The following is a 72089-nucleotide window of genomic DNA, read 5'->3' as shown; positions in this document are numbered from 1 at the left end:
TATAAGCATAGATTAATGTGTCTGTCAATCCTCATTAGGAACTTTCCTTTGTCAGTAGATCATGATCCTCATAGAGACATACTACTGACCAGAGTAGAGATAAGAGATTACAAATTGCCCACCCTAAAAGAGTTATATATACAAAAGATCACTGCTTCCAAAGCTCGTGGGTAATTGTGTAAGAGGGTGAAGAAAGATCGTAAGAGCCAGTGGCAGTGGATAATTGCAGCAAAACAGTATTTCTTAGATACAATACATTTGTCAAAGTGTGGACGTACTAGAAAAAATATAAATATATGTATGTGTATATATGTATATGTGTATACACACACATATGTGTGTATATATAATATATACATAAAAATATGTATATATTATAGTTTTTTCTTTCTATGACTGTTATAAAACACTGATCAAACTAACTTGGAAAAGGAAACAAGTTTTAGGGTTTCATTTCTATATTGCCCTCCATCAGTGAGGGAAGCAAGAAACCAAGGCAAGAGCTAAAGTGGGATCATGAGGCAAGAACTGAAACAGAAACCACAAAGGAATGATGCTTACTGGATTGTTCTCCTGGCTTGCTCATCTACACAACCTAGACTAATCTGTTCTGGGATGGAAATCACCCACAGTAGACTGAGCATAAATAAATCATGTAAGTCAACAACCAAAAAAAATGCAACACAGACCAGTGTGATGGAGGCAATACTTCAACTGAGATTCTCTCTTCAAGAGTATATCTAGGTTTGTACCATAGTTGTCAAAAATCTAACTATAACAATATGCATATGTGTATATGCTTTTTGTCATTAACTGCTAAGAAAGCATTTATACAAACGTTGTGTAATACTATATCAATGATGCTCCTCAATGCTCTAGACTATAAGAAGGTAGTACCTATCCTGATGACTTTTATTTCCTATTAGTAAATGAAATACATAAAGCCATAGTTTTTCCTTTGATTAGGCATGTACGTTTTCAACTGTTAAGCTTTATTTATCACAAATTTCTTGGTATACACTTCTTGCTTAAGAACAAATTTACATGAGTTATAAAAAAAAAAAAAAGTATATAGGAATGACCTAATTCTCCGGGGAAACTTTGATTGATTCCTGACATGGACACACTGTGAGTTTAACAAGTCTTCTTTGGTATAATTTTTCTCAAAGCCCCTAGGTACTGACCACCTTACTGTAACTCTTACTTCAGTGTAAGAACTAAGTAGAGAAGCATAAAGAGTTGACCAGAAAACAGTAACCAAAAACTGATAAAGCTGCCTCTGTCTCCAAAATCTAAGAACAAACCATTGCATTGCATTGGATACAAAGCACCGCACTATAAATTCAGCCTTTGAAGAGTTTCACAGGAAACTAAATATTTTTTGATTTTTTGTTTGTTTGTTTGTTTGTGTTTTTGTATTAGCGGCTCCCATATGTTGATGGAAATGTGTTCTTGGGAGTGGGCTTCAAGTTTTCTAAAGCTCATACCAGGCCCAGTCTGCCCTATCTCATCCTTTTATGTACAAATCAGAAGACAGTTCTCAGCTTCTGTTCCAGCACTATGGCTGCAGCCATACTCCTTGCTATGACAATAATGTACTAAGCCTCTGAAACGGTAAGCAAGCCCCCAATCAAATGCTTTCTTTTATGAGTTGCTTTGGTCATAGTGTATCTTTACAGCAATAGAACATCTACTAAGACACTAGTATAAATTTTAATTTATAATAGTATAAATATCTTACATTTTCACTAAACTCTCTTTTCTGATGTGTTCCTATACATTTATGTCTAAGATATTCTTTAAGAATTACCTATGATACAATAATTTGTTGCTTTTCTATTTTTAATGCAGCATCACAATTTTCAATAAAGAATAAATAATGCATCCCCTCCATCTCTATGGGCAGTAACTCTCTTTTATATCTAACTCAGGAAAAGGACTCTGAGTTTACAAATATGTACAAATTTATTTGTTGGTGGTGAAGGCAGATATAGAAAATGGATGTTTCTAAGAATGTCAGCTGGCATACTTAAGAAATCAGGAAACTTGCACAAAAGTCAACAAACCCAACATATATATGTTACTGAATGACAACAGGAATTAATTTTACCAGAATCCTAATATATCTTTTAAGGCATTGTTTCTAGAAATAAGTAAAGATATATAATTCAGGGGATGTTTAATATTTTAATAAGCATTGGATCACAATGAGACATGGATTGGCTGTTGGATAGTTTTATGATCTGATGTTTTTCTTTGAATTATTCAGATAGCATAGATGTAGTATGAATCAGACCATTCTGCTGCATTTTATATATAAATGGATTATATTAGAAGCATCTTTCACCTTTGTCATCTACCAAAATTATTTCAGATGTGATTTTATAACTCCAGATCCTTTTAATATTGTTACATACTCTATTTTTTTAATTTTCTCATTTTTATAATATACAGTGGTCATATTTTTTCTGCTTTCACAATTACTCCCAGCTCCACTTCACTTTCCTACCCATCCTACTTCATGAACTTTCACCCTCTGTTCTTAACTCATAGACAATTCTACCTTGGCTACATTGAAATTTAAATTCCTTTTATGCACTTCCTTAAATCTCTTCCTTTTTATTCTCCTGTTGACCATTATTGACAAACTGGAAAATAAAAATTTACAGTGTAACCACAGGGCATCAGAAAGGCTGACTCCAGAATACTCTGTGACATACATTTATTTGTGTTATTTGAAGTTTTTTCCTGTATTTTTTTTTTTGCTATTGTAATAATTGTTGTTGAAACACCTATTAGAATACTTGTAAGTGAAAATTATTAAGTCAGTTGTTAGGAAAATCCATATATCACATCCATCAGTTTTAAAATTGGCTATAATTACATCTACACACTGTGTAACAGGGGATTTTCAAACCAATAATTATTCCTGATTTTTTACTACTAAATATTAGCAATTCAGCACATCTGATAGTATTAGTTATGTTTATTTTCTGTTAATGATCTGTAGTAAATCAATAATAACATAAGCAAAGATGATTCTTGAACTGTTAAAATACATGCAGGACATTTACAAACAATGCCAATAAGTTGTCAGAGAATACTATTTTATAAATTATAAGAGAGTTTAAAAATCTGTTAAGTGGAGAGAGAATATTTCCAAAAGCCATTCTGGTACTTAGCAAATGGTAAGATTGAGATGTATTTACATATTCTATTTTTATTAATATGTCATTTGATGAATTATGTATTGTTTACAATATTAGAATATATAATTTTATGTAATTGTATATAATTGCATGCAATTGTATAATATATGAAAACCAATACCATAGTTCTTACTCAAATTCAAATATCACTTTGCTGATAATAATCCTATTAATATCAACTATGTTTGCCTAAACAGAACCCACATAATGATCATACCAGTCCATATGACAAAATGGATGAAAGAAATTTTATAAAGCCTTACCCCTAGATGAAGCATGCCAATCAAAGGCTGCTGAGAAATACGTGTGTGTGTGTGTGTGTGTGTGGGTGCGCGCGCGCGCACGCGCGCGTGTGTGTTTTTATACATATACACAAAGAGAAGGAGTGTGGAAACATAGAAGTGGGAAAAGAGAAGGATAGGAAATTTTTTTGAGATTAGAATATAATTATAGCATCTTTGTCCCTTCCTCACTCCAAACCATCCCATATACTCCTCCTTTCTCCCAAATCCATAGCCTCATTGTAATACACTGTTATTATATGTATATTAGTATATGTATATACATATATATTTGTAATATAACCTGTTCTGTGAGTTACTTATATGTTTTGTGCCATTTAGTATTGGACAACCAGTTGATCTGTTTTTCCTTTGAGGAGACTATTTTCCTGTTTTTAGCATTTCTTTGTTGATAGTAGTTTTTTGTGTATGGTTGAAGTCTTATGAGCTCTACTTCAACCACTTTAGAATGTCTATTGGCGTTATCCTTGTTGAGCTCATGTTTAGGCAGTCTTGTTAATGGGACACTTTGGGGTATAGCTTCTATCATTCTTAGGACTGCCTGAACAAACATGATAGCCCCACAGTGATTAAATAATCATCAATTAATGAATTTCACACTGTCTTGCCTATATGCCAATTTGATGATGGCCTTTTTTCCATTGAAGTTCCCTCTTCATTGGTGATAATAGTTTGTATAAAGTTGATGAAAAACTAACCAGTATACAAATCAATTCAGCTTATCGTTAATAGTGCATTATCAAGTATATTACTTGTTCCCGTCTCAACCACTGCTATTCTTAACCAAGCCATCATGATGCCTCAGATCAATTACTTTAATAATCTCTATCCTTTTTGTTTCCAAATGAAACTACAGACCCACTTGTTGAAGACAGTGACTGTAGAGAATATTATTTTAAAATGTATTATTCTCTCATATATTAATCCTGACCAGTTTCCCCCTCCCTCCATTCCTCCTAGTCTCCCAATATATGCACATATCCCCTCTCATCCAGATCCACTCCTTCATTTCCCTTAAGAAAAGAGTAGCCTTTTATGGATATCAACCAAACACAGCTAATAGCAAAAGGTCCATGCCACAAGAGATAGAGAACATTTTAATAAGTAAATCAGATTATCCTAGTCTCCTGTTCAAATTCTTTTGGTAGCTTCCAACTCACTCCTAGTGTAAGTGAAAGTACTTCAGTTCTCTTGGTTTCTACCCAAGCCTGTATTCTCCCCTAGCATAAGCTATTGAAACAATACAATAGAAAAAACTGACACAAATTAATGACAGAACTTACTCCTTTAATAGCTGAACTACTTTTATATTTTTGGTCGTGAGCCTAGCCTTTAACAGTTGAGCCATCTCTCCAGCCCAAACTACTTTTATAATATTCTTTACAATCAACCTTAACATTATACTTACCTCTTGAAATTTAGGTTAACATTGATGGAGTTGTAACAAAATTTATTTAACAGATGAAAAGTTGCTGACAATAAAGTGTAGATGTAAAGGATGATTCATTAGCAGAATTATGGAAGACATCCACAAATGATATGCTGCAATTTTTAAAGAAAAAGCAACAGGAATGAGAAGAATCTGCTAAATCAATCAATGGATCTTCATTAGAAAACATCTTCTAAGCTGTGTCCTTTTGTTTGATATTTAGTTCATTCATTCTCTCATAAAACCTTTTTATTTGAGGTTGCACCGTAATACAGTTCTAGTATTACTCTGTGAAAAATTGTCTTTTCATATTGTATTTTGAGAACTCACTTCAGAAATAGCTGATATAATTTGATAGGCAATATAAAAAAAAAACCTAAAGATATTGTCTAAATACTGAAAGTTATGTATAACCTGTAAACATAAATATTTACATGTTTAACTGTAATATAAAAAAGAAAATTTCATTTATAAAGTGGTATAGCACACAGTATACACAGTATACTTACAAAACTTGATGTTTTCATTTTGCCTGTTTCATCTACCAGGATAATCTGAAACCATTCAGTGATTAATGCAGATAACTTATTGAAAAATGTGTGGAATAATTGTGTCACTGTTATTAACAATGCACTTAATTTGGTCTCCCCTGAATATCAAATTCACCATTTCTCCAAGAAGAAGTCAATAAATTATTTTACAAGTTTTTTCTTGGATAAAGAGATATGAATAGTAAAAATCTTCATATGCCTATAAAAAAAACTATAAATTTGCACACATATATGTAAAACTCTTCTACACTCAAAAATTTAAGTAATTTTCTTGGGTTCAAAGATAATCATTCTTCTTACATTCAGTTTTATAACGTTGGAGTGCTTGATATACTAGGAATGAGCCTCTCCTGCATCCTCATTTAGGTTATATAGTAGGAAGTAAATGTAGGAGATTCACCTATTTTCTGTTTTGGAACCTCTGATAAGTTCTCTATTTCCTCTATCAATCTTATGAAGGAATTCACTCAGACCATTACTGACTTCTTCATGTCTCAGACTTTGTAATACATCACAGTACCTCAATGTTAAGGTGAGGTACAGATTGTTTTGACAATGTTCAGAGTTCAAAGACTGTCTCAGGCATCTGGGAAGAAAGGAATTTTTTCTTATCCTTTCACGGTTTTTTTTTTTTTAAGATTTATTATTTTATGCATCAAGTATTCTATCTGCATGTATACCTTTATGCCAGAAGAGGGCATCAGATTCAGATGATTGTGAACTACTATGGGTTGCTGGGAATTGAAAATTGAACTCAGGTCCTCCATGCTCTTAACCACTGAGCCATCTTTCCAGGCTCCGCATAACTTGTTTTTTGTTTTTTTGGGTGTTTGTTTGTTTGTTTGTTTGTTTTTGTATTTTCCCTCTTCTGTCCGCTCTAGTTGAGAACAATCCTCCAAGTTTTATTTCTTTATTGAATACCCAATATCAGATCACTTATACCCATAGCTTCCATTATGATCTTTATACATGTAGACCATCTGAGATGCAACAAAGGACAACTACAATAACTTACATTGCCTTTCTGATCACCCCTTCAAAATATTTCTGGTGCCTGGTACTTGAATATCTATTTCTGAAAACACTCTATACTTTGGACACAAAATCCAGAGGAACTGAGTTGATCTGACCCAAAGACTCATCTGTGAGGACTAGCTGTCTTACTACCAGAAGGTGCAATGCAAATTGACAAGGGAGGAAAGAAATAAATAGTCCTGTGCAGCTATGACACCTATAAACCACAACAATGACCGTCATGGCAAGATATCCCTAAATGTGCAACACTGGCACTTATTTTATTTTGGTGGTAAACAATATTTGTCGAATTGGACTGAATTTGTTCAACAGGAGAGAAATAATGTCTAGTACTAGAAACCTAGCTAACTATCTGGGGCTAGTGAGGTCATGAATTTAAGAGACGAACCTAACATTGCCACTTTACTAACTAGGATAATTCCTAATTGCACTATAAATGCATATCATTATACCCATATGAGTTGGCTAATTTTGAGTCAACCTGACACAAGCAAAAGTCATGTGAGAGGAGGGAATCTCAATCAAGAAAATGTCTCCTTAAGATCAGACTGTAAGGTAGGTAAGTATGTAGGATATTTTCTTGGTTATTGATGATGGAGGGTGCCCCCCCCCCCTGCACAAGTGGCTCTGGGTTCTATAAGAAAACAGGCTGACCAATCCTTGAAGAGCAAGCCCATAAGCAGCTCTCCTCCATGGCCTCTGCATCAGTTTCTGCCTCCTGGTTCCTGCTCTGCTTGAGTTCCTGCCTTGACTTCTGCCAATGATGAAGAGTGATGTGGAAGTATAAGCCAAATAAACCCACCTTTCTTCCCCTAAGATGTTTTTGGTAATGGTGTTTCATCCTAGTAATGATAACCCTAAGACAACACAAGAAAAAGTTAACTCATTTGACACATCTACAACACAATTCCAATAATGAAGGTTCAGCAGACAACATGGAAAAGAAGCTGGGAGGTGGGCATGATTGTAATAGTCAGAGAACCCAGGAACCTGAGCAAAATTGTATATTCTATATATGACAGGAAAAATGCAACCATAAAATCTTAATAATATGGCTGCTTAAATGAGACTTGAATAATGACCATTTGGCATGCCAACAAGAATGGGGAAATCTCTAGGGACTCCATTCTTATTGTCATCTTTTTGTATTTTTAAAATTGGTTTTAATAGTTTATTTAGATTATAAATTGAGTATTTTATAATGAAGTTGATATAGCATACTGCTTTTAATCAACAGTAATGTTAGAAACCATTAAGATCTGTACTGTCTTATACTAAAAAAGCATATTTGTTGCTCCTTGAAATTACATATCAATTTCATTTTCTCCATATTATCAGATTGTAACATAGTTTCATACTTCAAACTATATATTAGGTAATGTGATATAACATAATGTAATAAATACACAAAACAAAATGATTGTGCTTTCACTGACTACACTAATGAAAGTATAAATAAAACAGAGACAATTTGTATCTCATTTTATCAATAAACAATTTCATCCTTGGATACACAAATTAATTGAAAAGAATTTATTCATCCATCTCATTAAGATATGCATTTCCTGTAAATGATGAGTTCATATTTAATAGTCACCTACCCAAATATGCACTAGGTTGTCTGTTTTACAATAACTGCACAGCATAATAATTACTAATAGCACATTCTAAAAGAAATATTGATATTTGCCATGCTATATTATTTTACAAGTTATGAAGAAATAGAAAATACTTTGTAAGAGCACAGTCATTGCTTTGTTTTTAATCTCCTAAACATATGCCAAAGTCACATTTCAATTTAATATCAAAATTTATTATTCTCACCTGTAGGATTATTTATTCAGATAGTCTTATTCCAATATTTTTGTGAAAAATTAAAAACTACACCATTATTATAAAAAACAGATGGAAAGTCATATGGTAAAGGAGAGTATGCTTGAAAACCTCTGCCCTTAAACAGATCGATTTGTGAAAGACCATATATGGAATCTGTAAATCTGGGATTGGAAGTCATGTGACAGTTCCTATAAAGAACAGAGACAGTGGTGTGATGCTGGTGATCACTGTATCCTGTTTGCAGAACTGTCCACAAACAATAGGTTTACAAAACTGTCAAAGTCCTATGAATATCTACACTATTGTGTGACAATTTATTTTTATAAATCCTAAGCTAAAAGATTAAAACAATGAAATGACACCAAGAATTTCAGGACATTAACATCTACTTAACATAATTAAAGTAATATGAACTGATCTGGTAAAATCTTAAAATTGTGAATCAACATTTCCTGGAAAATCCATATGAGAACTCTCTGGATAAATTCAGGTAAAAGTGAGGCAAGAGTCATAGGCTACACACTTTAGAGACTAGGTATAGGAAGACCGAGGGAAGCTAATCCACACATTGTTTCTTATTCTAATAAATTTTTATTTCAAGTAAAAATTTATGGAGTAGTATTATTATAAGAGAAAAAGACATACAATTATGTTCTTTTTTATCTTCTCAGTCATTTATTTGGGTCAGTTGGAAGGAGGTTTGATTTTTTTTAATTTTTTTAAAAATTTATTTTATATAACAAAGTCCAATTAAATGAAAACAAACATAGACAATATTTGGGAATTTGGGCGTTGTTCTTTCCAAACTACTTCCTGCTGGTAAGGGGCGCTGTCATGGGGGATTCGAAGAAGATGCAGAAATCCTGGCTGTAGTCTGTAAGGCTGCTTTGTCCAGCTGTTTTAAATGTAGGATCACCTCGTACTCTGTTTCAGGCGGTCTGGATTGATCAAACCACATTAGTGGAAGGAATCCACAGCTTTTCATTTTCTGTGGAAACAAAAATAGAAATCTTTTTCCCCAGTAACTTGTCCTTCAACTTAAATTTTGGAGTCAAAGCATTTTTTTTTAATTTAATTTATTATTTTACATGTCGATCCCAGTTCCCTTTCCCTCCCTTCCTCATTCCCTCCCTCCCTCCCTCCTTCCGTCCCTTTTACTCTCTCTGCCCTCTCAATTATGTTCTTATGCACAATGAAAATGATCATTCTAGAAATACTCCAGGTGAAATTAAAGAACCTAATTTTTTAATATATTCTAATCATAACTAATGAAATGATAAATTATCAAAAAAGACTAAAAATTAGTAAAAAAAAAAAGTAATATTACTCACAGAAGAACTCAAAAGGAAAACCACTTAGTCTTTATTCTAATGAAAATTGAAAAGAAATGTGGAATATTAGAACCTAAACATAAATGCATCATTGAACCAAGTTTCCATGAAAACCATGTCTCTAGGTGACTTATATTTGTCTGTATTTGTGTGTGTGTTAAAAATAATTATAATTAAAGACTAAGTATTTATGAATAAATTAGGATGTAAACTAGAACAAATAAGTAAAATGTATTCAGAGAGCATGAGAACAAATTAAATGCCAGATTCCTAAAATAAGTAAACAAGTAAATAAATAAATAAAAACAAGGTAAGACATATAGGACCTAAGAGATATCCCAGTAGTTAATAGTGCCTGCTGTCAAGCCTGAAGAACTAATTCTATTCCTAGGTTCCACGTGGTAAAAGGAAAAACTCAATCCCACATATTGTCCTCTGACATGGAGATGCATGCCATGACATGTGTATATTTGTGTGCTAGTGCAGAGGTACATGACTGTGTACACACCTATATAGTACACAAATAAATAAGTAAATGTATCTGTATAAAATATTGCAAAAAATAAAATACTTAAAATAGTCCTAGCAGCTGTGATAAAGAAAGGGGGCAAATGGCATTTAACATACTTGTAAATATCTCGAACTTTCATTGACAGGCCTTAGAAATACCCACCACCTCAGTAACAATATGTGTGTGTGTGTGTGTGTAATTATATGTGTGTGTGTGTGTGTGTGTGTGTGTGTGTGTGTGTGTATTTACGTCACATCGAGCAAGTATAAGATGTGATGGGTCCCATCAACAGAAATCTAGACTTTAATGCAATGGCTTATTACACATTTAAACCAGGATATTCCAAATATATATCATCATTCCATAGAATAAAAAAACTGGAAAACATGACTAAAATTGTGTCAGTTGTGCTCAGCAAACAATATGAAGGTGTATGTGATGTCATAACACATTAGTTATTGAAAATTAGTAAGAATAATAACGTAAAAAGTAGAAACTATTCAAGTTCATGTACACATAATACTACATGTAAGTATTTGATGGAAGGACCCCTATAGGCTAATATACTTGAATGGCTGATCTCCAGTTGGTGGAGGTGTGTTGAGGTGAGTTTTGGGGATGAGCTTTGAGATTTCAAAAGCCCATTCCATTACCAATTATCTTCTCCTCATCTCCTCACTCTCCTCAACCTTGTTCCATTCTCCCATCTCTCTCACGCTCTCCCTGTCTCTGTTTCATGACTGTGGACCAATTTTAAGATCTCAGGAACTACTTCAGGTCTGGGCCAGTCTGCCTGCTGCCATGCTTCTGTCCATGATGATCATGGACTTTAACACTGTGGAACTGTAAGTAAACCCCAGTAAACGCTTCTCTAAGTTTTCTTGGTCATAGTGTCTCTTCATAGCAAAAAAAAAAAAAAAAAAAAAAAAGTTTAAGATGGCACACATAAAGAATAAAATCAGATTTATCAGATTTATTCAACTTTAGAACATTATGTCAATTCATATTTTTGCTACTATAAATCATGAGTTATCAAAGTGAACAAAAACATAAATTAAATGAATGTGTCTTTATTTGTAATATCCCTGCTAATATCAAAATTAGAAACAGTTACTGGCGCATCACAATTCTGTAACTTTTGATCCATGGTTCTGGGCAGAATATCAGTCTGCTGATCTCACAAAGATGAACAACCACTGTATTCCCATCCATAGGAACACACGGACATCAAGATATAGATATTGTTTTTTGTTTGTTATTTTAATTGTTGCTGCCTTCTAAGCCCAGGCTGTCCAGATGTCAGAATCAGCAACTGAAACTCCTCCGGCTATCATGCTATCAGCAGTGGTTAGGCATCAAGAGCTAGAGCCAGAGGAGATTCTGTTCCTCCAGGCACAGACTCTTTCAAAGCTGCAAAGGGGATTTATGTGAATCTCTGTCCTCTAAAAAAAACTCAGGATTCAAAGGCTGAGGTGGAATTTGGCTCCTCAGAGAGGCTGAGGAGCAAATAACTCACCTCCTCTCCATCTGAGTCTCTTCAGCAGCTTCTCCTTGCCCCTCCTTAAGATCCCTTCTCAACCCGGCTCCTCCCTACCACTTCTGGTCAGCTAGTTGTTGACTCTGTCTCCTGACTGCAGGTGAATTTTATTTAATCAAACACATCTTTGAATCATTAAAGAAATGTTCCAGAGGATAAGCAAAAATAATATACCTTAAAATAATATACAACAAATAAACTTGAAACACAACCAAATCCTTAGTGTCCAGCCAGTGTTCATGAAAAATAAAGGGACTAGAGTAAGATACAAAACCATACTACCAAATTCCATACTACAGGATAAATGAACTGATTCTTTGATACATAAATTATCTGAAGACGAAAAAGAGGTACAGAAAACATTTACAGTAGATAAATCTCAATAAATGTAAGCTGTGTTTGATTTCTTATTCAATAAGTAAACTATAAAAATATCATGGTATATATTAGAAAATTGGAAATGTGAATACTGCACATTTATGTTGGCAAATTGATTCAACATTTTGCCTTTAAATGTTATTACTATATTTATCAAAATAAAGTGATTACACTTGGACTATGACAAGGTAAGAATATGAATGAAATAATATGGCTAGAAAAGATTGCCTTTACTTTGCAAACATATCCCCCATGGAGGGATAACTGCCTTAATCTAGGGACAGGAGAGAAGCCCTACTCCCTACTTCACAGGACCTGTCAGATCTACATGACCCCAACTGGATGGCATTCCCCTACATATGGAATTGGGGTGGGGGGATGGGAGGGGAGGGTGTTTAGAGTGCATGTGAGAGGGCAGAGAGGGTAAAAGGGAGGGAAGAAGGGAGGGGAGGGGCTGGGGGAGGGAAGGAGGGAGGGAGGGAGAGGGAACTGGGATCGACCTGTAAAATAATAAATTAAATTTAAAAAATGCTTTGACTCCAAAATTTAAGTTGAAGGACAAGTTACTGAGGAAAAGGATTTCTATTTTTGTTTCCATAGAAAATGAAAAGATGTGGATTCTTTCCAGACTAATGTGGTTTGATCAAGCCAGACCGCCTGAAACAGAGTACAAGCTAATCCTACATTCAAAACAGCTGGACAAAACAGCCTTACAGACTACAGTCAGGATATCTGAATCTTCTTCGAATCCCCCCAAGACAGCGCCCCTTAACAGCAGGAAGTAGTTTGGAAAGAACGACGCCCAAATTCCCAAATATTGTGTATAAATGTTTGTTTTCATTTAATTGGACTTTGTTATATAAAATTAAATAATAAAAAAAAAAGATTGCCTCTGGTTAATAATCACTGTTAACGGCTGATGAAAATACATAACATCAGACTATTCTGTTAATTTTATACATGTTTGGAGTCTTCCATAATAAAAATTTTAAAATAATAATACTCACTTTTAATGTTGGTGCTCTATCTCAATATATATTCAGGAGTAATGAATCATCCTTTATTTCTATCAATAAATCCACATATCTTTAATTCACTAAAAGGCCCTGGAAATTATTAAAGATAGTCTTATTTTTTAACATAGATCCATGTAAAATGCATGTAATAGGTGTAGGATTTTCCTATCTTATACTGTTTTTCATCATTAATGTAAGTACTGAACTAGTACGTCTTAACTAAGAAAAATCCAGAAATTGAATGTAAATTGTCCAAATGGCCATTTTAATAAACAGTTTTTAACTTTCTTTTTATTTATTCTTTGTGTCTTCCACATCATGTCTTTACATCATTGCCTATTGCATTCATCCCCCCCAAAAAAATTAATAAAAATGAAACATAATAAACTTTGAGAAAGTAAAAAACAAAAGTAAGAAAGGGAGAATCTCATTCTGGAATCTGCAGTGTGATACAATGAGTCATGCAGTAAACCTCTTTATTCCTGGATTTTTACATGCAGGCATTCATACCACAGGTCTTATTGAAGGTCCCTGGTCTCTGCTACACCATGAACACTGTGTCCTCACGGGACTCTTCCTGGACAACCTGTTCCTGTTGTTGTTGTTGCTGCTGCTGCTGTGTCATGGAGATCTTGTAGGCCTGGGTCTACAGGACCGAAATTCCACCTGCCTCCCCCGTGCTCCATAAGATCACAGATGTGGTGGATGTTGGGGTGGGACAACACTGGTTGGTTAGCCTGCCACTTCTCCCTGCCTTCGTCAGGGTGAGCTCTACAGCATTATTCTGGCTAGGTCACCCCTCACCTGGGCAGTACAAAAGAGCCAGCTCTGTTTGAGGACATGTGGGTGAGCATGAGAGAGCTCTCCCCATTACTTGTGACAGCGTGGGCAGAGGAGAGGTGTACAACCTTCTTCCTGTCCATCAGTGACAGAGGCAGGTGGAAGAGCTGTTACTGAGGTCAGAAGAGCAGAAGAGCTGTTCCTGCTCTTCATTAGCTGCAGCACTCGCCTCTACACCTTGCCTAGGCAACACTGTAGAGAACGCCCTGAAAGTGTAGGTGTGTGAGAACAGACCATGAGGATTTGAAAGCAGGAGAACCCTGTATGAAAAATTACTTGGTAAAATTATTGACAAAATATAATTCTTTTCTAAAGGTTGAGTACTTTTCTTTATCCAATTTTTAATCAAGAAACATTTCATTAAGACTTGCAGTGTTTATTTCTAATAACTTCTGATACTAAGCCATAAAAAATAAATATCTTTTTATAGGATTCTAATAAAATTTTATCATTTGGAGCTGAAATATAACTGCAGAGAAGCCCAGTAGGACCCTAGAAACAAATGAAGAATTATTCTTTAGCTGTGACCCTAATAAAACTCTTGAACACATTTGGATTTGGATATGCCAGATGTTTTAGATCTCCACAAAATAAGAGAGACATTTGCCATTTTATCCTAAGAAACTTATCAATGAGAGAAAATGATTAAAATTACACCTGGCAATAAATTATAAAATCACAAGACTGAGAGCGATGTCTTAGAAACAAAGTAAAACATAAAATTTTGAATGAAAGAAGAAAATAAACTTTGCTAACTAGAGAAAAATTAAAATGTCCTCTGCAGCCTGGTATAGTTGTCTTTTCCTGTAATCCCAACACTTAATGGAGGAGAGCAATGGTGATATCATGGAAATCGGGAACTTAAGATCATTCTCAAGATATATTGAGTTCAAGGCCAGTCTGGGCAACCTGAAACCTTATCTTCATCAATCAATATTTTTAAAAATCCAAAGGTATTTTCATAGCTCTTCAAAACAGTCACAATACATGTTACTTATAAAATATATAATATATAAAACCTACTGGGTTTTAGGCTTTTTTTTCAGTCATATTTTAAACGAAACACTAAAGAAAACTGTCCTTTTAACATATGATCAAATGACACTGACTGCTAACCAAAATAAAGTCATAAGAGACCAATTTTCCTTAATACAGGACAAAATACTGGAAACCAATGAGAACACACTGACTATAGGGCCACACTTGGGCACTTAGAAACAAATCAAAATAGATGCAAAATAACTCAGTTTCCACTTGCAGGGTCCTTTCTATCTGTGGCATACACAGGGCAAAGCAAGCAAGCAACCAGTAGTGGAGCTCAGATTCTATGAGGGTGGGGTATATCCAAGCATAGCTTTTAAAAGTCAGAAGAGCTTCAAAAAGAGAACCCTGTGGCTTCAGGATATACAACAGTAGGTAGCCATTTATATTAGCTACTTTAAAATTAGACATAACAGCAAAGAATTTGAGCTAGAAAGATGCCTTGGCAGTTAGGAGAACTTTCTGCTCTTACAGATGACCCAAGTTTGTTTCCGAGTACCCTCATGGTTACTCACAATTGTTTTTAACTCCAGCTCTAGGGCATTCAATGGCCTCTTCTAGACACACACACACACACACACACACACACACACACACACACACACACACACACGGAAACATAAAATGAAAAAATAATCTTTAATAGAATTATGAAAACATTCACCATGAAACAAAATATAGTTAATAAAATGAATTCCCTTAGTAAGATATGGCATGCAAGTAAATAAGAAAACATGACCCATAGTAAGGATAAAATTCGTTTCTTTAAAGTAACACAGAATAATAATGTAAAATCAGCATTAACCAAGAGGACTTTCATTTTCCCTTAAGCTAGATGAAACTTTAGAAGGCTTTGTAATTATAGAACATTGACTTCATTTTTCTTGGAACAAAAAATTTCAATAAACCAAAATTATGTTAAATTTATCTCTGATCCTGTGAAACATAGCCTTTAGCTAGCCATAAAAATCTTCTCAAAGCCTGGAAGCCATCTCCCTGAAACAAACACTTGAAGGGGGTCAATTTTTATCTGTCCTCGAGAAGGTAGATTTAACTTCGTTGAGCCCTAGTTAACAAACAGAGCTGACCTACCCAAAGAAATTGACATTAGAAAATCCAAGCATATCTCACACTGATTGAAAAATCCATTGACCAAACTACCTTCCTAAATTATCTCACCATATGCCAATAACTTACCTGGTTACCTTAAGTATTAGCCAATAACATGGCAACATAAAGGTATGTGATCTATCTGCAAATAAATGTCTAAGCAGAGATAGGATCTATTTGAAAAACAAGTAATTATCAGTTTTCCAAATGTAATATAAAATATACACTGCAGACTCTAGAATTTAAGCAAGCCCCAAGGACACAAGAGAACACTATCCTGACATACATCAAAAAAAAAGTTTTAAAACCACTTATTAAAACAAAACAAATAAAATCTATTTTAAAACAGAGAAAAAACACATTGAGAAGCACACTAAGGAAACTGAGCAAATGATGATAGACAACTCTGTGCACACTAAACCAAGGTGACAGGTGCTACTAAGTAGTGGTCCAAAGGACCACACCAGTGCAGATATTGCAGGGAATGTGTGAACTAGATACAGGCAAGACTATAGGAATATAGTTCTCAAATTTAAGAGATTATTCAGAAGTGGAAAAAGGGAAGGACAAAGATCACAACTGGATTACATTGAAGCCTGAAAAAGATTACATTTCCTGAACCAGGTTAGCATGAATGTATTAATCATATTAATACAGGCTAAACATCAAAGCATCAGTAGATAATAGAATAGGAAAAAGGTTTTTCATTGCAGCACTGTTCTGTAAGGAGTACGGTTTTTCCACCTGCCGCCGCCCTGTGTTGTCCCGCTGCTGCGCCAGCCCCAAATAACAGACAGAGACTCTGTATTTGATACAATACTGTTGGCCAGGTTACTTGTTTCTTATCGGCTAGCTCTGCCTTAATTATTAACCCATTTCTGCTGATCTATGTATTTCTCTTACCGGGGAGCCGGCGGCATACAGCTTTCTCCAGACTCTCCATCTTGGCTCCTCCCTCCTACTTCCTATTTCCTCCTTGTCTCCTAGTCCCTCCTATCTTCCTTTCCTATTGGCCAACAGTGCTTTATTATTAATCAGTATGAGAAACATATATACATAATGGCATCTCCCATCACTGTTCATAAGAGCAAAGCCTGAAAAGAGATAATGTGTATCATTAGGTAACTAATTAAACTTGGGACCATCACACTGTGAAACATTTTGCATCCTTTAGGAACTTGAATTTTCTCTGCACCAGTTGATTTAATGTTTTGTCCATAAGGTGTTGAGTAAGCACTTAAAGTTAAGAATAAGCATTTATCATGTGACCCAGGGTTTAAATTACAAATACTTTATAAAAATATAGTTAGCATACATATTTATGTATCCTATATATTGTTTGGAGGTTGTTTTATTACTGCTGTTTATTTTCTACTTACAAAGAAGAGATTGATGCTCATTAATCTCTTAAGTAAACAGGAATAAGTGTGTTGCTTTTTAAGCCTTCTAAATATTTTCATCAAATAGTTAAATAGCAATAGCTGATGAAGATGAGTCCAAAGGCACATGCATATATATGCCATACAAGGTTTCTTGATATTATCTGTATTTTTAATTAATTATACTATAAAATAAACCATATATTGTGATTTTGGGAAAAGGCCATGTAGAAGCATCTTCTACATATTTAAGTAATTCAATTTATTACTTATAAACCTATTAAGCTTTGAAGATTAATCCTTATGACACCCTCCTTATCCACAGCAATAGAGTTTATATATCAAATTTTATTTGATGAAAAGTTTTATGTCTGCTTGTAGATAAACCTACATTTTCTAAAAGATAGTTCTATTTATTTCTTAATTATTTCCTTGAAGTTACACATGGTAACTATAGTTCAAAAACTGTGATAATCAAATGCTTATGTTTGAATGTATTTTTTAATGCTTAAGTTTATGATTTCACTTCCACCAATTAAAATAATCTAAACTTCATTCATAATAAAAGAGCATCCAACAACTTTTTAGTGTAGCTTTAGACACAGAACAGTATCTCCTTGCTTTTTATTCCTTCCCCCTCTGACAAATGTGTTACATTGATCTATACTTTTGTCAAAACCACAATTGTCACATATGAATAAACATATTTTTAAAATATCTCTTGCACAAGACATAAATAAAATATTTTAATATTAGCTATTATTATCATAAAGACTTCCTGATATTCATTTCTAAATAAAGTTTCTAAAATATTTAAATTTTTCATTAAAAAATTATCACATGTTCCATTTTACTTTTGCACAGAAAAGGCTGCTAGGTAGATTATTGCAGAAACTGTATTTGGAAGCATGGATAAAGAAATCTGTCCATGTTCCTATTATCTGATATGTTCAGAACAGGCAAATCTATAACTCAAATTTAGCTAACAGTAGCCTAAATAAATAAATAAACAAATGAATGAATAAATAAATAAATCTTGCAAATCCTTCAAACAGAAGTTCTTCATCATTTTTAACAAAGCATAACTGCTGTGATTTTCATTACTAAAACAATCTTTGCTCCTTAGGCATTCTAGCATACTGACTGAAATTTAGTCTGCAGTTATAAGGCTAAAGGAGTGAAGAATGACTGCCAGTGAACACTGGGTTTCTTTTTGCCTAATGAAAATGCTCTAACAATGATTACAAGCCAGTGGATTACATAATTCCAGTGAGTGAACTATATGCGATGTGGACTATATTTCAGTAGGTGTAATAGAATATTTATGAAGCAATGACTAATTTAGTCACAAATATCACAGCAGTTATTCCTGCTAACTTTCCTAAAAATCTCAAAGAACTCTTTGAGGAACTTGGAAGAATATCACAGCCCAACCTGGAAATGAACTTAACCAGCTTATCCTCCAGCCTCCAACTCCAAATGCTAAAATTATAGACCTAACCCACAACCAACCCCTTAGTCATCTCATTGACATCATATTTTAATAATCACACAAAATTCAATCAGTTCTTTATGCATTGTAAAATTTAACCCTAACAACGAGGTTCAGACTGGGGTATACCAGTTCTCAAACTGTTAATATGGAAATGTGTGCTTGAATGTGTAGCCATAATCCTGCTTGCATTTTATCTAAGTAAATTACTCCTGATATGCTCTATTTTGTAACACTTTCACAAATTTGGCAGCTTAAATTTTGTTAATACTACCTTAATTCTTCATTTAATATGCAGTATTCTTGGAATCTTTGGAAAGGAGTTTGACCTTTGTAGATTTTGCCATAATCAAATAGCTGACAAAACCACTTTTCTTCTTTAGGACTTTGTGCCATTTCGTGTAAGCAATGCAGATATCTAGAGTCAGAAAAAGTCACAAAGGTAGTGGGGTTGGAGAATGTGCTTGTAAATAGGCCAAAAGCCATTGTATTTTCTTTTGGAATTATTTCTTTTAGGCCCACAGTCTTCGTTTCCCACCCTGATTGAGCCCATATCTACTGATTATTTCCAAGTGCCACACTCTAAGGTAGCAGAGGAGCTCACAAGAAGAAACAATTGTTTCTACCATCTGGGTGACTATACTGTGCAAACCAACAGGAGAAATCATGTACTTACCAAAATGTATGTTCTCCCTCTCACTACCAATACTCTTCGTTAACTGTAGATTGACAAGAGCAACACCTAGTGGACTCTGGGGGAAGTGAAAAAAAACAAAACAAAACAAAACAGTTCGGGTTTTGCCATTTGGGAACAGAAACTTTAGGACAGAAAGCAAATATTTATTCAGACTGAGAAAGACAAAACTTCAAAAATTTTAGAAATCTGGGAAAAAACACAAAAATTTCATTGATTCAAAAATAAACACAATAACTGCTTGTAATAATACTTTTTTCACAGGTTTACCTGCATAACCTGGTCAGCTCTTGATATGAGAGTGACTTGAAATTATGCTTTTTAATATACAAGATGTAATCATTCTTTCAGACTTTTGTGAATGATATTAAAACAAAAAAACCAATAATGTTAACATCTAAGCCTAATTAGTGTTTGAAATATTCAGTTTTTAAAGCTTGTATCTCATATATTGGATCATAGCAGCTCACAATGGGAAGGATAATTTGCACTATTCAGTCTACAGGTCTGAACATTATTATCATCAATAATGCATTTACATTTACATTGATAATGTGTGAACAAGTAAGTGGGCAGTCTTCAAGCTAATGTCTAACATTACAAAACAGGTAGTCTATGGAGTGTCCAGAATTTCTCTTATCTTAGTAATCTGATAGTTTAAAGCATCAGGTCTCAATGTAGCTCTCTATGTAGATGCAAATAGCTTTGATCATCTGGTTTTCCTGTGTTGGGACTACAGGCATGCACTACCATGCTCAGTTTTACGTATTGCTATGATCAAAACCAGGATCTAGTCTCCCTTTCAATATGTCAATTAGTCTCTCAATAGAAAGAATAATGAAACTACATACATATAAGCAACAAATAATATAACTCAGTATGTTAATTTTACATGTTTGTACATATATATACATACATATATTGAGATAAAATATGTGTGGTATAATAATGAAAGAAAAACAGGCTATCAACTTGGGAGTGTGGGGAGGTCATGGAAGGAATTAGAGGAAGGGCACCTGAGAAGGGATGGAGGAGGAAACCAAGTGGGGAAAATGATGTAATTCTATTCAATTAAAAATATTTTTACAAAGGAATAATGTCATTTACCAAAAGGTAAATCCTTATCTATGGCATGCTCTTATATAGAAATTTCCTATTTAAAGTAAAATAAAGATAAAAAAGAAAGAAAGAAATCTTTGGATTGAAATTGAAAACTAGGAAATTTTCTTTTAAAAGAGATACAATGTAGAGATGTTTCATAAGCCACATGAAGGCATTTTCACTTTGAGATAGCGTTGATCCTTTTAGATTCATTTTTTTCCAAGATTTATTTTGTGTGTGCATCTGCATGTGCGTGCATGTGTGTGTGTGTGTGTGTGTGTGTGTGTGTGTGTGTGTGTGTGTGTGTATGAGCACACGCACGCTCCAGTGCTTGTGTACCACATTTTCAGGTGCCCTTAGAGGCCAGAAGAAGTTGTCAGATTGCCTAGAGATGAAGTTACTGGAAGTAGTGAGCTGCCCAATATAGGTCATAGGAACTGAACTGAACTCCTCTGAAAGAGCAACAAGTGCTCTTAACCAGAGTCACCTCTAAAGTCAACTATTCTATGTGTTTAATTATATGTATTTTTAAAGGGGTTATACCCACAGTGTATACATGAGTGCAAGTGGATGTGAGAAGAGTGCCTGAAATCATCTCCGGCTGGAAGTGCAGGTGTTTGTGAGCCACCTGATCAGGTTGCTAGGAAAAAAGCAGTGTATGCTCCTTACAACTAAGCCATCTCTCCAGCTGTTTTTCTTTATTTTATTTAGACTAATTCTATCGTCATTCTAAATCTATCAGCTTATACAGATTAACTATTAGCTGATTTCCTTTTGTTGCATATATTTTAAAATAGAATTACTTAGAATATAAATGTTAAAATATCTAAATTAAAGCCATCTTTTTTTTCTTTATCTAATTCTGTTTCTATAAGAAAACAGACCCTGTAGATCCTAAACGGTGTTCATGGTCCCCACAGTAGTTGCAGAGTGAAGAACATCATTTCACCAGGCAGTGGCAGTGCATGCTTTTTACCCAAGAATTTGGGAGGCACATGCAGGCAGATCTCTGTGAGTTTGAGGCCAACCTGGTCTACAAAGTGAGGTCAGGAACAGCCAGGGCTGTTCCACAGAGAAATCCTGTCTTGGAAAAAAGAAAGAAAGAAAGAAAGAAAGAAAGAAAGGAAGGAAGGAAGAAAGAAAGAAGGCAGGGAGGGAGGGAGGGAAGGGAGAAAGAGGGAAGGAGGGAGAGAGAGGGAAGGGAGGGAGGGAGGGAGGGAAGGGAGAGAGGGAAGGAGGGAGGGAGGGAAGGGAGAGAGGGAAGGAGGGATGGAGGGAGGTACGAAGGAAGGAGGGAGGGAAGAAAGGAGAGAGGGAAAGAAAGGAGGGGGAGGAAGAAAGAAAGAAAGTCGTTTCCCCATGCAAAGGTTTACCTCAGCAATGTCAATAAATCATCCTCTAGTAGTTTAATTAATTCTGACTTACATACTTTAGTGTAATTCATCTTAATTACATTTGTTTTAAAAGGTCTTGAAGGTACTTATATGACCAAAGTGTATCCCATATGTTTCATTTTTCATTTGCATTCATAGAATCTTAATATGGTATTTTATCTGCCTTACTGGTGGTCTGATATGCTAATTTGTGTCATTCAAAGATCAAGCTGAACAGATTTCCATGATGAATAGGACTTCAGGGATGAAGGGTCATTCCACTGTGCAGGAAAATTTAGAAGCCTTGCATGGTTAAAGAGGTGGAATCACCAACTAATGAGACACATCTAGAGATTCAAGTGCTCTTTTCATTCCACAGATACAGTCGCTACTGATAAATAGATGTACTTAAGGCTAGTAAGAAAAATGTTAGTACACTTTACTTCATTCATATTCATCATTAGTTATTAAGCACATTTGTTCTGAACCAGGTGTAAGGGTATAAATAAAGCTGACAGTTCAATGGGCAAGTTATATATAGAGTAAGAAAGCAAAAATTACTATAGACATTGATATAGTCTTAAATTTTCATGCTTTGTTGAAAAATTGGGAAGGAAGCATACTACTTGTACAAAGTAGAAATTACTTTGACAAAGTGTTGTGTAAGTTGAGGTTGAGTGGCATTACATAGGGGCAAGAAAAAGAGGCAAGAGCAATGTGTTACATCTGGATAGTATATAAACATGACCACTCCATTGTAAAGACTACTTCCAATAAAGGAGATGGTCTTTACTGTACACACAAGAGGGAAAGCAGCCAGTGGCTCTTTCAGATCAGAGAGTGAAAGTAGACTACTAAACAGGACCAACAGACTGGATCTGCCCATGAGAGACAGAAGTAGAGCAGATAGAAAAAAGGGGGCATACAGTCATGGAAAATGAGGGAAAGCAGATAAAACGGGAAGGTAAAAAACAAAACAGAAAAACAGAGTGGAATGGAGGCAAAAAAAAAAAAAAAAAAGAGGAGGAGGAGACAGCATATCTGAGATAGCAGGGTGATGAGAACTGAGTAGTTGGTGGTTGGGGGCCATGAGAAGAGCTAGCTAGCATGCTAGCATTGACTCTGAAATGTATAACAGGTATTTGTGATACTGAGGGAGCCTGGAGGTCCCCATGTGCTTTGGTGTGCTATTAGGCACCACAGATAGCCATTTGTCCCTTCTGCCAGTGATATGGGAAACTGCCCCTTTCATTAGAGGGGGATTGGCTTTAGATGTCCCTAAGGAATGCTGACTTTTGCCTAACCGCCAGAATGTGGGGATATGGAGGTTTTCTTGCTTTGTTTTTTGGATAGATAGGTCTGTGGTGTATAACCAACTACTGTACAGAAAATACTCTGGTTCATTTGATGAAATAAATGAATGCTGGGATTGACAAAGATCACTGTTAGTGGCACAAATGACCAGGATAATTGAAAGCTTTGTATAAAGAGAACAACATAGGCAATATAAGCTGACTTTTTTAAAAGGTGGAAATATTTTCATCTCAATGTGTCCACCCCTGTGTATGGCCATCAACCCCTCTAAGACTTCAAGTTTCTCTCTGATATTAGTTAATATCAGAAATCGCATGGCTCCCAGTTCTCGTACCACCTGATAACAAATCAGATGCAACAGAAACAAGGATATTTAACAAAAATAGGTACAGTTCCAAGAGAAGTGGGCTGGAGCAAATACAGAAATGAGTAACTCATGAAATAAAGAAAAGATGATGTTTTTGTATCACATAGAATTATACATGAAAGTTAATACATTATATATTTAATTAACATCTTACATTTCCACTGAGGGGCAAGTGTTTTAGTATTTAGAATGGGCCACGGGTCACTTTCATCTCTCTACACTGCCTCTTCACTCCCATCAGTGAGTGGGTTTAGCTGACCTGAGTTTTTGCATATGCTAATTTTGTGAGGTTTTTGGGCAAAGCCTTTCAGAAATCACTATCCAGCCTGCTCTCCATCCTCACCTCTGACTATTGGTTCTTCCACCAAGAATGAATTATCTGATAGGAGATTTAAAAGAGGATACTGTTCCTTCTTTCCTCTCATCCCAGTTCATATATATATTTTAAATTTTAAATAAGCCTGTTTTACATATCAATCCCAGTTCCTGAACCTTCCTGTCCTCCCCTGTTCCCCCACCAACCCTTATCCCATCCTCTTTCTGCTACCCAGGGAGGGTGAGTTCTTCCATGGGGAGTCTTCAAAGTCCGTCATATCATTTGGAGCACGGCCCAGGCCCTCCCCCATGTGTCTAGACTGAGAGAGTATTCCTTTATGTGGAATGGACTCCCAAAGTCCACTCTTATACTAGGAATAAATACTGATCCACTACCAGAGGCCCCGTAGACTGTCCAGTCCTCCCAACTAACACCACATTCAGGGAATCTGGATGGGTCCTATGCATGTTTCCCAGCTGTCAGACTAGAGTTCATGAGTCCCCTTGTTCAGGTCAGCAGTTTCTATGGGTTTCTCCAACCTAGTCTTGACCTCTTTGCTCATCACTTCTTCCTTTCTGCAACTGGATTCCAAGAGTTCAGCTCATTAGTTCAGCTTCCATCAGCTACTAGATGAAGACTATAGGATGGTATATAATGTAGTCATCGATCTCATTATCGGGGAAGGGTATTTAAGGTAGCCTCTCCACTATTGCTTATATTCTAAGTTGGGGTCATCCTTGTAGATCTCTGGACATTTCCCTAGTGTCAGATTTCTCCTAATTCCTACACTGGCTCCCTCTATTATGGTATTTCTCTTCTTGCTCTCCTCTGTTCTTTCCCTGACTCAACCTTCCTGCTCTGACACGCCCACCTCTGCCCTCCCCTTCTCCCTAACTCTTTTTCCCCTCCCACCCCAATTTGCTCAGGAGATTTTGTTCCTTTCCCCTTCTCCAGGGTACCATGTATGTCTCTCTTAGGGTCCTCCTTGTTTCCTAGCTTTTATTCTGGTGTGGATTGTAGGCTGGTGATCTATTTCTAAAAACCATACGAGTGAGTACATACCGTGTTTGTCTGGTTGTGACTGGAGTACCTCACTCAGGATGGTTTCTTCCAGCTCAATCCATTTGCCTGCAAATTTTAAGATTTCAGTGTTTCTTTCTGCTGACTAGTACTCCATTGTGTAAATGTACCACATTTTCTCCATCCATTCTTCATTTGAGGGGCATTTAGGTTGCTTCCAGGTTCTGGCTATTACAAATAATGCTGCTATGGACATAGTTGAACAGATGTCCTTGTTATATGAATGTACATCTTTTGTTATCCCAGTTCTTGAAGAGGGGTCTGAAATAATCATCAATTTCACAATATCTCTCTCTCTCTCCCTCTGTGTGTGTGTGTGTGTGTGTGTGTTTCTCACTGTGTTCTCACTGTGTGTTTGATGTATTTGTTTGTGTGGGCATGTGTTATTTACATGCTCAAGTAGGTGTATGCACAATTGTGTGCTGATGGCCATGTATATGATGCTAGGTGTAGGTACTGGTGTCTTCTTGGATAATTTCCACCTTTTATTTCCCATACAATGTTTCTCACTGAACATGACTTCATCACCTCATTTAAGCGAGTAAATGAGACCCAAGATCCATGTCTCTTGTCCTTCCACCTGCCCCAGTACTGAGATCACAATTATACATCATGTCAAATTTTCACATGGGTACTGGGGATCAGAGCCCAGGTCTTGATTCTTAACACTGTCACATTATTAACTATGCCATTTCTCTAACTCTTTCCATTGAGCTAAATAACAGACAACGTGGACTGGTAAGATCCTCCCTCCCCCCACCCCCCATAAATAAATAAAATAAAAACAAAGTTTCTTTCATTGTAGTTTGCCAACGGTAAGGAAGTCAAGATCCTTACTTAGTTTGAGAGTTCAGGTTCCCTTTCTCTTAAAAACCAATGAAGCCTTTACAATTGTCTATCAATAAGGATTAGTAATAACAAAACAACACTATAATTATTGCTTTCATATTATAATTATAGCTATATTAGTATATGTCAATTTATATATAAAAACAGTTCAAATTAATATCAAATACTTAGGGCATGGACAACCCACTTGAGCTTATTTCTCAACAGTGTAAAAGTCTGCATCACCAAGCCAGCATTCACCAAGCCAGCATTCACATGAGTTTGAAGGGAGGAAACACTTTGCACTATCTGACCCATATTGCTTGTCTCCACATGGTCCTTCTCTATTTATTTTCCTACTCTGACTTGAAGCCTGTTGTCCAGGTAAGGGATCTCTGAGCTTGCAGGGAACAAAAAAAGATCACTGAACTGTGAGGGGAAAGCTGCCATCCAAACACATGTGGATATTGTACATAAGTGAAAAATAATTGCCTGCTAGGCACTATTTACTGAATTTTGTTACTGATTGTTGAAGCAGTTGGGGTAGAAATAAGTGGCATCATTACTGAGCATCCATCAACTGTCAATATCTATTGGTTAGCTCAGTGGACCTGGAATTCCTGGTGCTTTAAATTACTCAGAAGGTAGCTATTACTCTAGGCACAAGGAAGTAATTGAAGTGCTTCAAGCAAGGAGAGAATATGATCTAATTTAAGGTTTTAGAAATATCACCCTGGTTGGCAGGGGGAAATGAGTTAAAATAGATTAACTGTGGTGTTTAAAGGCAACTGAAGAGTGGGGAATAGTAAAAAATTATAACTCTCCTAGGAGAAACAGCAAGGATTGTGTGAAAAGAGTGGTAGGAGATGGTGTTTGGAGGGATGTTTGAAAGAGTGGATTGTATTCATTTCCACCTGTGGAATGGAGAACAGCAATCATAAAGCTTTTCATAATTAACTTTTACTTCAGAAGTGTGCTAATATTCCACTCTGTGGCTGTGTCTAAAGTATATTTAAGAGCTGTTTCTTAATTTGTATAGGACACCTCCCAGATGACAATTTCTCCTTAAAGAAAAAGTACAGGGAAAGAATTTAGTTGTAAATAATTAATAGTTCTTGATCATCTGTTTCAAAAAAGTGAGACAGGTGCTTTCAAACATTTGAAAATAAGGCTTTAATCAAGATATAAGTACCTTAACAAGGTCTCAGATGCCAGGCTCTACAAGTATTTATAAAATTAAAATTATATCAGGTTATAAATTGTATATAAGCTGAGAGAAAAAAAAAACAACCAGAATCCAGAACAGAGACAAAAAGAAGTAAACTGAACATGGCAAACTGACTGGACATGAGGGATGGAGAAACAGAGTGAAGGAGAGAGAGATGAACATAGAAAGAGGAAGAGTATTCAACATAGAAGCTACACTTTGAAAAGTTCTAGTGCTCATTGTTGCCACTGAATGTTAAAATATTCTGATTTTATAAATTAGAGCCTTACCATTTCTGTCCTTTAAATGTCATTGGTTCACACCAATGACTTTTAAATACATGTGAAGAACTGAGGATTCTCAACGCTAACAACTGCTAACCTTTTAATAAAGTGGCTTTGACTGGGCATGTATTTGCTTTAGGAATTTCAGCCATCTAAGTTTTATATTTGTGTTCTCAGATTTCCATATATAAAGAGCTATAGTGAAAGACAAAGAATTACCTGAAGATTTTAGGAGAAAGGAATGCAAAAAGTACAATTTATATGAAGATTCCAAATTTACTTCTTGACATCTCTTCTGAGTGTTGACATAACCACTTGTACTAACTCTACAATACATTTCTACATGTATAAAATCAGTGTTTGGTTATAATACATTATAAAAGATAAGAAATATAAATAAATGTTTGGCTAATTATTAGTTTAGTTTTTTAGTGTTACAGCATGTTTTTTTTTTTTAACAAATGTTGGGTATTTGCGTATATTTTAAAAAACAAACTATACCAACTAATAAAAACATCAAGTGATAACCGGCTTCCGGTTCCGTTGGGCTCACTCCTCTTCTAAGCTATGCGTCTCTATCTTCTCAAACCGACGTCCCGCAACCAGTCATGGACCAGGTAATGCAGTTTGTTGAGCCAAGTCAAGGACTCAATTCGGCTGGTTAAAAGATGCACCAAACCCGATAGAAAAGAATTCCAGAAGATTGCCATGGCCACAGCCATAGGATTTGCTTTCATGGGATTCATTGGCTTCTTTGTGAAACTGATCCATATTCCTATTAATAACATTATTGTGGGTGGCTGATTGTTCTCTCTTCATGGGAACTAGTGAGAAAATAGGGTGTGAAAAGCTCATGAAGTAAAAAGTTGCCTGTATACTTTGTGGTTTTTTGTTACCTGGATACTTTGTGGGTTCTTTTCTTCCCTTCCTCCTCCCTAAGAGGTTTTCTATTTCTAAATTAAAATAATTTCAAAATGAAAAAAAAACATCAAGTATGTATTACTATATTGTACAAATGTATGTTGAAATATAACTATTTATGGTCATCAAATATAGACCCAATTTATAATACAAAGGTATTATTTTATCTTTAAAGTATTATTTTATCTTTCTTATATTTTTCAAGAAATTTAGAGTGTATTTTCAGATTTAATACTGAAAAATCATACTTGAAGAGAAAACATGACATATTTTTAAATACACATACATTTATTTGTAAATCAACTCAAGTCACAGTTTTTCACCAAAATGAAAACTGTTCCATACTAGTTTTACTGAATAAAAAGGCTTGAGAAAGTAGAACAACATTATCAGGTCTGCACTGCACCCTAGTGGCAAGAGATAACACATACATGTGGATTTCTTTCAAGTCAAAGTTAACAATTCTATCTTAAATTGCAGTTTTGCTGTACACCTTCCAGTTTCTTGGATACACATTTCATTATCATCACTGAAAGTGACAAAACTAACAGTGAAGTGGATGTAAGAAAAGAAGAATGTTTCAATGTGTTTGAGGAAAGAGTGTTAAACAAAACTGAATATGGACAGAAATGTCCTCTTGAGATAAAATATATATTAATATACACTATTAATCTCTATCCAACAATATATGAGAAATGAACGTATATAAAAAGTATTTTCTAAATACTCATGAAGTAAATGATAAAAATCATTTATTCCATGACATACAAGTAGTAAGGTTGATCAAATTACATAATAAAGTATTTTTGTGTTCTAAATTCCAATTGTTGAAGAAATTAAAAAGAAAGACTATGTAAATTAAGTCTGCATTTTTAGATAATATAAGCAAGTTGAGGAAGAAGGTAAAATATATATTCATACCACACACATATTGCCTTAATTTCCTCTAAGTAGTTGAAAATGCAATGGAAAATGTGTAAGGAATGATGGCTGAAATTACCAACTATTCTTTCAAGAAATGTAGTTAAATGGCTGTGATCTTTAGTCTGATAATATTCTGAAAAGCTTGACATTTATCAAGCCATGAGAGGAATGAATAAGGTACTCATCTTTTTAATGCTAAATAATGAAGCATTGCTTTAAATCTCAAATAGACTCAAAATTGTGATATTTGAATCACTCTAAATAAAACCCCATGGCATTTATGGGTTTCTATTTGTGATTTAAACATATACAGTGCACAAAATGTCTCCCTAAACAAAGCGATGACAGTTATATTTCTTTGGTATTGTCTTAATGTGGTGTTCAAGACATTCTGTATCATGCTGACTATAAACTGCAGTTTGGGTTTGAGAGAGTTAATCTCCATGCTCCAAAGATAATTAAACTCCATGCTTACTTACAGATAGAATAATTGGCTTTTCAAAGCTAGTCACCCCCTTCACCTTGTCTCTTAATAAGCCCTAAAAACAGCATCCCTTGAGGTGGGAATCTATTCTTTTCTTCCCAGAGGATAGGTTTACATTGGCTACCATAGCAACCAAAGCTGACTGCTTTTTCTGGCTTTTTAAGCATAGTGTGGGTTTTTTTTTTTTTTTTTTTTTTTTTTTTTTTTGCAAAAATATTATTCTGTAAGTCACCAGTCCTGAAAATCCTTGTTTAGAAGAACTTGGCTTTGTCCAAACTCAATTTTTATCCTAAATAAAACATACATCCTGTCATTTATCCATTTTACCTACATGCCTATAACCCTCCCCCAACCCCCCAAAAGATGCAGGCCTGTTGTGAGAACCATTGGTGCTGAATAATGTAATTCTAACACATCACCATTTTTGTCATTAACCAACCAACCAAACAAACAAACAAAAAGGTACTTTTAGGCTTCAAACTTAGTTTGTTTTTTTTTTTATAGAAAGCTTTTAGCAAAAATCATCACAATGTAAACACAGTATTTTACATGTTTTCTAGTTTAAATTCTCCCTTATACATTGCCTTATAGTAATCAATAAAAGGCCTCCTAAGTAAATTCTCATTTGAGGCCATTTTTTGTGGTTTTCATGTTTTTTATTTCCTAAATTTCAATTAACTTGTTTTCTTAGGTTTTCTGGTGCTGCAACAAAACACATGACTAAAAAGCAAAGTGGGCAAGCAAGGGTTTATTTGGCTTATACCATGACCAAGGCAACACACGTAAAGGAAAAGAATTAATCAGGACTGGCTTACAATTCAGAGGTTTAGTCCATTATCATGGCAGGAAACGTGGCAGCATGTAGGAAAACATGGTGCTGAAGAAGGAGCTGAGAGATCTACATCTTGATCCACAGGCAGCAGAAGAAGATTATGGACCACACTGGGTGCAGCTTGAGCATATAAAACCTCCAAGCTTTCCCCCACAGTGACACACATTCTTCAAAAAGCCCACACCTACTCCAACAAGGTCATAACTCCTAATAGTGTCACTCCCTATGAACCAAGCATTCAAACACATGAGTCTGTGGGTGCCAGACTTATTCAAATGACCATGCATAATACCCTACAATTTAAGAGAAAAATTACATGGGGATGATGACATATTATATTACAACAGAAATAACTTGAGTGTCACTTGGTAAAAAGCTTTTGAGAAGTGCCAAATACTGTTGCAGAAGAATAAGTTTTCAAGACATAGTTACTATTACCTGGGCTATTTGTGGGATCCTCACTAGAAATACTAAAAATACTACAAACACAGGATACTAACAATATCCTATTGGTGCTGTTTGGCACACAAATAGATAACAAGATATCTTCTAGGAATCAGTATGTTCCATTGAAATTAGTTATCCCATTTTATGAATGTTCACATTTGAATAACTAAAATGGTATCAAATAGAAAAAGTTTCATAGGTCTCATGCCTTAACCTCAAGACCTACATCTCCAGTCTGACATAAACCCTATCAGCCAGGTTCTAGGATTCTCTGGTTTGGGTAGAGAGAACAGGGTGAATCCTGCTTGAGACAGGATTCAGAAAACTATTTCCCATTCTTAACCTCCTCAGCATTACAAATGGCAGGATTTATATATTTTAATTATTCATATGTCCTGCTGGAAAGTGACATGACAATACATTCTGGTAGAGAAGAGGAGAAACCAGCTAAAACTCAGGCAAATATCACCTTGTATGGCTGTCTATAGACTCTAGGGGGAGAAGCTGGGGCATAATTAAGGCCTTAGACTGTATGCTTTGCAGACCTCAGAAAGGTTTCACTGGTCCCCCTATTTCCTATTGTCAGCAGAGAGTCCAGGCCTGGGCCCTGAAACCATCTGCAGTGCTGTCTCAACAGTAGCCTCAAATAGAGCATGGCCTGGAGTGGAGGAGCATCCCTGGGTAGACCCTACAAACCCAAGGTCTGCTCTATGTTTATCACTGGGCTCCATGTAAACCTCTTCAATGGGCTGCCTTTTCAAAGCCATGGGAGACCATGGAAATTGGAATCTATCTATTCTCAGAATGAAGAATGCCTAGTCCTCTCAGAAGAATCATTCCAGAAAAAGCCCTGGCCTCTGAATAGGTGTCAGACCTCAATGGAGAGAAATTTTAAATCTCAATCTTTACATAAAGCCATGTTGAAAATAATGCTAAAGTGTAAAGCAATAACTCAACACTAAATGTTTAGCTCCTAAAATCAATTTTCCAAGAAAAAAAATCTCAAGATTTTTGGAAAGATGGGTGAGTATATGAAGGCTGGATTTAGATGAATCCACCAGACCCAAGATAAATGAGAAATAGTTAGGGATAAGAGTATATAGCTGCAGCAGTCTTCCAGCTTCAGAAGATGTGGTCTCTGTCCACCCAAGAGAGCACAAGCCAGCCACTCCTCTACCTTATAATTAGTCACAGCTGCACCTGAAACCACTCCCAATAGGTGTGGCCATCACTACAAGTTCACTGGCAAAACAAGATGCCACTACAAGTCCAGATCACTGAAAAAAAAATACTCTAAGAAAATGTATTAATTCTTATATAAGAAGCAAACATATTCTTTAAAGTGTTAATGGAACTAAATTAAAAGAACATGGGAAACAAATTACAGGGCTTGAACTGTTATAATATGGGCATTACACATGCAATGGTGTTTGTGCATAACACAAAATATGTATATATAAACGTATGTGTATATATATATATATATACATACGTATATATATATATATATATTCCACCAATAAAAAGTGGAGTCACTCAGCATTATATGCATCACTTAGATGATACATACATCCAGATAAAATGTGAAATACAGTTACAATCAGCTATCATTTTTAAACCAGTATGAACTTTCAAGAATATGAATAATCTATTGTATGTTTATAAGTTCTTAACATTCAGAAGTAATTTTTATCACTGTTGATCAGTAGTGTACTAACCAGCTACTTCTATGGGTAGAGACAACTAAGACATGAGTGGGACAGCCTACTGCAGAAATTATGAAAAAAATTACAAAAATAAGTAGTACAGTGTTTCTTCAGGACTTTGGTTAAGAATATAAGTTATTTCCCTGGGATCCCTCTCAAATTTTGATTAGCATCTTCAAGTCCAGAGTGACCTAGAATTGCACACTTAAAAGTTACTGAAAAGAAAATAGTGATAATATTTAGCTAAATGTATAGGAATTTTGTCTGTTGTAATGACATGCACCCAAGAGCCCACATAGAATTCAGTATCAAATATCTAAAAGACTTAGTCTGACTGCATTTATATTTTAGATCTAAATTCTACTCAGATAGGCTACATAAACATATAAGCCCTTAGAAACAGAAGAGACAGGAAGAAGCATCAGAACATTGCTGCTAAAGGGAAAGGGTAGATCAGCCTAAAACAGAACTTGGACTGCTGTTGCTGGCTCAGGGAGGAGTTGGTGAGTGTCTCTCTAGAAGCTGAAACTATTACCCTCTAACAGCCATTAAAGAAGCAAGGCTCTCAGTGCTACACCCCCAGGGAAGAGAACTTTTCTGGCAACTTGGACAAGTCTGGAAACCTAGATCCTCCTGGAAGAAGCAGGGCTTCTTACACCCTGGTTTTGATTCTGTGAACCCACAGACATAGCTTGTTTCTTTGGATTTCTAATCTGTAGAACTTGAAATCACAAATGTGTGCTGTTTAAATTTCACCAATAGAAAACAAATACACTGGCATAGTACTAAATAGAATCATTCAAGAATTCCAAGCTGGAGGTTCATTACAAACTTTACTCTTTCTAAAATTCTTCTAATATTGGGCAACTCAAGAACTCTAAGTACTTTTTACATGTAAGGATTCAGGCATTATGCTTGTCTATCCCTGTCACCTGGCAGAATGCACTCAGTGAGTACCCTGGTCAGTCCAGGGTTCCATGACTACTAGTTTGGATGCAGGTACAAAGGATCCCTTTAAAATAAAGACCCTTGACTACTTATGCTCTCCTTCCCTCTCTCTTTCCTGTTGTTTCCCTGGGGAAGGCAGGACTTTTACTGTATACCTCTTCTTTTCTGCCCTCCCTCTGTCTCTGTGTCTCTTTACCTCTTTTCTCTTCCTCCCACCTTTTTTTTTAAATAATAAAACTTCTCACTTAATCTCTGTCTGCCTGCCATGTTTGTCGTGCCATGCCCCCCGCCTCCCTTGTCACCCTCGCCGGCCATGGAATCTGCCAAGGTCCTGCACACATTATCATAACAGGTAAGTTGAAGGGAAGATATAATATTTCACTAACTTCATATAGATTGCCTCAAGGTTTTGGTGGGCAATCTGCCAAATTCTTCCTTTGTGTGCTATTTGAAGTAAAAATTTCCACACCATTCCATCTTAAAATTCTTGCACTTTACTTCTTCCCTCCTTTTGCTTTTCTTTTTGATCTTCCTCTTCCTTCTGGAAGCATCACTTTTTCATTATCTTAAATTCTCATAAGGAATCTACTTCCTGTGTCCTTTTCTAATCAGAAGAACAAAATTATGCATGGGGTCTGAATGGGTGGGTTCTTAGATCCAAAAGCCATCATTGCTCTGAGGGGCATGGCACAAAGATTTACTTCACTGTTATATTTTCAGTCCAGTACATTCTGGATGGGAGGAATTTTTTGATTCTTCAATACACAATTTGAATAACAAGGAAAGCAGCATGGGACAGTCACCCTTCTATGTTAGACTTCTCATTGGATCATCCACAAAGACAGCTACTAAGGAAGGACACAAGGTGGTGCATATTTACACATCCACTATCTCATTAGGCCAAAACTGAGATATAAATTACTTATGTAAGGAGTTATTTTAGCAAGGGTTCATGAACACAATAACTATAGCATTTTTTAAAAATGCATTCAATAGAATAATCCTTTTATATCTTTCATTGGCAACTTGTCACTTGGGGATGGTCTGCATTGTAGTGTAACTGATAGTGTTAGCTGCCTCTTCAAAATCTGGTTTCCAAGTCTTTTGCTTGGTGTTCCATTTCAGAGTTGGAGATTCTCAACAAAAAGACAGCCTGAACTTAGTTTGACTCCTACTAATTCTGCAAGCAGTGATTTAAAACTGAATTAACTTTCCTTCAATTTTCACACTGCTAAATTAAGCTCAACTGAAGGAGAGACTGAACTGAATTTAACTTATGTCAGTGCTGAAAATGCAGTGCAACTACATTTTTCATAACCCTGATGTAAGTGTGCAATTTCCTCTAGCCCTTGGAGTTCTCGATTGAAGTAAAGTTTCTGATCTATAGCCGACTTAAAGATATGTGCTATTCCAAAACACATAGCTTGGCAATGATCTCTACACCAGCATTTCATTTCACTGTTATCTAGTTTATTAGTATTTTTTCTGTTTATATTAACTCCTTGAGAACTTCATACAATGTATTCAGCCCCTCCTTTAGGGAGCAGAGGAAGCCCTGAGTGAGTGAAGTCCTAAGGAAATGTGTGATGTGACATGTGCCCACCCCATTAAGGGCTCCAAGACCAGTATGTCTATGGTAAATTATCAAAGCTGTTACCAATATGGGTCAGGATCAAGAGGAATGGCAACACTTCCCCCAGGAGTGATTAAGAAAGATTAATGAGTGTGTGCAAAGATTAGCAACTGAAGCTTCATCTGGATGTTTATTACCTGACACTGCCAGTAAACAGAAACATCCAATCAAGACCAGCTACCCTCTTCCTTTGTGCTGTACTTAATAAACAAGATGAGGTTCCAGGTTCTGATAAGGGTTAGAGAATCCTCTTCCAATCCCAGTTTCATTGCTTGTGTGTCTTTATGTCTGTCCTTCTTTTCATTCCTTTGTTGCCTTTGACCAGGGATACAGAAGCCAAGTAGCACAGGACACAACATAATCCTTCAAATTCCTCCAAGATTCACACCACCTACATACCCTCATGAAGCAAGAACACACAAAAGTAGGATAACCAATTTATTAAGGGGTGCAATGAAAGAAAGACTCACAGATACAGAGCAAAGAAGATGCTGCCACTGATCCCTGACTGATCCCTACCACCTCTCTGGTTCTTGGTCTCCAACCATGCCAAGCTTGAGCCAGAGCAAGAGAGAAAGTGTGTGCTTCCCCTCCAGCTTATCAGTTGTCATGTATCAGACAACACTGCAAGGCTATTGGCAAAATGAGTTTCCACAACACTCTCATCTTTTGTCTAATTAAAAAGGTTCTAAACATAATATAAAACAAGTATTGTCTAGGAGAAAGAAAAGGCAATAACAAAAATGGAACTACAACCAACAAGAACAACATCAAACAAGGAACACATACTAAATGTCTAGGCTATAGGTGATTGGCAAATAATAGAGATTATTCCAACAGTTGTCCAACCATGAAGAGTCTACATCTTGTACCTAACATACCTTAGGTAAGAGAGAATGGTAACTGTGACTATCTGGTCTTATCAAAGACCTGAGAAGGAAAATAATATTATCTGATTAAGCAGGAAGTGCAAGCAAGAGACTTCCAAAACATACAAGAAATGACAGAAACAGTACCTGGACAGTCACCCAAGACTCCTCTGCAATGTATGGACATCCGTCTTTGGTATATAAGCCTACAATATCTGACAGACCCTTTTCAGGAAATTCTGAAGGGCTGTCCTACCTGTCCTAGCAAGGTTCAGCAGTCAGTTTTCCTTATATCCTGCTCATCCAGATTGAACAGCATTCTTACTGTCAACAGGCAGGCAAGGGCATTTCTTTGCCTGATAGGCCAGTTTTGCCAAAGAAAAAGAAAACAAGCTCCATTTGGAGTGTCTCTGGTGCCCACTATTCTCTTGGGAGTAGCTCAGTGCTGCCAGAAGCAGTTGTGTCTCACATCAACAGAGTTCTAAATTATTAAATCATTTAAATGCCATATTCTGTAGATCTTTTAAGTGTTTGAAGATTATCTATCTATGAAGAGTACATATCTGTCCATCTAAAGAACCTAACTAATATAACTACAACAAATATGGGCGATTATTAACCTGTAATTCTAACCCAGCTCAGTTGGCATAGCATGAAACTCTTAATCTCAGTGTGGTGGGTTCCAGTCCAATGTTAGGCACCAGGTGAAGCAAGAACCCACAAAAGTATGTAACTAATTTATTACGGATTGTAATGAAAGGCAGACTCACAGATACAGAGCAAATCAGATGCTCCTGCTGATCCTGCACAACCTCTCTGCTAGAGCAAGAGAGAGCACTTCTCCTCCAGCATATGATGTGTCAAGTAGCAGACAAGACCATACCCTAGAGATTACTGTTCCAAGGCTATTGATGGATTGAGTTCCAACAACACCCTCATAGCTTGGTGTCCTCATTTCTTTAAAACTCATCAAGACCAATTTGTGTTGCTCATATACTCTAAGGTGTGTGGCCATCCATTAAGGCATGATTGGACTAAATGGAATCACACCCTTAAAGAAAACAAACTCTCCACTTACAAGCAGCTATCAGTTTCCAATATCTCCTCAGCCAGGAGATACTTTTAGATCACTATGAAGAGAAACCATGACCAAACAATTTATAGAAGAAAATGTTAATGGAGCGTTATCGTTTCAGAGGGTGAGTCATGATGCTAGAGCAGTAGCTGAGAGCTTACATCTGAAACACAAGCATGGCACAGAAAAGAGCTAACTGGAAATGGTATGGGCTTTCGAAACCTCCTCCAACATGCCATACCTCCTCTAGCATGGCATACCTCCTAATACTCCCCAAACAATTCCCACAACTGGAGACCAAACATTCAAATATATGAGTCTTTCCTTAAGAACATTTTTTTCTAATCTGCTCTTAAGTGAATTATCTGAATAATTTTCTTTCTCACATTTGTCTCTTCTAGATTTTATATTAACTATCTACTGATCTTGTATAATTTTTGTTTTGAAGATTTGTTTACTATGAATAGTCTTCTGCCTACTTGTGGGCCTGCATGCTAGAAGAGGGCACCAGATCTCATTATGGATGGTTGTGAGCCACCACATGGTTGTCGGGAATTGAACTCAGGACCTTTGGAAGGGCAGCAATTGCTGCCCTTATCCTGAGCCATCTCTCCAGTCCCGGCCTTGTTTTATGAATTGGCGAATGTTTCTATTGCTCTTATTCTTGGGAAGTTGGAAACAATGTGATAGCTACTTTTATGTGCCAAATTGCTGCATTAAAGCATTTTCAGACAGGTATTAAAATGTTATTCTGAGTGTGTCTGTGAAAATATTTCTGAAAGGGTTTATTGACTGAGTAAGAAACTTAAGAAAGTAGGTAGTCTTCTTCAGGGTGGGTGGGCATTACTCACATTCATCTTTGACAGAACAAAAAAGGTTATGGGAACGCAATCCACAATGTGCTGGGACATTCATCTGTTGGTTCTGCCTGCCCTAAGTTTTTAGGATTCAGAATTATACCACTTGTTTACATGTGACTTATTTATCTTGTGAATCACTCCCAATAGATCTTCTCCTGTTGGTTTTGTTTGCTGGGAAATTACCAGTAATTACTGATTTTCTTAAATAAAAATAAATAAAGAGTCTACTGCTTTCTTTATGGAATGATTTCAAATCTGGATTGATTTTTCTAAAGGCTAATTTTTAAATCTATTTCAATTTTGAAATAGATTTTTAAGTTGTTCATCCTATTATTTCTGCTACAAACACAGTTGAATTAGTTACTTTCCTCAAAGCTGTGATAATATACTTGAAAGAAGCAATTGAATTAATTTTTTTTAATGGTTAGAAAGGATATAGTACAACATGGTTGGGGAAGGTGCTGAGGCAGAGACAGTTATAGGGCAACTGATTACACTGGCAGTGAGCCAGCAGAGAGCTCAGGTGCATGGAAATATATAATTCCTTATCCTGAGCCTGTTTCAGCTAGCTAGGCCCTTGCCCAAGTTTTAGAACTTCCCTAAGGAGCACTCCCATCTAAGGAATAACTGCTCAAATACATGAGCCTGTGAGGGACATTTCTCATATAAATTGAATAAAGGTAACTGGTGTTTATAAAATTTGAGAAGCAATAATACTTTATCTTTCCACTAAAAGTAAACATAGGTTTTTATATTTTAAAACGCAACACTGAAATTTAAATTAATTTTCATAAGGCAAACACATCTTTGTAAGCTACACCAGAACAGAATATTTATCTGCATCCCTGAATTCTACTACTCTTGGTTAACTTGTTTAAAGGGATGTGTGAGTGTGTGTGTGTGTGTTGGTGGGTAGGTTTACAGGCATTCAGGGAACACAGAGCTTGTTCATGATGGATGTTGGTATCTGCACTCTGGTCCTAATGATAAACCAGGGTGAATTAAGTTAAGGTCTTGGTTATTTTTGAGATTGTGGAAGCAATAGAGCAAGTACCATCTTTTTGTCTTCTCTTGCTAAACATTTATGACATACATCCAATAAATCCATAAAAGTTAATTCATTGTTTTTGTTTTCGTATGTATTTGTTTCTTAGTTTTTTGGGACAGGGTCCTACCTGACCTTCAGTTCATGGCAGTCTTCCCTGCTCAGTCTTTTGGGTCCTGGAATCAAAAGCATGGTTTACCCTGCCTTCCTCAATCATCTCTTACTGCTATATAGTATTTTACTATAGGAAAACAGTAGAACATAAATATTCTAGTTTTAGACATCACAATCAATACTACTATAAACATTGTTATATGCTTTTCTGCTAAGTATGTGTTTCTTGTCCCCTTTCTCCCACTTTTACTCCTCTGCTTTTGCTTGCTGTTTTCATAACATAAATTCTAAGAAACTGTTTAATCCAAAGCATCTGGTACCACATTCCTATTTTTAAAATCTCATCTAACTCAGATGTAATAACCGACACAGGGCCGACTTACTAGAAGTATTTTATTTTTATAAGTCATGTTGTAGAAAAGGATGTAGGCTGCAACACAAACATCTTATAGCAAGGGTTTCAGTCTACAAATAATAAGGAAACAGTAAAAAAATAACAAAGATGTTATAACTTCCCGTTTTTTAAGTTTCAGAAGAAGAAATTCTCTTACTTTTATTCTTCCACATTTTCAAACGTTATGAACTTGCTAATTTTCACGACCCTTCCGTCCTCCTGTCTTACTGAAACTCTTGTTGAATACCTGAATGTCCTTTAGTGTGTGTGTTTCATTGTCAGTTACCTGAGCATGGTAACCTACCTACTACTTAAAAAAATGCCCATCCGAGCAACCATTAACTGTTGATAGTTTTCTCATCCGTAATGGAAAAGTAATGATCCAATTTATAATATTCTAAATAGGATTTTACAGAGGAGTCAGAGGTCAGCAAAACAATCTTTTATTTTAAAGCATGAGCAAAGTGTAAACGTGTGTTTGCAACTTTAAAACGTGACAAACCTCAAGCTCGCAGTACATGTCGGACCCTACCTCACCTCTAGCACTAAATGCACCGGACGATGCGACACTTGCATTCAGGTAAGAGTCGCATGGCACACGCCGCCATAACAGGAAGAACTCCGCACGAACTACCACGCTCTTCAGAGCTCTGAGGGCGCCAAGGCTCGGTGGGGACTCGAATGCGCATGCGTTCTGCTTGGGCGCATGCGTCGCAAACGGCGCATGCCCAGAGGTTACAACCGCTGGGCTACCGGGGCCTGAGAGCTGCTACCGCACCCCGCCCCGCCCGCCCGGACGGCTCCGATCTCCTGCGTGCCGGGTCGTCCTCGCTTGCCTTTCCAGCAGGCGGGCGCCTGGCGCCGGCGTTTCTGTGCCTCTGCTCGCGCTCATCGAGGGATCCATGCCGCGCTCCATGGCCAGGGCTGCGGGGCGGAGGAGCTGGGCGACCCTTCCGCTCTGCGCTGCGGGTGAGGAGCGGCGGGAGGTTGCGCTGGGGATGGAGCCCAGTTGGGTTGGGGCCGCGCCGCGGGGCCCCGAGGATACCCAGTAAGCCTCGGTGGGCCGTGCTTCCTTAGCGGGGCTCTGCCTTCTGATGCCAAGAAGGTATTGCTACCTTCTCTGCGAACTGGAAGTTTCTTTGACTGCGTTGATAGATTGACAAGGATGTTTAGCCCTACTCGGTTGGTTCTGAGTCTTGTTACAGTGGAACACACTTTTCTTGCATAAACTAAGAGATGACGCTCAAGGGCAGATCCTGGTCCGGTAGCCAAGACTGTTGTGAAGACCCCGTGCCTTTTAAGCTGTCTTCAAGGAATATTTGGGTTCTCCGTGGTGCACCCCTGACTCGGCCACCACTTTAGAGCCATCTGTGAACCAGGCATTGCCCTTTAATAAGTGTTAGAGGTGGAGCCCAGTTTTGCCTTGTTCTACCTATTTTGGGGAATTGCATTTGTACATTGTGCTGAAAGGATAAATGCTATAGAGAAAAATAAAATTATTTTTATCTCTAGGCCAAAAAATTAGTGAAAAAGAAAAATGAAATGAGAGCGGAAATATGTAGAACAAGGAATTATGCATTATGTGTACTCACTGTCCTTTGCAATATGATTGCATACACTGCAGATTTTACTGAGTGGACAAACTATTTTTGCTTTTGTGTTACTTAACACCGGGTAATGTATCATCCTTGAGCTTTTTGGTAAATATTAAAAAAAATTCTCACATTTTATAGGCAATTTAGACTTAAGGTAAAAACAGTGATAAGTCATTTATCTTATACATTTGGTCCTTTTCAGTTGTTTTTCTTGACCTTGCCATCTGTAAAGGATTTGTAGAAGATCTAAATGAATCGTGAGTATACATATATGTGTAAAATACTATTTAACATCATCTAACTTAGGTGCTATCCAAATATCTGCACAGGGATCTAAGTTTTTAATAATAGGTGCAGTGGTGACTGATGTTAACATATTTCCAATTTTGTTTCCGTTGTTTTAAGTGCCATATACATGCAAAATGGAGGAATGCACCTGAGAAGTTTGCTAATGGTAGTAAGGTGAAAATCCAGCAAATGTTTCTATGCCGTTTCTTTCTTTTGGTTTAATCATACCGAGTGAGTGCTGGAATTCAGTGTTTTAATCTGTGTATAACAGGTTTATTCACAAGAGCTTGCTCACTATAGGTTAGAAGTCTAAATCTATCACAAAATTCAATCTTTCTGACTTCATTGAAGGGGATAACAATCTTTTCTCCTGCAGGCCACATGGGTGCCTTTCCCACACCAGATATGGTGTATAACTAGTCTCTGGAGGAACTTGTAGTCAATGACTCAGGCCTCCCATGCCAACCAAGCCCATGAATATACCAGCACTCTTGTTGAATCATTATTGGCGGCCTCACCTTTTTCGTGTACTTTACTACTAAGACATTCTTACTGAGGTCTTTCCCTTAGTCACTTTCCCACTTGTAGAGAGGCAGTAGTCTTCTCATCAGTGAGATGGATTTCCCTGTCAAGCTTTATCTGCTTGATGTGTATATGGTACTGTTTCATAACAGAAACAACACCTATCCAAGGAATTACCATCCATTTTTTCTTGTTACTTCTAGTTTTCTTTGTGCGTGTGTGGCTTGTATGTAGGTATTTGTAGTTTATAGTGTGGGTGCACATGTGTGAGCACAACTTTTGCATCCATATACAGAGGACAGATGATCACTCTGGAAGTACTGCTTTACTGGTTTGTATCTTACTCCTTTGAGACTGGATCTTTTACTAAACCTGGTGCTGGCCAATATCTAGCAAACCCTAGAACTTTTCCTGTTTCCTTACCTGTAAACTGAAATTGCAGGGGCTGGTGGGTGCTAGAATCTAAACCCAGGTCCTCTTGCTTGCACAGCAAACTCTCTTACTCACTGAACTATTTCTTCAGACAGTTAATTTCAATTGTGTTCCTTTTCCCCATCAACCACCTTGGCACCTGACTGTGTGATCGAATTGCTATAGTGAGTCAGTGATTATTTGAATACAGGTACTCCAATGGATTAGCAAGAAGTATGAACATCCCATGGGTCCTAGTCATAGCAATGGGCCTTGAGGGTATGTTTTAAGATAGTTTATAGAAAGTGATTTTTGAGGAAAATTCTTTGATAACTAGAAAGTAGCTTTATTTAACTCAATGGTGTCTTGTGGATATGTCACTATCAGCCTCCTTTTCACACTGCTCTAATAATAGTAACAAAAAAGTGTCATTTTTCATATCCCACTGAAAGCTAAAGATACCTCACAGTGAGAATGCTGAAGCCCAAAGTCATGCCATTCTCAACAGATGCATGTTGGACCCCTTGTGTTCTCTGTAATATTCCTCTGTACCTGACTGCCCGTGATGTGACACTGAGTTTGCTTAGTCATCCCCATGCTTTGTTCTGATTTGACGCACTCTGTCTTTCTCATTTGTGCCTTATTTGCTTCCTGTTGAGATTATCTAAGATCATTACATCTGATTGTGGCCCTGGAGTTTTGAATTAACCTGTATTCATGGGCCCTTTCAGTGGTATACAATTAATACTATGCTGTGCCACACTAATCTACAGGACGAGGTGAGTGTTAAGATACACAGTTAAAGGACAAGCGTAGCTAGCTGATGGCATTTTACAAGTTTATTGTAGCCTGAAATATGAATCTCAGACCTTTGACTCCATTACAGCAATTCTGGATTTGTTTCTTTTCACAAAAATTTTGAGAACTGCATTCTTTACCAGGAAATGATGGGACTCCTCCTAAAATCTATGCTTTTATAATATGAACAAGGGACCAATCTTGTAAGCAGAATTTTCTAATAATAACTTTCATTAAATTTCTAGTATGGATTTCAAATGGAATATAAGAGAGAAGAGCTTGTAAAATACATTATCATCCCTCATTACTCATGGAGATTAGTTCCAGGATTTTCTGTAGAAAACAAAGTTTGGATGCTCAATTATGATAACTTATTTGCATGTATCTTTACATATGTTCCTGTGTATTTTAACTTATCCCTAGGTGTGTTTTAGCACCTAACAAAGCATAGTGTAAATACTTTAACTGTATTGTTAATGTAATAAAGACAAAAGAAGTGAAAACCAATACTTGTTCAGAATAGAGAACCCCCTTGCTCCAAGTGGAATACCAAATAGAGGAAGCATACTACGTTTCCCCCAAATATTTTCCTTTCTTTTGTTGGGCTTTTTAAATTCTTTGGACAGTCTTTAGTTTTAATTCTCAAAGTAGATAGGAAAAGATTTAGTAGTTACTAAGTAAAAATTTTATATGAAACTTTTATTCAGAGAATTTGTTTTGTGTTCTTGTATTGATCAGTTCAGGATTCTTAAGTTGTACATTTGTAAATAATAATAGTTATGGTAATATAATGTTTGGGATATTGTTTGAGAACATAAATATGAAAACAAGTTTATGCCTTTTGTTTTTAGATTTAAAGATAATCGAAAAGATGACATTTGGCTTGTCGATGTAAGTATGTAAATTTAAGTATCATTTTTAGTCTCATCTATGCAAAGACACCAATTTGTTTTCTCACATATTGCTACTTTTATTTCCCTTGCACGTGTGTGTGTGTGTGTGGTGTGTGTGCATGTATGCATGCATATTTCCAAATGTGAGTGTACATGGTGTATATCTATACCTGTAAAGGCTGGAGGTTGACATTGTTTCTTCTTCAATTGCTCAACACCTTATATAATCCGAGGCAGGCTCTCTCCCTGATCCCAGATGGAACTCAAAATTTTTTCTCTTTTGGTTAGGTGTCTTGCTCTGGGTTTTCCCTGTCCTCCTGTGAACTAAGATATATAATTTTAGTTGCATGTACCCACCTGGGATGTACCTGTGTTTTGGTGATCTAAATTCTGGTCCTTAGAAATGCATGGCAAGCTTGTTACCCTCTCCGGTATCTTCCTTTCCCTATTTAGATTTTAGATTTAAATGACCTTGAGAACTTTCAAGCTTCTGACAAAGGAATTTATTTTTGATGAAATGCTGGGAATAGAGTCACCCTGGGAGGAAACTGGGACTATTTCTTATAATGAAGTTGTGGATTTATATCTTAAGGAGATTATGTTACAATTTCAGTATAGACTTTGCCCTTTTTTTTTTTTTTAAAGAGATTGAGTTACATTAATACACAATAAAATAAAACATACTTTCATCCCAATACTGAGCAAAATTAAATTTGGGGATGTTCTTTAACATGTATCATAAAAAAAAGTATGGCCCATAAAATGGAAAATGAGAGCAGAGTTGGCAACTGTTGAGAGTACAAAATAGAGCCTGAGAATCTTCTGCCTAATTCTTCCTTCTATTTATGTTTGAACGTTTCCATAGGATCACATTTAAAAATAAGTCTCATTTCATGGAAACACATAAATATTGTGTTAATACCATATAACTAGAGTGCCTAGTTCAACTCTGTTTTATCGTTCTGAAATGTGAAGAGCTGTGGTTGTAATCAATCTGATTTGTCCCTATGTTAAATCTCTCAATGATCAACAAAATCCTGCCAGTGAAAACAGAACTCAGCAAATGTACCTATCTCTGTATTAAATTTTTGTACTAGGAACAGTTGTTTTCCATGAACACAGGTTACATGTGGTATGGGATATGCATGTTAATTTGGTGTTGTTTTTGTTTTTTTTGTTTTGTTTTGTTTTGTTTTTCTTTTTCTTATGTAGAGCATGAACACATTTGCACAGAATTTAAGACTTTGAATCCTTCATGTTTCTATTCTAAATAGGTATCAATAAGCAATTAAAATATTAGTTTTGAGGTATACCCTAAGAACTAAGCAATCTAGATTCATGTGTTTTATTTTGTTATATTGCCACTTAAAAACTATATTGTCTGAAGCAGATCGATATTAGATTTCTTAAATGAATTCTTTGAATATTATGGTTGAGCTTCCTAATGGTACAACATTTTAGTGTGTTGTCTTTCTTTTTGTGTAGTTTTATGCACCCTGGTGTGGCCATTGTAAAAAACTGGAACCGATTTGGAATGAAGTTGGACTTGAAATGAAAAGCATTGGTTCTCCAGTTAAAGTTGGAAAGATGGATGCTACTTCCTACTCTAGTAAGCTCATAGTTCATTATTTTGTTGTTCTAATAGTGGGAATATTTTATGTATAGTATTCAGGGATTTTTAATCTGTGACTATAATTCATGTTTTCTCAAATTTGTATTATTAACATTTTGTAACAGCTATTTCTTTCTGGCTTTTTTTTTTAATGTGTGTGTTTATGATGTGCAGGTTGTTTTCCACGTGTTCTTGCGATTTTTAGTAGCACTTTATCTCTGACCTCTTCTCTAGATTGAAGAAAACCCCCTTTACATCCCAGTTCTTCCTCCTCTTCTCATATGTAAATTAAAATCATCTTTACTTACTCAAGAGTCACTATTTGTGCCCTTTTCTTGTTGATCATATAGTGACAAAAAATAGGAAGAAAAATATATGTACATATTTTTTAGCTTCTAACTCTACCTTCCTTTCTAGTTATAGATAGTTAACAGAAAGTAAATTAGGTGAAAAGGCTGATCTCACATGCCAAAATTGGAGCCCGAGTTAGGCCCAGAATCCAAGGTGACCACAAACAGCTTCTATGAAAGGATTGATACCATTTTTCTTTAGTGTTAAAAGAAAAAATATGTCTATCAGATTAAGTTTCTATTTCACTCTTGCCTCCTAATTGATATTTTCACTCAAGCAATATTCCAAGTGTTCCAAAGTTCTGTTTTATCTGAGATTGAACCATTTTTTCTTCACACAGTATTAGTTTGAGCTACATATATAGGGTATTAAATCCAGTTAAACTACCTCAGCATATTTTAACATTAGTACTGTGTTGTGCAGTCAGATATCACTTAACAGTATCAGGGGTCAGGATTTGAATCATTAATTATGGAGTTCTGTATGCTAGACTGTGTGATAGATATTTTCCTATGTATGTCTTCATTTAAAAATCCTTTTTGCAGAGTTTTATGAGTCTTTAGAATTTTAATTTATATGTATGTATGTATGTTTGTATGTATGTATAGGAGGTATAGATCATGAAACTGGAAGAAAGACCATGAGAAGGGAAGAAGATAATAGAAGGAGAGGAACAACAAAGTATAATTATTATTTTGATATTCACTTTTCATAGTATTTAAGTTCATATGTGAGATTATTAACTAATTATAGTAAAATTTCATGTTTTTTCTTTCTGAAATTTTAATACTTTAAAACATTCACTCAATTTTATATGAATACATGTTACCTAGTTTCTTCAGTTTAAAAAGAACTTAGAAATACTTATTCTTTTTCTTATCAAGGCATTGCTTCAGAGTTTGGAGTTCGAGGTTATCCAACAATTAAGCTGTAAGTTGAGTGTTGTATGTTTATATGTATATTTTTAATAGTTCATTGTTCTTACATTTTATTTATTCTATTACTTCCTTTAGAGGCTGAAGATTTAGGCCCAGCCATTGTTTTTAATCCAAGTGTGTGATCAAAGGTGATAGACTGCACTTCGATATGTCCTAATATGTTAGTGTGTTATGTACAGCTAATTTAGTCAATGTGTTCGGAGTGCTTACTGTGTAGCATATACTTGGAGGATGAGATACACATTCATAAATTATGAAAGGTCTTCTCTCAAGGAGTCCTATTATGTGTTCTGCTTTGCAACTGCAAATCACATTAAATGATTTCATTCTTGTATCATTAAAGAGACTTAATTCATCACAGAAAAAAGAAATCAAGAGAAGGAAAATTGATAGATGTTAATATTAATGAATATTGATCAAGTCTAGCAGAGAATTTAAAGTTGGAAAAATGGTACGGTAATTCTAAAGGGAATTGTATTATGATTTTGCAGCATTTTTGTGCTATTTTCATTAACCTTACTTTGGCACTATCAGGAGCTAGGCAGATTTTTTTCAAAGTTACTATTTTTAAGTAAGCTACCCTTCCCCCCATTTCAAACCACCAGATTTTATTGTGTTGAGTAAATATATTACTCTGGGGTTTTGTATTGACATTTTTTTCTTTGTATTTGAAAATGTTATACTTTTATTACACTGTGAGTTAATGATACTTTCTCTTTGTTTTTAGGAGTTCTGATTTTGCTTGTTAAGTGTTTGTTATATGTACAGTTGATTAGATATAAATTTATTCATTAATAGATTTCTTAAAAGGTAATCTGTGTTTTAGGAAAGCTATTTTTATATTTGATTCATGATGTATATTGGAGGGCTTATCAAGTAACTTGTAATGCTGAAAATGAGGTTTGTCATCACCAAAATACTCTAGCTCCTAGTCCTTTTATTTACCGCTTGACGGAGAGTTTAATTAAAACTACTCCATTTTAAGCCCTTGACTGTGAATGTGCCATTTTAGACCGTACATTCTAAAACAACACCACAGTATAATGTGAATTCCTGTTGTGATTGAAGTATAGCCTTTTCTTACTCATCTTAAGGTGCTGTTCCTCTGAATACAGTTGCATATTCTATTTTATAGTAAAGTTTCTCCTTATTTAGTGTTTTGTGCATTTTAAGCTTATATTTCATTAAAGGAGGTTTGAGATTAAATATGAATATAGTTAATTTCTAATTCTTATCTTTTATTTTTAAGATTAAAGGGGGACTTGGCATATAATTACAGAGGCCCTCGGACTAAAGATGATATAATTGAGTTTGCTCACAGAGTGTCTGGGTAAGTTGAAAAAACCTTTAAGATTTTAATGTTTGAAAGAAAAGATATTTTAATAGACCACATTGGACATATATATTTTAGATATTAAAGATGTTATATGCATTTATGAAAAAATATAAGGTTATGTAGCATATGCAGTGAAATTCTGTGAAGACATATTTTGTAATATGTGTTAATTTTGTGTTTAAGGACATTTTTATGTTTAGGAAAGTCTTTTTTCCCCCAATGAATTATAATATGTTTTTAAATTTTTTATTATGTAACAGTTTTTCCTATTTATAAAGGATATCCTAAGTTCCCTACCTCCCCACCACACCCCCAACCCAGGAATGCTTGAAACCATGCCTAGTATCAGATCATATAAATTTGGACTATTTCTTTCTCTCAAAATATCTTGTACTTTTAGCTTTTCACTTAAACATTTGATTTCTTTAGTATCTAGATTTCTGGTATTACTAATTTCTGTACTTTGTTAAACAGTAAGGATTACTTTCACTTAAACCCTGCAGTGTCTTCATAAGTCAGTCTAGTAACTCAAAGGGCTGTAATAGCTAATGGGCAGGTCGTGTGTACAACATGCATACACTGATGAAAGAGATGATTCATTGGCTTTCTAAGTATACTTGAGGAATAATACTATACAGTAGGGTTTCATATTACTCAGAACAGTGCACAGTTTAATTCATGAACTGTTTCCTGTGAAAGTTCCTATTTATTATTATCAGACAATAATTGGAAACATGGGGAATGAAATTAGGAGGGATTCTCTATCAATTTTGTGAATCTTAACTTTCAAAAATATTTTCCTTATATTTCTTGTTCTCTAATTTCCGAGTCTTAAGAGAAGCTGAGAATATTCTTATTCTGAGAGACTTGGGATTCCATTCCTAGTTTGTGGTTCTGAAAATGTTTTTTAGATGCACCTAAATTAATTTTTTTACCATCACATTATTTTATGCCACCTGCAAAGTAATCGGTCAGTATTTGGTTAGCAGATGAAAGAGCTAGAACCCAGTGACCAATTGCTTACTTATGGTCTGGAAATAGATCCTTCCACAAGCAATTCTTACTTATTAAAAAAAAAAGTCTATGTCTTGCTAAGATGTAGAGAATGTCAGTGTTTATAATTATATTTGTAATATGTTTCTGTGTATCTCTTTTGAAGTTTGCCAAGTTCAATTAATCTATATTGTCTCTAAAGTTCTAGATACTTCTTACATGCTTGACAAGATATATTGTTAATTATAAATAGCTTTAAGTTAAAACAACATAATTTGTTTTGTAAAATGATGCCTCAGAATATTTTTGTAAATGCAGAGAACTAGGAATAATCTTGTTAAAGTTTCTGATGCTTATGTATAATTTCCATTGTATTTTCTCATTGTGATTGCATTTTTCTGTTTATTTACATTGTGACTAAATTTGAAATGGCTTTATTGGAGGTGAGTGCTAGTGGGATGCACTTGACTGTCCTGTGACTTCAGGTAGTTTTATGTTCAGCATAAGGAATTTTCCTAATGTGAGGGTGCCTTTTGAGTAGGGGAGATTTCAAGACTCAGTTCTAGAGTTACATCACTTACTGGTTAATTATGAAGGATTGAAGCAGAGACTAGGGAGAGTGATGCAATGACTTAACTGTGTTTTGAAAGTGTTTGCCTTTGCAAAATAGGTTTTGAGTACTGAAAGTATGATAACCATATTTAAAAGAAGAAAGCATTCATTTCTTAACTGTGTTTTATAAGTGGTATGTTTTGTAGTAACCTTTAGTATAACTGATTTATTCATTAGACTATAATAAATTTCATAGAATTGTTTTCTTTTTCTCCTAGTTTAAAAATCGCTTCATTTTATTTTTCTGAAAATAAATAATAATCTAAATTGGAAGTTTGTGGCTTTCATCTCCATAGGGTATTTAATAATTAGGTAACATTTAAATTGACACATATTATATAAATATTAACTCTTGTTGACTCCTGGGATATTGTTTCATGATCTGTTTCTATAAATATGCTTTTGAAAAGAAATATCAGGTGAATTGTCTTGCTTTTAGCCAAGGACTGTAAATGTATAGTCTTTCTGTGTCTCATTAATGAAAAATAATATTGATGTTTTCTAAAGAGATGTATTTGAAACAGGCAGATTTAGTTCTGGGTACGACTTAAAGTATTACTATGCACTACTCAAGCACCATGGGCTGAAATTTTACTTGGGTGTGTTTGGGACATCCTTCCGTGCAGATAATATATTGCTAATATTTTAAACATCATCAGCTGTCACATAAATTGGAATGAATTGTTCATTGTCTTGGTCATACCCTTTTTTTTTTTTTTTTTTTTTTTTTTCTTTTCAAATAGGGCTCTGATTCGGCCACTTCCAAGTCATCAAATGTTCGACCATGTACGCAAGAGACATCGTGTATTTTTTGTTTATGTTGGCGGAGAATCACCCTTGAAAGTATGAAATTATCTTTTTCTTCCACATAAATACACATATTGTGATTTTATTTGCTCTACAGCTGTGTTTTTACCAAAACTTTAAAGAAAATATTTTAGTTTATCTAAGTATTTTTTACAATGAAAATACTTTCTTTTATCTCCATTAATAAATTTGCCATTATGAAACTGAAGTGCGTAAAATATTTGGGAAAATATTGCCTGCCATAGTAATTTTTATATTATTAACCAGGTTATTTTTTTTTAACACTTTTAAACATTTTAAGTGAAAGACTGGCAACCAGTTATATGTTACCTTTTTAAAGCAAACCACTGTACCTAAGTTTACTTAATATTTATGTGTTTTATATACCTTCCCTACTATCATCACCATCTTCATTATTTATCATTGTTAATCTGTTCACAACTTGAACAAACTTTGAGTTATAATTCATCAGGAGTACTTGGTTGCTGTGATTGTTTGCCTATATAACATTATATTTTGTTTGGTTATATTTTCTCCTTCGATTAAAAGGAAATTCTTATACTGCTTATAAATAGCTTTGATTGTTAAATGAGAACCAGATTTTGATCTTTGATATTTAAGATATCTTTTGTCTGTTTATATTATCATAGGAGAAATACATAGATGCTGCTTCAGAATTAATTGTGTATACATACTTCTTTTCTGCCTCAGAAGATGTGGTTCCTGAGGTAATATTTATTATCTGCTTTAGTGACAAAAATTTACTCTTAAGAATTATTACTGAATTTTATGTATCTGGTTTATTCATAATGTTGTGTAAAAAGAGAAAATTTTACTGTTGTTATCATACTGTTTATAATTCATGATCCAGTACATCCATGAGCGTGGCACATAGACTGCAGTTATTACATTAGTAACAAACTCTGAAGATGCTTGTAAGTAGTAAGTTATGGAAATGCTGGAAAGGCGGTCTTTTCCTGGCCTGTCAAACCCAGTAGTAAATAAATATTACGGAAACAAGTTTCCATTAATGCTAACAAAATAATTGGGCAGTTTGAGAGTTGGGATATGTAGGGATGAACAACTGATCTTCATTTTTGATCCAAAAAATAAAGGCAGGAAGAAAAGAAGGGAGGTCCGTCTGAATAGAAAATATGTAATCTGAAACTACCTGATGTGAAAGAGCCTCACACAGGTCTATGCATAGAATGTATCAGAAACAAGTAAGACATCATACAGATACCAAGACAAGCATGCCTTGCCTATTTGAGAACCAACACAGTAGCCAGTGTTCCTGTAGTACTGGGAGAAAGGGAATAGAATCAAGCAGAAAACAGTTCCTGTCTCATACATCATAATGTGTTTAAGTTTATTTGAAATACTAAGAGCACAATGAATTGATCAAGTGTGAAAGGAGGTTCAGAGATGAATTGACCTTTGAGTTTTAGAGTCAATAAGAAAGTAGGAGAGTATGAAATAACTTAAGAATTTTCACCTAATACAGTGCTTCTCAGATTCCCTAATGCTGCAACCATTTAATACAGTTCCTTAGGTTGTGGTAGCTCCCAATCATAACTTATTTTCATTGCTACATCATAACTGTAATTTTTCTGTAGTCATGAATTACAAATATCTGAAATGTAGGATATCTGATATGCTACCCTATGAAAGGGTAGTTTGATCCCAAAGGGGTTGCAACCTACAGGTTGAGAACAGCTGCTCTAGTGCATATCTAGGTTCTTATATTATAATGGGAATTCTGAAGTGATTTCTGTTTGTTGAAGGTTGAAGAACCTCTATTTTTATAACTCAAAATCCACTCCAGTTTGCCTAGTTTGTTTTAAGATTTTTTTTTTTTTCAGAGAAGATCATGTTCATATCCTTAATTTGCCATTCCTCCATTTTAGATCTAAGTATTTTTGCTTGTATTTTACAATCAGATCCATTTTGGTGTTCAGTTGTATGATTTTGGGCAAATGCAAATAGTTGTGTAACCACTACATCTTTGAAGCTGTATGATTACTGGGCAGGATATTGTACACCTGAAGATACTGGTAGGAGTTCAAGGACAACCTGGATTACATGACACTTTGTAATTAAAAACACACACACAAAATTAAAAAGTTAGAGAACAGACCCAGTACTCCCTGCAATATGATAGTGAACATCAAGGAATGTAGGAGGCAGATGAATAATGGGAATGGATTATCTGCTTCAAGTTCTTCCAGGACGGGCCACTCTGTTGTTTGTAAGGAAGCACTGTTTTGTGCTGAAAATAGAAACTTTATCTCACTTTTATGGATGAGCTGCCAAGAATGTTTGAAAGTTACTGTCATGTTTTATATGTTCATGTATAATTGCTTAGCCAAATTATTTGTTTTCTGATTGTAATAATTTTATACAAGATAGAAAGAGCTACTTTTAGGTGGTTTCTTATGAAAGACAATTGTGTTTAAAAAACATTTTCGAGAGTTCTTTCTTAATATCATTCATAATTATCCTGTGAGGTGGATGTTGTCATAGGATTTGTGTTTCTAGAATGAGACAGTTGAGTCCCTTGATAAAGTGGTTGCCTATCATGTAACTGGTGACTGGTGGGGAATGACATCCTTAGGTAGGCTGTTGAAGTGTTGGTTCTGCTGTTCTTTGCTCCAGAAGCCTACATCTTTTCTTACCAGAATGCTGTCTGTGGTCTTTTAAGAGTAGTATTTGGTTTTTCTCATGTTTTTGGTCAGACAGGTGCAGGGAGTTATCTGCAAACATTCTTATAAAAATTTATACTCATTTTAGTCTGCTGCTGTTGTTGTGTGTTTCCTAGTTTTTCAGTAGGAACTGATTCAATAGTTATTGTTGAGACTTAAACTTTTGATGTTTTTCTGCAGTATGTGACACTGAAAGAGATGCCCGCTGTGCTTGTTTTCAAAGATGATACTTACTTTGTTTATGATGGTAAGTTCCAAAATTTTAATTTATATAAAGCCTTTCATGATTACAACATTGCTACAAGGAGGTGTTTATAAAAGATTGTATAAGTGCTGCCATTAGTTTTTTTATCAGTGTAAATTCATCGTTAGTTGTTTTCAATGATTTTGTGTGTGTGTGTGTGTGTGAAATTATTTGCCAGTTTAAGAAACAAGATGTGATCTATTCATTAAAATGTGCATACTTAATTTTAAGAGGCTAGTTAACATTTTATCACACGCAGATAAAATAAAATGTCTTCATCAGAATGGCACCCGATATCCTTTCTAAGTCTTTCTCCCCCTCTGTTTGAAGACACTACCTTGAAGTGAATACTTAATTTCAATTAAATTTTATTTTAATGTCACCCATATATCATAAAAAGAATGACATAAAACACTAAGAATCACAGTAATATTAAATGAGTAACTGTACCTTATGTTGCTTTGTTTTTATTGTTTCTCTTTTGAAGCATTTCAAAGAAAATTCTAAAGGCATTTTGTCACTATGTTTCATTATTCTTCTTTTTGAAACTGTTGGCTATTTTTTATTTTTAGGTAGCCACTTGGTTGTTGGACCACTAGAGACAAAGTTTTCATGGTTTCAATAAAGGAACATGTTATTTTGATAATTGTGCTGATAAAACTAAGCATTTCTATTTTTTTTACTGTGTTTAATTGTACCAACTTTTAATTTCTTGATACATAGTTATTGCTACTATGCAGTAGGTGTATTGTGTTACTCTACTTAATGTTGCATTATTATTTTATCCTGTAAGGATTTATGCAGTGGATAGTGTAGCACATATAGGAATGTCCTACATCACTGGAACATTAGATAAGGAGATTAATACAGTGAAATAGCAAGTCAGTTCATAGGCTCATTCATTCAGGGGTTAAGTTATTTTATGTTTACAGTTATCACCAAAAAACTGTCAAATGTTTGCTGACAATGGAACTTGAGAGGAACTTGCACATGTAGAAGTGCTCAGTATATACTTGACCATTGTTACTATTATGTATTTTTAAAGTAGAGTATTTCTTTTTTTCTCCCAAGGTAAAATGCTTATTAGCAGTATTTAAATTCAGCCTTCACATCTCTTAACTCTAGTCCTGCTAAGAGGTCCTTAGCTCAGAAAGCTTCTTTTTTTAATTTCTGGGAAATAAAACAAAAGTAATCTATTTGTTTAGATTTTATATATTCTTTGTACCTGAGAAAGTTCCTTCCTTTTGTCTTGCTTCCTGCTTCAGATGTCTTTTGTGTGCTTGAGACATAAGTAGTTTGTGCAGTTTCTTCAGGTGTTGTACATGTCCAGCTTTGCTGCCATTTATTTCACAGACAGTATTTTGAACCTGCCTGAATTCTTCAGGTGGACAATAGGTTCCATATTACCTCAGATGTTTACTGTGCTACTGATTATCTGTGAGTCTGGAAGCATTGTTAGCTACAGGAACAGTTTTTCTGAAGAGTTTTAAGTTTATCATGTGTAGTCTTTAGAAAATTTGCTCTGAGCTTGTTATTAAGTTGATGCCCAGTAATCAACTGTAGTCATAGGTTTCTGTCCCACCTAGTCCTGCAGCTGTTCAGCCCCAAATAAACACACAAAGGGTTCTATTAATTATAAACTGTTGGGCTGATGGCTCAGGCTTCTTTCCTCTCTCACTATTTTTACTATTATTTTGATTATTTTGAGACAGGGCTTCTCTGAATGGTTTTAGAACCTGTTCTGGAACTCACTCTGTAGATCAGTCATTGTAGGAGCATATGTTTTCATTTAATCAGTCTGTAACTGTCTTTCGAAGTACATTTATTAAATGAATATTCAGGCCATAATGTCTGTTTACATAATATTTTATGTATTGTAAGTTATTTTTAATTTTATAAACGGAGTTTTTCAACATGTAAAAATAATCAGTTTTGATTTAGGGCATTATAATTAATTTCTTTTAAAAAAAAAAAACTTTATTTATTTATTTATTTATTATGCAGTATTCTGTCTGCATGTATGCTTATAGGCCAGAAGAGGACACCAGATCTCATTACAGGTAGTTGTGAGCCATCATATGGTTGCTGGGAATTGAACTCAGGACCTCTACAAGAGCAGTCAGAGCTTTTAACCACTGAGCTATCTCTCCAGCCCATAATTATTTCTCTTACTTGAATTATTCTTGGCTAATTTTAGTGGTGCTATAGTAAATAATTGCATTGTGCATTAATCCTTTTCTTCATCTGATTGAATAGAATAAACTACCTAAGAACCAGCTTAACTTTTTAAAATTATAATAGTGTGTTAGTTACTTTATTCGCATTGCTGGGTTTAGACAGTACAGCTATCTTGTACTTTGGTGTATTTTGTTTGCTTTGTTTTCAAGAGTATGAAGATGGTGATCTGTCCTCATGGATCAGCAGGGAGAGGTTTCAGAACTACCTTACTTTGGACGGCTTCCTTTTGTATGAACTTGGAGATACAGGTAGCAAGCATTCTTGTTTCATTACAGAATTTTTCTTTGATTGAATACTTAATTACTGATATATCTATACCGTGGATATATACTTTCATATGAGGCTCAGAGATCAGTGTAGTTAAAGAGAGGGTTTTTCTAACAGCTAATGGTGATGAGGAAGACAAGGAACCTGCATGATTTAGGAATGAGGTGGAAAAAACAAAAACATGAAACTGAGAGTTAAAATGAAACTTTTTTATGGTCTTGTAATGTCTGCTCTTACTTGTGAATAAGATTCAGTTTATATTGTTTATTTCTTAAGGTCATATAGAAAATGACAAGGCAAGAAAATAAATAGATGTCAACTACACATAAAGTGAAAGTTCAGAACTTATAAGACACCTTTTTAGGAAAAAGTGTTGTATACTTAGACCAATTTTAAGGGGAATATCTACTTATTGTTACCACAGTTTTATGGTCATGTGTTAGAAGTGCAGCTATAGAGAAGAGGCATTTGAAAATTAAATTAACTCCAGTATGCTTAGGTATATAAGTTCATTTAATTTCCCTCTTAACTCTGAAAAACTGTTGCTTTCTGGAAGTTAAAGTACTTAGCTAGTAGAGAAGGTACCTCATCTTTGTTTTTCCAAGGCTTGCTATAGTGCTGAGAATGTAAGACCTTCAGCCCATATCAACACCAGCAGAGCACCACTCTTCTGTTATTACACCATTCTACCTTCCTGAGCATTATCAGCATGCTTGTGATGTACTATTTTACTTAGGCTTTAGGAACAGTGTATCACTCAATTTGATGCTATACATCATTACTGGTGAATGGTGACCATTGTAATACAGAAAATTGCCGTGCAAATAGCATCTCCTTCATGTTATAAACTATTGCTTTTTTAGAACCAACAGTTTTTATTGCATTTTTAAAAATCAACATCTTTATGGTATAGTTTTTAACAAAATACTGTGCCAGTCTGTGGGTCGCTCTATAAAACTCATTTAAAACACATTTTAATAGAGAAATTACTACAACTTTATTATGATTTATTTCCTGGAGGAAATTTACCATTTGCAGTTGACTAAGTCATTGGTCCAAGCTCCAAACAATGTACCTTAATATGTTGGCTTAATTTAGTATAACATGTAAAGGATGGTTTGAATTAAAGTCTAGAAACATATTCTGATATTTCCTAGTTACAGCAGAAGTAGTATTTGATAAGCATATGTAATGTGAGTTACGTCATTCTCAATTCCGGGAAATGAAAGCTATTATTCTTACTTTCAGGAAAGCTTGTGGCCATTGCAGTTATTGATGAGAAGAATACATCACTTGAACATACCAGGTATAGTTGTTTTGAAAAAGATTTAAGAGTCAAATGTCATCCAGGTCTTGCTTTTCCTATAGTACTTAGATAAGGTGACAGATGTTATAATTGGATAATTAAACTTTTTAACTGAAGAGGTAAAATATTTATTTGTTTTTCTACAGATTAAAGTCAGTTATTCAGGAAGTTGCTAGAGATTTCAGAGACCACTTCCATAGGTATGTGTTTGTGTTCTGAAAGTTTGTCTTTGTTTGTGTAACTTGGTGTTACAGTAAAGTAAATCTAAAACAGAAAAGTGAGTATCCCTAATCTCTAAATTTGAAATCTGAGATGCTCTAAGGTATACATGCATGGACGCTCATATGACACTTAGTGGAAAATTATACAGATACCTTCACATTAAAATGGTCAGAGTACAGAGTCACTTTTAAAGAATAGTATGAAATTCCTTCAGGGTATGTATATAAGATATGTGAATACCTAGGGTTCCTGCCATAGGTAGCTTATTGTTTATGTGCAAATGTTAACTTTCAGAAATGTGAAGTACTAATGGCCCCAGGCTTTTCAGAGAAGAGAATCCATCTCATACTTAGAAAGTTGAATCAAGAATTGAAGTAAATGACCTGGAGCTTCAGATTAGCATGAGGAGAAATCTATGTCACATCTGACAAGTTAGAGATGTACCCAGTCATTTATAATTTATTCCATTCCTGCTTCCTGAGAGTGTTTGACATGTGTCTTTTGGTAGGAAAATCAGCCCATAGACTTGCAAATTTGAAACAGTTCTAATAACAGTCACATGTCAGGTAGACGATTATAACAAAAGTTCTAATTAATAGAATGTAAAAATTTACTTAGGAATGAGATTTTTTTGCTGTTTCCAGAGTTTTATGTTTGTTAGTGCTACTAAACACAGAAATAGAAACTTGCAGGATTCATTATTTTTTTTTTCACATTTCAAATCTACTGTGCAGTTCTCATGTTATATGAGACCTCTACTAAGTGATCCTATCTCATGGTAAATTGGCTTCCCTTAAATGTGTTTTCCTGGGAGCACATTTTCTTTCCCTGCTTTTTAAACATGTATAATAAGGTGAATGTCTTAAAATTTGTTGCTTCTGCTTATGTATTTGTTTATCAAAACACAGTAACACACACATACCTATGTACATATCATAGGGATTTCCATGTCTGATGTTGAAAGTTTATGTTCTTACAAGTTCTCATTTGTATTGTGTTGTGTATCTTTTTTTTTTTTTTTTTTTTTTTTTTTTTTTATCTAATATGGTGTTCTTTCTCTTTTCTCTGTGGTTGCTGGTGTTTGATAGAAATTTTCAGTTTGGCCATATGGATGGAAATGACTATATAAACACCTTACTGATGGAGTAAGTAAAGTGATAATAGTTTTATTAACAGTTTTTCCACTTCGATATTTCTGATTTTGAGAGAAAGGGAAAGACTTAGCTGGGAAAAACATACTAAACATCATTTTCTGATGATGACATTCTCCCATTATATGTCTTATTTTAATTTATAAATCTTTTATTTTGAATTTATTGAGAATCACTTTTATTCTTTTCTATAGAAGATTATCTCCCACTTCAGCATTATAACTTATAGTATCCTTAAATCATTTTACAATATGTATATTTGTGGGTTTTTATAATACATACCGTAATAATTTTAATAGTTAATTATGGGCTGATAAGGTTATTCACTGGGTAGAGGCACTTGCACAGAGATCCAGTTTACTACAAAGTGGCTGGAGAGATCCCATTCCTGAGTTGTTGGTTGACTTCCACATGCAATTATTGAAGACACACAAAGTATTTGACACTAGTATTTTAAAAATTCATTGACCAATTCATACGTGTGCAGAATAAATTTTAGTTATTTTTACCCCATTCTCTCCCTCTCCTCCAGATTTATGAAACCCTTCTGCCCAGCAAGTCCCCCTGCTTTTATATCTTCTTATGTATGACCCAACTGAATTTAATGACAGTTGTTTGCATGAGAGTATGATACATTGGCAACATTGCTGAAGAAAATGATAACCTCTTAACCTAAAAGCTACTAATTGCCAATAAGCACACAGGAAGGGATAGGACCTCATAGGCCCCTCCCCCATGGGTGATGAAATGCTGACAAGCCCATGTTGTTCCCCAAGTAGCATTAAATTGTTAATACCAATATCATAATATAGGGATGGAGAGATTGCTCAGAAGTTAACAGCATTTCTGCTCTTCCAGAGGTCCTGAGTTCAATTCTCAGCAACCACATGGGGCTTAAAACCATCTTTAGTGGGATCTGATGCCCTCTTGTGGCATAAAGTTGTACATGTAGATAGAGCACTCATACATAAAATAAATTTAAAAAATTTTACAAAAAATAGAAAGACTATTTTTTTATATATTTCCTATTGCCCATAGAACAATTATTGTATATAGAAATTGTAAGAAGGATCTTACAAACCAAAGAGGAAACCAAAGAGGAAAGATATTCTGAATAAACTTTTAAAGAAGATACCCTATAATTGAAATATATGTTTATGTCATATTTTAATTGGTTGTGAGAATGTAGAAAATCTGATCTCAAACTAGAATCAGGAGAACATAATTAGCTTAAGTTGCTAAGTTTGAAGAGTATATTAGTTTTTTGTCTCTGACAAGTGCCTGAGGGAAAGATATTAAAGAAGGTAAGATTTATTTTGGTTCTTGTTTATAGGTCTCAGTCAGTGTTGGTGGGCTCCACTGTTTTCAGTCTAAATGAGGCAAAGCATCTTGGCAGCAAGAGTGTGTGGTTGATACTGCTTGCCTTAGATGACTAAGACACAAAAGAAAAGGAGACAAAAACAAACAAGCAAAAGCATCAAGATCATGTTTTCAATGACTGGTACATCCAGCTAGGCTTAAGTGTTGAAGATTCCCCTACCTACCAAGATAATATCACCAGTTGGTGATCAAGCCTTTCTTTCACACATCAACCTGTTCAGCCCATTTCATATTCAAACTATAATAACAGGGCTTATGTGCTAAGATATGATCTGCTTTGATTAATGTTTAAGTATATTGCAATATATATATATATATATATATATATATATATATATATATATATATATATCCTTTTGTGTGTAATGACAAGAGACCACAGAGGATTTACAATATTGTTAATTCGACATGTATAGTATGTGTTTACTCAACTCTACAATGTACCATGCTGAATGTTTAGCTTGAATTTTCACATGTAACTGCTTAGAAAGATAGGTACTATTGGTTTCCTTATTTTTAAGGGGAAAAAAAATACTACATGTAAGAAGCTAAATTGCTTGATTGACATCCTGTAATTTTGAGAGAGAGCTCCAGATTCAAACACAGTGTGACTCCAGAGACTGTCTTGCATATGTGGGCTATTGAGTGGCATCTGAGGTAGAGTTAAATGTTATTAGTACTCTATATAATACTGTGCCAAAAAAATTGAAAAGGCTTCTGTATAACCTATATGGATAAAGGTATTAAAAATCTCTTTTCTTTACTAACTATAGTTATTAAGATGTAAATGAGCAATAGGGTATTTATTGATACTGTGTTTGATATAAATTTTGATTCTTTTCTTCTTTTTTTTTTTTTTTTTTTTTAGTGACTTGACAGTCCCCACCGTAGTTGTACTGAATACTTCAAATCAGCAGTACTTTTTGCTAGATAGACATATTAAAGATGTCAGTGATATGGTCCAGTTCATTAACAGCATTTTGGATGGTTCGGTACCAGTAAGTAGTTCAGATTCATTTCAGAGGGATGAAGGGGAGGAAGCAGAAGAGAAATTAGCAGATCTTTACCTCTGATCCCAAGAAAAATAGGTAGTCATTGCCTGGAAGGAAGATGTAATCATTTTCCACTCACTGCATTTTCCTGTCTCCTTCACTCAATCTATTATCAGAACATTCTGTAACAGAGGCAAATGTCCTTCAAAGAATTACCTGGAATATCTGTGTTTGACACGATGATGGGAAAAGTGTGCTTGGCCTCTACTGTTGGATTACAGATATTAAGAGGTTTATGATGTGGAATAATGCTCTTTAGAGAATTTTCATGGCACATAATACCCTTTTTGTTCAATTGAATTAAGGATAACTGGATTGAGTTAGCAGAAATAACTATTTTTTTAAAAGCTGTTAAAAACACTGGTTTACTAAGCAATCCAAAAATATATTGAGAATCATAGCTCCAGCAGGGAGTTATAAAAATAACGTGAAGGAATTGTCCTAAAGATTAAATGATCATAATTTTTCTAATTTTCTTTTTTGTTCTCTTTAATGTAAATCTTACAGTAGTATTTCTCAAGCTAGGTTGCAACTCATTAACAGCTATGAAACCCTGCTCAAATGGAGATCAGCTGTGATTATCACACACCTTCTTTCAGTGAAAAAGTCAGGAAGGATCTTTGTTTCTTCAGTGATAGTTACTGTTTTCTTACATTTTTTTTTTTTCAGTTTTACACAAATTTTGAAAAGTCAACATGCATACCTACCTTGGTATAAAACCAATAAGTTGGGGAAACTTTCTTAGTCATATAATAGCAATATGATATATGTGGAAATTATATTTTCATGTAAACAAACTTATTTGTGGTACCGAGAGCCCTTCTGTTTGTGATTTAGTGAGACCTGATCAGACTTTTATAGCAGAGATTTCATTGGTCCTGTAGCTTATGAATTTAAAGAATAGGCCATACTTCTGGGATGGCTAGATGCCAAAGTTTGATTTCCTCAAGTTCTCTGTTTTTCAACGCTCCCTGGTGAGCTCCATCTGCAAGAGGGTGTCCCTAGTTAGTAGGAAACTGCCACAGTGTATCTAAGCAGCCCAGAAAAATTCAAAGGTTGAATAAGCCTAGGGAGGGTAGGCCAACTTCCAGTAAGACATAAGGATCATGAGTAAGGGAACAATGAGTTTTTAGTGTGTTTTAGCATAAGGTAGGAATATAGGACATGAGGGAATGTAAATATTTAAAATGAATTTTGGGGTGATATATGAAATGTTTTTTAAGTCAACTTTATGACCTCCAGTTACATGATTCTGTGTCATAAAATGGAGTACTAGTATGTGCATAACATATTTTATTCTTATTAAATTTAAGGCCCAAGGAGGTGATAGCATGTTGCAGAGATTGAAAAGAATAGTATTTGATGCCAAATCTACAGTTGTGGTAAGTTCTGGCAGTTAATTATACTATCCTGGATAACTGAAAAACTTGGGGTTCTCAGTCACCTATTTCTTTGTACTGCCTACCTTTCTTTTGCACTTTATTTCTTTAGATGGCAGACTTAAGTGTAGAATTAAAATATGACAGTGACTCTCTAACAGTGTCTTTCTTTACTTTTTCATCTCAGCTGTCTTGTTAGCTGTTCTTGTCACTTTTCTTTTGTTGAGCCCTAGACCACCATGAAAGTGTAACTATCTTTCTTTATTGGTAAGGAGTTCAGACATAGACAAATAATTATCTAAGAGATCTTTATAGATAATGTGAGAAAAAGAAGGGTCTTTATTAATACTGAGGCTACTCCTTTTCCCTCTTGCCCCTAGCCAGTTCTGTGACTGTGCATGTATGAGCATCATTTTTATCTTAAGAGTCTTTAACATGGTGTGTACTGTTCCGGTATGGACATGTAGCAGTGAATGGAAATCTGTTGTGGCATAAATTTAAATCATGCTTTTTATGTCAGAATTCTGTTCAAGTACAACCGAATCTCTCCCCACAGTCTATATTCAAGAGCTCCCCACTTATGGGCTGCTTTCTCTTCGGCCTGCCACTTGGTGTCATCAGCATCATGTGCTATGGAATCTACACAGCTGACACAGATGGAGGCTATATAGAAGAGCGATATGAAGTATCCAAAAGTGAAATGGAAAATCAGGAACAGATAGAAGAGACAAAAGAGCGGGAGTCCATCAGTGGAGGATCTCTAGTACCTAATGTACAAGAGCCCAAGGATGTATTAGAAAAGAAGAAAGACTGAAACTTTACTGAAAAAAAGTATTTGATAGGATTTCAGATTATTAAAGAGTATTTATTTAATTTAGAGATTTAATCATGATCTATTTACAGAAGAGAACATATTATTTGTATTTTGCTAATAACAACTGCATGAAATAAAGTAATCCTTCCATAAGTGGGAAGATATTTGGAGCAGAGAGACAAAGAGTTTGTCCAAAACAAAGCCAGATAATTTTATCATTTACCTTTCAGATACTCATTCTGTACACACTTCTCAGTGTACATGTTCTGTGACAGAGTTAAAAAACTTGTCAGAATGTTAACTTGACCGTTGTAGGAGAAGATACATGGTTTTGCAGAGAGAAATAGTACTTTCACCTACTATATCAATTATCCTATATTTTGAATAAAATTTATATAAACAAATTAAGTCTTTAAAATTTAGATGTTTTAAGAGAAACTAGTAGCTTTTTCCATGAATAAAATGTAAGATTCTGAGCTTAAAAATAGTGTGGTTTTTATATAGCACAGTGATTTTATTTTACTAGCTGTTTTTAAAGGAGAAATGTTACTTTTTTACTTATATTCAGTTGTGTTATTATGATATTGGCTATGATCCCATGAATTGGGACAAGAATCTTGTAATTGACCTTTGCAAAATGACCAGGGTATGCAGGGAGTGGTGACGTTAGCCCCTGCCTTATGCTGCTCAGCAGGGCATACTGTCCATCACTGCAGGAAGGAAAGGCCCTCTTAGTGCACCTCACTTTTAGCCAAAGCAGCATAATATTTTGTTCTGTTTTATTTTTATTGTATAGCTTGACATTACTTCAAGAATTTCTGTTAGTTAACAATGTTTTCAGAAGTAACACAAATCATGTTTTTTATGATATATAAACTAAAATTTACTGCCACACCTCTAGTGTGGGAGGCCATGACATGTCAGTGATATAATCAGCTTGTTAAACTCAGATGTCATGAACATAGGGAGAGATTCGTGTTCCCTTCTCTAGCCTCTCAACTTTGCCTCCATGACAGTCATGACCTTTCATCTTTCATCATAATGCAGTTGTGTCTAAGAGTGGGTATTTTGTGATAACATGTTTACTATACATTAGTTAATTCTGAGGCCTTCACTTTAGCTAATTTCAGAATTTTTATTAGATAATGTTTTGGTGGCTGTTCATTGAGTAGTTTATGGGTTTATTGAAATGATTTGCTTAATATTTGCAAATGTGGTTTGCAGTTCTAACATTGATGTTACTTAGGGCTTCTGCTTTGGTTGCCAGGGTAGCTTCTGGTTTCTGACACAATAGTAATGAGCAGTGAACTGAAACTGTGTTTGTAGAACCAGGGAATTGTTATTCATAGTTTGTATCCAGGTGTTCTTTTCATAATTTAAAACATCCAATTTTAATACTTAATCACCCATCATTATCTTTTTTGATAATGCTATAAATATACAGTCACAGGAAACTTCAGAAAGAAAAAAAAAAGAATATTTTCAAATGGGAACTGGAGATAAACACTCTTAATAGTTGCTGTGTCAAGTAAATTCCTCAAAAGAATACAGAAGACTCTTTGGGAAGGTTCATGATAGGTATCCCAATGGCCAAGTCTTTTTGCAATAAAAAAGACCTGAAGAGCATATAGATGACTCATTTATGATACTGTATGGTAAAGAGAGACATGGAGAAATAGGAAGTACCACTAATATATTTTATCTTGTCATCACTATCAAATGTTATGTGTATTTTGTCTTCTCCATTATAACTTGTAAATAAGTTTTCAGTAGGAAAAAAGAAAAAGCACAGCTTTGTATCAGTAAACAGAAGTGCAGAGGTAGTTTTTTATATATTTATTTTATTCTGGTTTTGTTTGTTTGTTTTTGATACTTTCCTTTATCAACCAGTGCTTTGGTTCTCTTGTGAAACAACTATGTACTGATCCTCATTCTGTTTGTACTTGTAAAATGTGTTCATTGAGAAAAAAACCCGAAATGTAAGTGGTTTAAGTGAATAGTTTTTTGTTTTTGTATTAAACGTCTACTTTTTGCTTATTATTGAGGATATTTTTATCTGCATTGTCAGGTTGCTCATAAAACAAAATCTAAAGTTTGTTTACGTATATCCTTTTTAATGTGTTACCATTCTAAATACTGTTTGCTTATCAGGAGAACATTAGAATTGAGGCAGCTCTCTTCATAATCTAGGAAAAGATAGATCCTCTAATTCAATGGTAAGTCCCACGGTTAAATACCCACAACAGAATCCTTTCATGAAAATGGAATTCCACCTTTGCTTTGTTGTGTAAAGTTCTGATTTATGAAATTCATACATTTAGCTCTTTGGTGCTCAAGCAAAACTTTAAGAGTGTTTTAGAGAATGTTCATACTTAGTCCAGCATCCTCAGCATCTCTGTCTGAAATCCTTCTTTGTTTTGTACATCAATATTTTTGTACCTTCTATTGTTTGAAACTTGTTTGAGATTTAGTAGGTGTATAGGTTTTGTTTTCTTCCTCACTTTAAAGGACTTCTGGAACCTGGTTTAGAAATGCCAAATGAGTAAATGTGATGGAAAACGACTCTTGAAGGGCTGGAGCAATTGTGTCTATTATTTTGTTTAGTCAGTTTTATTGTCTATGAGGCTTCTAATATTTTGAGTTGGTAGCTCTTGATTCTAAAATATTTTCATCAGTGTTTCCTCATGAAATGGACTGGAGAAAATTGACTCAGCTATTCTTATGCAGAATTTATTAAACCAGTGTGAGATGTAAGATTTAAGTGGAGGGACTGAGTTTGTCATTTTATTTTTAAAAATTTATATTTGTATTTTTTCTGAATGTTTCTGAGTCCCAAGAATGAGCAAAATAATAATAATTTTCTAGTTTGAAATTAGCTATAAAGGTTTTTGAAAGTCTGTATTACCTCTAACTTGTTTAATTGTGATACTCTTCCTTATGACATCAATTGCAATCCTTTGTTTTTCTAAAATAAAGTAATTAAAAACATGAATGCTTAATTGCTACCTTTAATATTTATTTTTCAGAAGTTTGATGCATGACTAATTCTTTAGAAATCAGAAGCTACAATTAATATTTCATATATTTTCCTATTCTTAAAACATTTATTAATAATTACAGAAACGCAATTTTAGATTTTAAGCAGGCTTGGAGCTGAATTTTAGCTTAATTCCTTGTAGATTAAATCCCTAACACCCATTTGTCTAGTGTATTTTGATTTTCATAAAGATACCTCAATTTCTCTACAAAAGTTAAAGTTAGAACTGGGTTTGAATTTTGAATTACTGAGTTACATTCAACCTGTGGATGGGGAGAAAGACCCACTATCTTGTTAGTGATATGGTTCCTGCTTTTCTCTCAATGTTGTCTGAAGTCCCTGTGACAACCAGGAACTTTACAGAATAAATATCTTTTGTGTCCTAAAAGCTCTTTTTAATTTTTTAATATTTTGGTCATCTATCTACTGGTTGGACAGGGGAATCATTCTACTCCACAATGATTAATGGGCTGTACAAACTATCTAGCCATATAGCATCCAGGAGGAAGAAGGGGAAGTACTTATGGAGAGTTGGAACATAGTAGGGTCTGCTGTTGGATCCTGGGGCAAGTGCTATTGAAAAGTGTATCTCTATAGACCTGGAAAAACTTTGTCTGGGGGATTGGCATGGCCAGAAAACGTGCTGTACTTTACACACAGTGTAACCCTAAGGGAGGTGCTCTTGTCACTCTGGCCTCACTAGCCAATCAGGCCCTCCAGGCAAGCTGCCATTCAGAGTGGTGCAGGGTCCTTCCAGCTTTGAAGAGGAGCCAGCACCAGTGGTTTTTTTTTTTTTTTTTTTGTTGTTGTTGTTGTTGTCCTGTGCTGCCATTCCTGCTACAGGGGCCATGAATGGAGAGCTTGAGCGAGCTAGGAAACTACAACATGGTGAGATAGGGGCTGCTGTTCCTGGATGGGAAGGACAGATAGTCAGGTGTGGGAGCTGGTGGGTGTGGTGGTTCTTCCCAGGGTCTCGGTGGCAACCTGCAGCCAGATCCCTGTTCTGTAAGGCCCCGTGCATTCCTTTCCAACTCCCTGGACACAGGTTCAGGCCTCTGAGTAACTTTGCTCTGTGGGCTGAATATGTTCAGAGCACTGGGAGCAGGGAGCTGTGTGTAAAAACATCTTTCTATCAACTTCAACATGCTTTTTGTGCATCCATGGAAAGCAGGTTGCCAAACTCAGAGAGGCCTAGTTTTTCCAGTAACTTATACACGCTCTACACTTTTCATTTTACCTGTAAGTTCCTTTTATAGTCCATTTTGTTGAGGTTGTAAAGGGCACTAACCCTGTCATGTAGAAGAGTAGAATTGGTGGTATAAAGGATTTACCAATGCTTAGGAGATAGTGATCTCACAAAGTAGAATTTAGCATAGGGAGGACTGCCTCTTAAACACTCAAAAGATAAGTATATGCTAACCAGGCCTGTTAGATATTAGGATGCTAGACCACACATTTGTTCACTGGGATTTTTCACTGAGTTACAAATTATTACAAAGGAGCCACCCCTGATTTAGAACCAGCCTCTAGGCCCAAACCTAGATCAATGTAAAGGCCTCTAACAAGCTGCTCAAGGAAGCATTACAGGTTCACACTAATCTTAAATCCTGGTGTGTTCCAGTTTTCTTCTGGAGAAAAGCATAGCTCTGCCAGATGGGCAAAATGACATCAGTTGACAACTATTTGAAAAGTAAAGCATTGTTGTATTAAAGACTGGCCTGATTAAGTAAGACTTTTTTATTTAGGCCCTCAGGCAGGGAGGAGTAGCATTCTTGGGATAGCTAGTAGTAGCCAGGGGCCTAGACATTGAGAAATTGGTGTGGCAATGAGACCAGACCAGCGGGGGGAAAACTGCTCATAACATAATAGCACCTTCAACATAGCTAATAAGAACTTCCACTTAAAACTTAAGAAAAGCTTAAGAAATGGTTTTAGAAACAAAAAAAAGAAAGACAAGCAAGACTTCTTGGTAACAGAATTTTTCTCTGTTGGACTCTGTTTTGCTAGAGAGAAGCAGAGACTTGTGTGGCTCTTTTAAGGGAGATTTCCTGACTCAGCATAAGCAGCAAAAAAAAAAAAAAAAAAAAAAAAAAAAAAACAAGGCTTTTAAAGAGCTCAACTAACAACAGAATGGTGTGTATGAGAGCTGGCAATGGCAGTGACCACATCTCCAAGCCAGCAACATGCAGCTGGATGGCAGAATAGACCAAGGCAGTGAGCACAGCTCAGTTCTGGCAGTAAAGATACCCGCCACCATCTTTGATAGACCTTGGCTAAAACAGCTGTGGCTTTCATTTGACCAATATTGTTTACCAAATAAAAGACTTGTGGCCAGAAAAAGATAAAGATTTATAGTAAATACAGATTCATATTAAGAAAAACCTCTAAAAGTTTACAGTATGTGTTAAAATATTCATAGGCTTGGGAGAGAAAAACAGGATGAAATGATTTTAAAAAGAATATTAAAAATACAGATAGTAGCTGAGTGTGGTGGCACATGCCTTTAATTCTAGCACTTGGGAGACAGCCTTTAATTCTAGCACTTGGGAGACAGAGGCAAGCAGATCTCTGTGATTTCAAAGTAAACCTGGTATAGAGTTAATTCCAGGACAGATAAAAGTTACACAGAGAAACTGTTGTGCCAGGGTCACAGAGTTTCAGAACAACCCAAGGAGCCAGACAATTCTGATGCAAACGGAAAGGTTTTTCTTTATTGTATAAGCTGGCTTGGATCTCATGATTAATCAGTCTTTACATTCCTATAACAAAAGAGACAACCCTGACTTAAAAACACTCATAAGGTCCACCTCCCCATCAAAGGCCTCTGACGTGATGCTGAAGGGGACATTGCAGGGTCAGAGCAAACATTAAGTCCCGGTGTGCCCTAAAGTTATATTAATTATACAATAGTGGCTTCTCCAGTCTTTTTGAAACGTGGTTTTGAGGAAAAGTCTCCTATATTAATTGAGGTGGACTTGAACCCTGTCTTTAGTGCATTGCCCTTGTTATCCTCTTGACTAATTTCCCTAAATTCTCGAATTACAGGTTTGTATCATCATGAAGTTCTAAAACTTCCAGTTTGAGTCACATAGTGGGCTGTCTATTGCAGTAACAGGAAAAGGATTTGTGTGCTGAGCCTGGCTTCTTGCTTCAGACCAGAAGAGGAGGAACACTGTACTGTGTACACTGCAGGAAAAACAGTAGACAGTACAGTGTCCTGTGTACACTGCAGGGGAAGCAGAGTAGACAATGGGTAGAGCACAGACTGAAGTCTAAGGCAGGAGGAGTTCATTGTTCATGCAATGTCTCTAATGTGCACTGAGTACTATTGATCTGTTTGCTTCTCTCTCTGTTTGTTAATAGGCATTTCAGAAATGGCAGAGGTGATTTTCCTATTCAGTTTTCTTCTTAAGTGACTTGGTGCTTACATTATAACTTCTGTGTCATGGAATAAGTGTGGGAAGCATGATAATTAAATTTTCAAAGAAGTATACATTTACAGTGTTGTCATTGCCACTGCTCTTTTCATACATGTAGGTTATATCTTAGAATGCAGTGATCTATGAAGATGTGCATGTTAACTTCACTCGGGAAGAGCATGCTCTGCTGGATCCTTCCCAGAAGTCTCTCTATAAAGATGTGATGCTGGAGACTACAGGAACCTCACTGCTATAGTAAGACTATGAATTTTTCCTCACATTTTAAAATAAGGGGGCAACTGTTTCTTGGTTATTGATGTACCTCTGTAATTATAACTGAAACTGAGGAAGGATGATGTTAATAAATCAGGCATGGTTCTAAGGTTTGCTGAAGGTAATAACTTAAATTTTGCACAATTTCCAATAATACTGATATATTATTTCTGGCACTATGTTTTAGGCTACACAGAAGGTAATTTTGATGTGGAAGCTAATACAAATATGCCTCGAGAAATTTTAAGGTGTCTGTAAGTTTTAAAGACAGCAACAGTGTAATTAAAGTGCATTGATGATTATTAAATTCTCACAAAACTATATATCTCAGTGTCAATTAGGTGAATTGTGTTTGCAAGACATTATTTTAAGAGAGTAGACAAGGAAACAATACCTTAACAGATATCACCATTTCAATCACAGCCCCATGATAGCTCTGCTGTAGAACCAGCAATCTATTTTAGTTTATACCACTTATATTACAAAAGTTATGTGCATTGAATAAGTGATAAATACATGTTCAAAACCCAAGTCAGGCTCAGGATGTCAAAGAGGGGCTTGGGCTGCGCCTGTGTATATCATTTCTGTTCAGTTTTGTAATTTCATTTTATTTTTCTTTGTAGAACACAAGCCAAGGCACTGAAGGAGGAAATACTTGACTTGTGAGTATTTAATCAGAAGACCACACAAGGAACAATGGATGGAAGACAAGGACAGTACCCTGAACCTTTCCTCTGCAGGAATCTTTTTGAAGATCTCAGCCTTGAAGGGGAGAAATAATGACAAAATGGCAAGGTAAGATGAATGGAATTTTCACTTTGAGAAACTAGGGTTATGGTTAGGGTTAGCCTCAGGCTAGAATAAGGGTTAGATTCAGGTTTAGACTCATGGTTAGATTCAGGTTTAGACTCTGGTTTATACTCAGGGTTTGATTTCACTCAGGGTTAGGGTTAGACTCAAATGAAGTAGTTTGCCTTTACTATAAGTTAGTAATCTTTAGCCACATAGCTGTCTTGTTTAGGTACTATTAGATCTATTGCAGTTTTAAGCAGTTAAAATATGAGCTTAGACTTGTAGTACCTGAAGAATAACTGCTTTCATTTTAGTACATTAACAAATGTATAAAAATACTTTATAGAGTGGCTGAAATGAGGTCACAAAGTCCACAGTCACTGTGCACCCCACTGCCACCGATGTTCCAAAATAGGAAGTGGTTGTATTTTATTTAACAAGTTGTCTAAGCTTCACTGTCTATCTGGTTGTCATATCACTCAACTTTTCACATTGGACACCTAGATGATCCATCTTTTTTCACTTCTAACATCTGTGTCTCTTGTTTTTCAGGTTGCTTCACTGTTCCTGAGAAGGACAATATACCCTTGGTAACCTTGACCTTTGGTATTGTTTCCTGGATATGACACTAAACCATAATAAATAAAAATAAATTCGACCTGAGTTTCAGTCCCCAGGAGCCATGTTTCCATGAGCAGACATGGCTGTAACCCCAGCAACGAGAGAGCAGATATAGGCAGATCCCAGGAGGTCTCATCTCATGAGCCAAGCACAAAGCAAGCTTCCAGTCAAGTGAGAGGCCCTGTCTCAGGGGAATAGGACAGAGAGGAAAACACCCGACTGG

At 35.4% G+C, this 72089-nt stretch overlaps 1 protein-coding gene across 2 annotated transcripts; it reads left to right on the top strand.

The window, feature by feature from the left end:
- Nucleotides 1-40620: 40620 nt before the first annotated feature.
- On the top strand, nt 40621-66712 carry Tmx3 (thioredoxin related transmembrane protein 3). Of its 2 annotated transcripts, XM_051202252.1 has the most exons (16): nt 40621-40782; nt 41611-41665; nt 44279-44318; nt 45806-45929; nt 47168-47213; nt 48471-48551; nt 50906-51005; nt 51620-51697; nt 53852-53918; nt 56303-56401; nt 57669-57726; nt 57873-57926; nt 59037-59093; nt 61348-61477; nt 62845-62913; nt 63467-66712. In XM_051202252.1, exons 1-16 carry the CDS (start codon nt 40716-40718, stop codon nt 63722-63724), a joined length of 1383 nt encoding a protein of 460 aa, XP_051058209.1. In that variant the 5' UTR covers nt 40621-40715; the 3' UTR covers nt 63725-66712. The 2 variants fall into 2 exon arrangements, with proteins under 2 accessions (XP_051058209.1, XP_051058210.1); XM_051202253.1 differs by lacking the exons at nt 61348-61477; nt 62845-62913; nt 63467-66712 and adding an exon at nt 60433-60650.
- Nucleotides 66713-72089: the final 5377 nt, after the last annotated feature.

The sequence above is a fragment of the Phodopus roborovskii genome, unplaced genomic scaffold, assembly GCF_943737965.1.
Source record: "Phodopus roborovskii unplaced genomic scaffold, PHOROB, whole genome shotgun sequence".
Classification (NCBI taxonomy): Eukaryota; Metazoa; Chordata; class Mammalia; order Rodentia; family Cricetidae; genus Phodopus; species Phodopus roborovskii.
This window is presented reverse-complemented; position numbering and strand designations above follow the sequence as displayed.

Coding starts and splice junctions, on each gene's coding strand:
- Tmx3 (XM_051202252.1), top strand. CDS start 40,716: ATGCCGCGCTCCATGGCCAGGGCTGCGGGGCGGAGGAGCTGGGCGACC. Junction 44,319..45,805: donor ATGACATTTGGCTTGTCGAT/GTAAGTATGTAA, acceptor CTTTTTGTGTAG/TTTTATGCACCCTGGTGTGG. Junction 53,919..56,302: donor TACTTACTTTGTTTATGATG/GTAAGTTCCAAA, acceptor TTTGTTTTCAAG/AGTATGAAGATGGTGATCTG.